Below are 71784 nucleotides of genomic sequence, written 5' to 3'. Positions count from 1 at the left end.
AATAGATAAGGTTCTATAGAGCTTGAGGGAGGAAGGGTATCAGTCCTGGATCTCTTGCAGCTGTCCAATGATTCAAGGCTAATTCCTTGCTTAAGCCCTCCTCCCTGCCTAACTGAGCATTTCCCAACATTGCTATTCTTTATATGGCATTGCTTTAAAACAAAGTCAGGGTATCACTGACCCTCCAAGTGTCACAAATATTCAATTCTCAGTTTCTCTTAGCATTGGACATGCTTTTTGAAAAAGCTGCGAGTTGCACCTTAGCAATGCCACTTTCAAATCTAAAACTTCTATTTTGATAACTTCATTATTTGAATAGGGCAAACGAGGAGGCTCAGTAGGACATTCTTATGAAAGATGGCATTGAATCACTAAGTTAAACTTACCCTGTCCCTTCCAATAGGCAGAGGATGTGCAGTATACATATTTCTTTTGCCGTCATAGCCAGGCTGTCGATCCCCAAATATTTGCATCTTGAAGTGTCTCACCATAGTATCTACCACCTCCCTGGAAAGTGGTATAAATTGAAATGAGAACACCTTAATGGTACAAGAGCATAATGTTCTTGATTTGGTTTTCAAAATATGAATTAGTTCAAATACAAATGGTCTCTGCCTTATGAGATTGTCATTACTGAGGAATGTTCCATGTATGCCCACTGTATTATTTTATTTAAAACTGCCAATTGTCAGCAGTCAGAGAACCATTAAAATTAGGCTTGAAAACTATTACCTGTTCACTCTTCGGGGACGTTTTTCTGGTTTGATATCCACATCATAATGATAAACATCAATTTTAGGAATCTGTACTTGGAAATGATTGGCTAACAGACGAATTGGTTTTCCAACTGTTCCCAAGCCAGGCCGACGCGGTGGCTGGAAAAGAGTGGCTGGTGGCCCTGGAAAAATGGAAGCATGTTTGATAGGTAAGCCTATTCTAAAATTGTAGGGTTCCAAACATTTGAACAATTTTAAATCAGTTGTAGGTCATATCCCATTTCGAAGTAGCTTGCATTTACATGCTCACATCCCATTTTGAAGTAGATTGCATACAAACTATTAAGACAGACAGATCTAATACATGGATAAAGTTGACTGACAGTTTACAAGTTACAAGAAAAGAGAGCCATTGATATACCCACAGCTAGCTCCTTTTGTTCACTCATTATATTCTACTCACAAATAATAGAGATAACTTATTCCTAGCATCTCCCATCTTTTTTTCGCCTAAGATAAAAAAATTCCCATACCAGGTTGGTTATACACATACATACATATATACACGAAACTCTACTGTTGTCCTTTTCTGAAATGGTATCTTCAGTTCTTTCTTTTTCCTTCTGCATTTGAGCTGAGATAGCATAAGGTCTTCAATGTTTCCTCAAGTCCCTTCACCTTCTTTAATAAACTGTACCTTCAATCTCTGCACAGATCTAAGAGTTTGATGGTTTTCTTTTTAAGCCAACACATCTGAATAAAACTCAAAACCTTCCAGCTTTGATTTTGTAACATTCTCTTCACAATCTCTATAGTCCTTTCTACTATCCTATTTGACTGGGCATAATAGAGACTGGAAATAGAAATGTGCAAAATCGCAATCTTTGGCAAACACTCTGAATTCCATTAAATTAAATTGTGATCTAGTGTCTGTTATGACCTCTTCAAGAATTCCATGTGTTGAAGAGACTCACAATGCAAAAGTTATTTATTTAAAACATTTGTACATCCATTGATCTTAGAACCAAAAGCAGTTCACAACGATTATATAAAGCCAAAATAAAACAAAATAAAAACAAAGAAACCAGGCACCACAACCAAACTGCTTTGATGCAGCCAACAGCACTGTCTTTCAACTACAACTTCACCCTCTACCAGAGGTTGAGGGAAGAGCAAGCTCTTTACAGCTTTCAGGAAATTTAGGGCATTGGATCGATATCTCAACAGCATTACTTGTCTCACCTGGAGTAGTTATGTATAACTGGGTATTAATATACTGATGATACTATCCAGTAGTTATATCACTTAATGTTTCATGTACATATTGTACATATTGAAAGAAGGGATGGGAGATCTGAGCCATGAGGCCCCCTATACTAAAGGAGTCTGGGGTTCAACCTCTGCCCCACACAATGTTGACTAGAACCTGCCCCAAAGAAAGGAGACCCACTACAAAAATATCAAATAAAATTCCCAAATTAATTTTTATTTTTTCTCTGAAATTTATTTATTTATTTATTTATTGGTTCGATTTATATGCCGCCCCTCTCTGGAGACTCAGGGCGGCTTACAATGCGTTAAGCAATAGCCTTAATACTTTTTGTAGATACCTGCTTAGTAGGGCTTTCGGTCCCTCCTAAGCGGTGTTCTTTTTTTTTTTTTTTTTAATACAAAGTCAGTTTATTGCCCCCACAATCCGGGTCCTCATTTTACCTACCTCAGAAGGATGGAAGGCTGAGTCAACCTTCAGCCTGGTGAGATTTGAACTCTCAGTAATTGCAGGCAGTTGGCAGCTAAGTGCTACTTAACAGCACTTTAGTCTGCTGCACCACCAAGGCTCATATTAAAACATATCACACACAATTCCTGCCACAATCTCATAGGCAATTCAAACACTATTAATTCAGCTTCTTACATATGCATCTTACACATTTTTTCCCTAAGATCCCACCTCTTAGTCTTTCATGTACAATTATTCTCATTCTTGAAAAGTAACAGTCAACTCCTCCTTATAATTCCAATACATTTTAAACTTTCCTTGCTAAGCCCCCCCCAAAATAATTTTAATAATTGACTAGTTAGTGTAGCATTTTAAAATTCTTTCAATTTTATTCCCAGATTTAGGCACCTATATCTACACACCTGTTGCAACATTAGAATGTAGTAACCCACATATTCATTACTATCTTAAAAAGCTCTTAGAAAGGCATCCACAATCACCAGTTCCTTCCCAGTTCTTTAAACCAGGGGGCTCCAACCCCCGAGCTGCAGCCCATTCAGAACCAGACTACAGAGTCGTTGGGCAAGCGAACACGTGCAGCAGCAGGTGGGCACAGTTCCATTTGTGCAAGCTGCGGGCACATGTACCCACCCCTTGTGCAAATGGAGCTGCAGGCACTCTCTCCCCCATGCCAATCCGCAAAGCTGGAAAGGTTCAAAACTGTTGCTTTAAACTACTCCTAACTGGTATTTTTGGAAAGTTAGTAACCAGCAATTGCTAATTTTACCAAGTTTTAGTCCTGGTTTTAAATGCACGTGTCACACAAAATCTTTCTTGTAGCAATGCCACACCTAAACCAGATGCACTAGTATCTGTTCAGTGTTACAGGTTCAGTCAAATCATATTCTCATACAGGTAAACTTATCAGTAACTCTTTCAATTTTTAATATGTATCTTAACATACTGGCATCCATATCCTGTAACAGTTATCACAATAGAGTTGCCATTCCTGGAACAAATTTTGTTAAATATGTATTGGAATACAGGTAAGTCCTTAGTCAATGATGACAATTAGGACTGGAATGTCCATCACTAAGTGACCCGGTCATAAAACATGACATCATGTGAACAGATTGCTTAGCGACAGCACTTCCAGTTGCTGTCATTAAGTGAACATTGCAATATATGATTTCTGTGATCTCCCGCTGGTGTCCCTATTGACTTTGATTGTGGAAGCTGCAAGTGACAGTTGCAAATTGTGATCATGGGATCGCAGGGCATTCCAACGTCATGATTATGAGCCAGTCACTGAATGCCTGCTTGTGATCACATGACCATGGAGATGCACTGATGGCCAGGAACCCGTCATAAGTATCATTTTGTTTAGGTCAACACTATCGTAACAGTCATTGAACAAGTGATTGTCGCCTTTGTTTCCTTATAAAAAATATGCCTCCCATATGTAGTCATTTTTCTCGCTGCACAGCGAGTTCCAAATCTGTCAAACAAACCTTATCAGATACTCTTCAAACTCAAACGTATTCAATATATTTGCAATAAATATATTTATTTTAATAGTTTTGGACAATAGTTTTAATATTTTAATAGTTCTGGACACACAAAGATTGCAGTGCATCATCTGGGGCTGCAGCTGATGCACTGCAATATTTGTGTGTCCAAAACTATGAAAATAATATTTACAGCTAAATCAATTCAAAATATTCTGTTTTCTTGGTAAAATGGAGGAGCCATTTACCATTACTCCTTCCCATGCAGTACAAAACAATGCCTTTGCCACTGTCATTAAAGTGATCCTCTGTCTGTATTACTGCTGTCTGATATAAAAGCCTGCTTGCTTTAGCATGACTTTAATGCTTTGGAGACCATGCTGGGAGTATAGACTCTTGCTATACATTGCAAGAGTTAATTGCCATGTCTATTGAGCAGCTTTGACATAGAAACTGAAATTTTCCAGAAATATCACGATCAAAACTATTTCCAACACTACCTAGGGAGACTATTAGCACTGGGAATAATTTCAATTTAAAATATAAATATAGTACTTAAGGAAAACTATTTCTTGGAAAAAGATAAAGGCAAGTGTATTGCTACACAAGTCAACAATTAAGCTTATATTGCTATTCCTGCAAGTAAAGTCATCTTCAAATCAAGCTAGGGTCTGCATGGATGCTTCGTGATTTAATAAGAAGGCTGTTTTTCACTGTCATCTTGGGAGTTGTTTTTTTTTAAGAATTTCCCACTCTACAACCTCCAGTTTTCTTGGTGAACCCCACAATCAAATACCAATGTTTGATTCTGCTTATGTTTTTTTGGGGGGGACTGGCCAAATACCACTGTCATCTATGATATAACTGTAGTGATGTGAAACAACTCACAAATGGCTGTGTATATTCCGAACATATCAAACATGTTTTCACTTCATCTATCACTTTTTTAAAAAGTTCAAACCAGGAATAATTTGTTTTATTTTTGAATCTACTGGCATTTAAAAGGAATAGTTGAAAGAGCTGTAGAGCCCTAATTGGGCTACATAGCCTGGCACAAGACCAGAAGGGCTTGTAGCTGCTGTCTTTCTTCCTCAAAGTATCTTGGTACTCCTCCCAAATGTAAAACCCACATAGACCACCACTCCCTACCCTTTCACTGCCAGAGCCACACCCTCTAGTCTTTGCTCAAGATTTAGATCTCAAACACATTAGCAAATAGAATAATAATATGGGAGCTTCAAGGGAGATGGGGTGGGAAGGAAAAGAAGAAAAAGAATCAGCTAAAATAGACCTATCTCCAAATATTCTCCAGTTACCACAGAAGCTCAAACTCCTGTTTCACACTGTCCATTCTATAATGGCCAGCTTTTGATACAGCTGCCTATAACTAAACCAGAACACGGGAAAAAAGCTAAAAAAATTGTGAGGAAAATTGTTAAAATCAAAGATGAAAAGCTCAATAACAATCCTAACGTGAACATATTGCTGAGAATTCACCTCTGCAATGCCTTCATAAATACAAATCTTCCAACTCTTATCTTAAAGATTTTAAATTTAGTGTCCACATTAATATTTAATTGTCAGATGGAATTCCTACATCATGCTAAAACTTACTGCTCCATCATTCAGTTGAAGAATCTCAGGCACTTTGCTAAAGTTAACTACCAGAGCCCTATTTAAGTATCTCCCTAGACATTTGAATCATTGAAACCAGACTCTGCTTATGACATGCTAAAAAATAACAATGGTTAAGCCAAAACTAAGTGGCCACAAGCCAGTGTGATTTGTTAATTATATTTAATGATTAGCATGTTGTACACACAGTCAAAAAGTATCATCACCAATGTAACTGATACACACATATATTTGCACTTATTGTACCTAACCTTAGAGTCACAATAACAAGTTGTTAAACTACTAAACTACTAAAAACTACTGCACTCTTATCATAAACTTCTGCAATTTCTTATTGGAACCAGGAATCAGAAGTTTCTGGAATTTGTGGAGAGCTTTTATACTTTTTAGTAGATTATTTAACAAGTATTTCAATACAGGCATAACCAAAGATATATCCCCTTCAATATCACTTGAAATATTATCTCTTGGAAAATTAGGCCAAAAGTTAAAGCATAAATAAATAACTGAACAAAACAAACTGAATCTCTATATTCTCAAAATATATTTTTCTTGGCGTTCCATTAAAAATTCTAAAAGGTAACAAAAAGCAGATTAGAAAATAACTAAAGCACAAGGCAACTTGCTCTTAAAAAGTTTGGTCATACCACTGTGCTACTTCCCCCCCCCCCCAAATAATCCAGCCAGAGATTTGAGTTCACACTTCATTTAGGCTATTATGTGGTTTGTCTGTCTTGGACTTAGCAAGGAGGTCCATAAACCAGGGCCTACAGCTTAGCACACAATGCAAACTCTGGTAACTGTGTTTTGTTAAAACCAGGTTTCAATCAAGCCATGAAGTAAAGGAATAGGTGAACAAATGTAATATTACACTACTAATATTAATTAAGTATAAAATTAAATAATATTACTAAACGTAATATTACTCCGGGATTATTACACTACTAACCAGAGCATACAAAACATATGCTAGACCAATTCTCAAATACAGCTCATCTGTCTGGAACCTGCACTGCATATCGGACATTAATACAATTGATCGTGTCCAGAAATATTTCCTCCACTCCTCTGCTCGCAACAAAATACCTTATGCCACCAGGCTTGAAATTCTGGGTTTAGAAAATGTAGAACTACGCCGCCTTCGGTATGACCTAAGTGTAGCTCATAAAATCATCTGCTACCATGTTCTACCTGTCAATGACTACTTCAGCTTCAACCACAACAATACACGAGCACACAATAGATACAAACTTAAAGCGAACCACTCCAAACTCGATTGCAGAAAATACGACTTCAGCAACAGAGGGGTCAATGCCTGGAACGCACTACCTGACTTTGTGGTTTCATCCCCAAACCCCCAAAACTTTAACCTAAGACTAGCTACTGTTGACCTCACCCCATTCCTAAGAGGTCTGTAACGGGTTCTATTTACCTTTACTACCAGTTTGCAATGGGGCTGTGCGCCGCTCGCGTGCATGCTCTTCTACGCATGCGCAGAAGCGTTCTGATAACATCGGGGTCGGTGGGTGGAGCCTCCCTCCACTTTTACTACCGGTTCTATAGAACCGGTCTGAACCGGAGGCAACCCTTGATAGTACAGGAGCCTTGATAGTACAGTGGTCTAAGCACCCTGTTATTAACACAGTTGCCTGCAATTACTGCTGGTTCGAATCTCTCCAAGTCTCAAGGTTGACTCAGCCTTCCATCCTTTCTAAGGTAGGTGAAATGAGGGCCCAGTTTGTGGGGGCAATAAGCTGACTTTGTATAAATATATAAAAGTATGAAAGCTATTGCTTAACGCATTGTAAGTCGCCCTGAGTCTCCGGAGAAGGGCGGCATATAAATCATATTAAAAAAAACAACAACAACCCACCACTGGTCTGTAAGGGGCGTGCATAAGCACACCAGCATCCCTGTCCTAATGTCCCCATTTATTTGTCTCGATTTCATATATTCTTAATCATGTTTATACTCATATCTGTCATCTTATAAATGCTTGACAAAATAGATACAAATAATAATAAAAAAAAATGTTTCCTTTGTCCACTGCATTCACATCGTGGTGCAGAGTCCTCAGAATGACCCCATGGCCCGCTCCGCATACACTGAAATTATAGGGTCTGTCTTCAGCTTGGTAACCACAAATGATAGTTGTTGCGGTCTTAAAAAAAAAAAAAAGTATTTTTAAAAAAAAAGGCAGCAGCCGGCTGGGGGGAAAGTACCTCTCCGTCTCCCAAGAATGAAAGCAAAAAAAAAAAAAAAAATTTTTTTTTTAAACCAGGCTCCTTGAAGCCATCACGTGCTGCGCGTGTTTACAAACACGGCCAAGTTTAAGTCTTCAGCTGCACGGAAGGCAGCAAAGCGACGGGGATTCCTTTGTAGGCCCCACACATGGCCTCGGGGCAGAGCGGAGTCAACGTGCCCGGAGTTAACAGTAACAAGAGTTGGAAGGGACCTTGGAGGTCATCTAGCCCAACCCCCCCAAAACCTCCTAGAGACCTGCACTAGGGATTCGAACCGCCGAACTGCCGGCCTTTCTTGATCGACAAGCCCAGTGTCCTTAGCCTGAGCCACCTGTTTTCGGCTTCCCCTTTCTTCTCCTTCCATTTCCCCTCGAAGGGAAGAGGCCAGAGAAGGCTCCACGGGGAAGGAAACCCGAGTCCCCTCCAGCCCCGCCCCAATTAAAAGGCAAGAGAAAAAAAGGGGCCATCTGGGCAGCCCCCTCCCCCCCCTTTCTTTCCGCCCAGGGCCCACCCACACCTGCAGGCCTCTCACCTGGTCCCAGCGCCTCCATGGCGGCGGCGGCGGCGGCGGTGGCCTCGCCGCGGTCCCCTCCGGCCGCCGCCGCCGCCGCCGCCGCCACGGGCCCCGCGGCTCCAGCCGCCGCCGCCGCGTATCTCTTGATTTCGGGAATATTGGCTTCGGGGTGAGGGTCGCCCGGGAGGGAACGGGGGGCGGAGAGCAGCGTCTCCGCCTCACGAACAATTCGCGGCCGCGGCGGAACCAGCCCGCCCGGCCGGCCGGCCGGCCGAACGACCGACAAACCGCTCGGTTCCAAGCGGCGATTCGTGCTGCTGCTGCTGCTGCTCCGTCCGCCTCACACGCTCGCCTGCATGCGCGCGCCTCCGCTCCGAGAGCGAGCGAGAGGCCGTCCCGGGGCTGTTGAAGAGGCGGCCGAACTCTCCAAACGCGCGTCGCCCTCAGCGCGGCGGACCCCCCGCCACAGCCGCCTCGAGCTCGGGCCCCCTCGCAGCTGCGCCTGCGCGCGCCTGCGCGTAATTAAACCCACCCCAGGTTGCTCATCTCCCCCCCACCACACACACACACGGACACACAGGAACGCGAGCGCGCGCGCCCGCCCCAGCCAGGTCGCGAGGACCAACCGGTGCAGCGCCTCTTCACAGGCTGTCACCCCGAGCGCGCACGCATGCACGCACGCTAGCCCCGCCCCTTTCTCCTCCTCCTCCTCTCCCGTTTTCGGCCCTCGTGACGAGGAAAAGGAGAGGCGCGCCGAGGGGGTGGGGGTGGGGAGGAGACGCGCCTCGGGGACGCGCCTCGGCCGGGTGCGCGCGCTTCTCCCTGGACCCCTCGCGCCGCCTTATTTTATTATTATTATTATTATTATTTTTGCTTCTCTCTCCCTCACCACCCCACATAGAGAAGCGATCATGTCCCCCTCCCGAGCAGGAAAGCCGCTGGCTTTATCCATCCCGCCAGCCAGGCTAAATGGAAAGAGTTTATTATGGCTGGATTGAGGCCAGTCAGTGTTTCATAACCACGGCAAATTTAAAGATGGGTGGACTTCAGTTCCCAGAATTCCCCAGCCGCCAAAGTGTGTGGACTTCATCTCCCAGAATTCCCCAGCCAGAGGGGAGGGTTTGAGTTCCCCATAAGGGTAACAGAGTGGGAAGGGACCTTGGAGGTTATTTATTTATTTATTTATTTATTTATTTATTTATTTATTTATTTATTTATTTATTTATTTATTTATTTATTTATTTATTTAATTTTATATATCGCCCTACTCCTGAAGGACTCAGGGCGGTGAACAGCCAAGATAAAATACACATAATACAAATATAAAAAAACCATTTAAAATATATTAAATACCATGGTCCGAAAACAAATTTAAAACACCCCAATTTATAAGACAAATTTAAAAAAGATTTAAAACGATTTAAAAAAGAGATTAGGCCAGGCCAGCCTGCTGGAAATGGAAAGTTTTAAGGGCACGGTGGAAAGCGCGCTGATCCGGGATCCGCCGTATCTCCGGGGAGAGCTCGTTCCAGATGGCGGGTGTCCCCACAGAGAAGGCTCTCCCCCTGGGGGCCGCCAGTCGACACTGTTTGACCGACGGCACCCTAAGAAGCCCCTCTCTATGGGAGCGTACTGGTCTGTGAGTGACTACTGGTGGCAGAAGGTGGTCTCGTAGATACCCTGGTCCTAAGCCATGGAGCACTCTAAAGGTGGTAACCAAAATCTTGAAGCGCACCCAGAAGACCACCGGGAGCCAGTGCAGCTCGCGCAGGAGGGGCGTCTCATGGGAGCGCCACATCTGCTCTTCTCTGCACTCTTTGTAGGGCCTCAGCATCTTTTTTGTAGCAGGGCGACCAGAAGTGGATACAGTATTCCAAGTGTGGTCCTACTAGTGCAGTATAGAGTAGTACCAGTGGTGGGTTGCCTCCAATTCGCACCGGTTCTATAGAACCGGTAGTAAAACCGGCAGGAGGCTCCGCCCACTGACCCTGACGTCACCAAAATGCTTCTGCGTATGCGCTTGCGAAGAAGAGCGCGCCCACGTGGGCCCCGTTGCGAACCGGTAGTAAAGGTAAGTAGAACCCACCCCTGAGTAGTACTATCACTTCCCCAAATCTTGATGTTATATTTGGGGAATTAATTGATTGTAAGCTGCTTAGAGTCGCCTCTTAAGTGAGGCATCATATAAGTTTAATAAATAAATATTAAAAATACATAAATTTCCAGAATTCCCCGACCAGCTTGGATGGATTTCAGCTCCCAGAATTCCTTATCCAGGATGGGTGGACTTCAACTCCTATCATAATAAATGATAATAACTAATAAATGTAATAAAAGTCCCCTAACCTTGCAGACTTCCCCAGCGATTCCATGAGAAATTCTGAAAATAGAGATCTACCCATCTTAAAATTGCCAACGTTGAGAAATGATTATTTGGATCATCTCAGTTTGCTTTGTTTTGCCAAGCAGGATGGGGGGCAGCTGGCTCTCTTGCCAGGGTCAGGACCTTTTCTCTTCCTCTTCACTGGGTTCCCTCTTGCCCAGGTTTCACCTTTCAGGGCTGCTGATCTGTGGCAGCTTCCAAGCTCCTTTCCACTGCACCCAATTTTATGATCTTTTTTTTTTTAAATTTGATTTATATGCCGCCCTTCTCTGGAGACTCAGAGCGGCTTACAATGCATTAAGCAATAGCCTTCATACTTTTGTATATTTATACAAAGTCAGCTTATTGCCCCCACAATTTACCTACCTTAGAAAGGATGGAAGGCTGAGTCAACCTTGAGCCTGGCGAGATTCGAACCTGCAGTAATTGCAGGCAGCTGGTCTTAATAACAGGGTGTTTTAGACCACTGTACTACCAAGGCTCTTCTTTGCCAGTTGTGAAGTAAATCATGTGGTCATGAAGCAAATCCGGTTTCCCCCACTGACTTGGCTTGCTGGACTCTGGCTGCGAAGGTCATAAACTATTGTAAATATATGCTGGTTGCCAACCACTGAAATTTTGAGTGACCCTGAGGATGCTGCAATGGTCGTAAGTGTGAGGACCGGTTGTAAATCACTTTTTCCAGTGTAGATGTAACTGAACAGTCACTGGACCAGGGGTCTCCAATAGAGGTGGGTTTCAGCAGGTTTTGACCAGTTCTGGAGAACCGATAGTGGAAATTTTGAGTAGTTCGGAGAACCGGTAGTAAAAATTCTGACTGGCCCCCATCTAGTCTCAAGCGCATTGTAAGCCGCCCTGAGTCTCCGGAGAAGGGCGGCATATAAATCAAATTAAAATCAAATTAAAAAAAAAAAAAGTCCCAGCTGATCAGGAGGAAATGAGGATTTTGCAGTATCCTTCCCCTGGAGTGGGGTGGGAATGAAGATTTTACAGTATCCTTCCCCTGCCACGCCCACCAGGCTATGCCACGCCCACCAAGCCACACCCACATAACCGGTAGTAAAAAAATTTGAAACCCACCACTGGTCTCCAACCTTGGCAACTTTAAGCCTGGAGGACTTCAACTCCTCCAGTTGAAGTCCTCCAGGCTTAAAGTTGCCAAGGTTGGAGACCCCTGCACTAGATGGATGGGTGTAAGTGAAGGACTACCTGCATTCAGATCTGGAGCGCTTTTGCCCACTCCAGATTGGAGTAGTTTGCATAGTTTTTATATCTCTATGAAGTGGTTCAATTGGGTGAAATCCAGCAGGTTCTGTCAGGTTCTGGAGAACCAGTAGCGGAAATTTTGAGTAGTTAGGAGAACCAGCAAATACCACATCTGGCTGGCCCCAGAGTGAGGTGGGAATGGAGATTTTGCAATATCCTTCCCCTGGAGTGGGAGGAATGGAGATTTTGCAATATCCTTCCCCCAGGAGTGGGGAGGGAATGGAGATTTTGCAGTATCCTTCCCTTAGGAGTAGGAAGAGAATGGAGATTTTGCAATATCCTTCCCCCAAGAGTGGGAAGGGAATGGAGATTTTGCAATATCCTTCCCCCAGGAGTGGGGAGGGAATGGAGATTTTGCAGTATCCTTCCCCTGCCACACCCACCAAGCCATGCCCACCAAGACACACCACACCCATCAAGCCACGCCCACAGAACTGGTAGTAAAAAAATTTGTATTTCACCACTGGATCCAATTCATGAACTAAGGAGGTCCATCCTAGTTTATCCTCACCAAACTTTTTATAGTTTTCCCTCTCTTGACAATTCCCCCTTTGACCTTCAAATAAGGCTTGAGATTTAATAAACGGCACCTAGTATTTGCAAGGTATGCAACGTCAGCTCACTTTTCTTTTGATGTCAAACTACACAAAACAATCCTAACAATAATTATATAAACTCTAGCGCAATATTACATATTTAACTTTCAGCTTTTGGAATGTTTTTGATGAATGATTACTAATCCTGTGGGTGCTTTTGCATGCCAAAAGTTTTTGACATACAAAAGCAGAGCAATCACTGAAATTAAAACAGGGAGGAGTCCCAAAATATTCTTCTTGGCACTTGGGAATTCTCCTTTTTTCTCATGCCAGGATCTTTACCCAATCACAATTGTGCTTTCTGGACACTGGATTCCATTAAAGTGATTCCAAATAGCTCTGGATTATACAGAATACTTCTATCTTCTATGATAACCTGACAACAAATAGGATAGATTTAAAAACTTAATGATTGTAACAATCTCGATCATATACAAGAAGTTCACTGCTTTTGATCACAATTAAGATCCGAATTTCCTTTGCTGAGCGAGGTGGTTAAGTGAATCATGCCTGATTTGACAACATTTTTTGCCACAGTTAAGTGAATCACTGCAGTTAAATGAACCACATAATCATTAAGTAAATGCAGCTGAGTTTGTCGATCAAAAGGTTGGCAGTTCAGCGGTTCGAATCCCTAGTGCCGCTTAGCGGGGCGAGCTCCCATGACTTGTCCCAGCTTCTGCCAACCTAGCAGTTTAAAGCTTGCACATCAAAAGTGCAAGTAGAAAAATAGGGACCACTTTTGGTGGGAAGGGAACAGCGTTCTGGGCACCTTTGGCATTGAGTCATGCAGGCCACATGACCACAGAGACGTATTCAGACAGTGCTGGCTCTTCAGCTTTGAAATGGAGATGAGCACCGCCCCCTAGAGTCGGGAATGACTAGCACATATGTGCGAGGGGAACCTTTACCTTTACCTATGGTCATAAATAGACTACCTGTAATAATTTAACAAAGTTGGAAGGGACCTTAGAGGCCATTTAGTCCAACCCCCTGCCTAGGCAGGAAACCCTACACCACTTCAAACAAATGGTTATCTAATCTCTTCTTGAAAATGTACAGTGCTGGAGCATTTACAACTTCTAGAGGCAAGTTGTTCTACTGATTAATTGTTCTAACTGTCAGGAATTTTCTCCTTAGTTCTAAGTTGCTTCTCTCCTTGATTAGTTTCCACCCATTGCTTCGTGTCCTGCCCTCAGGTGCTTTGGAGAATAGCTTGACTCCCTCTTCTTTGTGGCAACCCCTGAGATATTGGAACACTGCTCTCATGTCTCCCCTAGTCCTTCTTTTCATTAAACTAGACATACACAGTTCCTGCAACTGTTCTTCATATGTTTTAGCCTCCAGTCCCCTAATCCTCTTTGTTGCTCTTCTCTGCACTCTTTCTAGAGTCTCAACATCTTTTCTGCATCGTGGCAACCAAAATTGGATGCAGTATTCCAAGTGTGGCCTTAATGCTAAGTCAAATGTGTGGTATAGTGCTGAATTAGTGCTGAAGTGCTGAATTAGGAACAATAAGACACAAACTCCAGTCCACCTTCAACTATGGAAGGAAACTAGGGCAGTCACATTTTCTCAATTCAGCCTTTCTCACAGTTGTTTGGGGATGAAATGCTATATGCAATACTTTGAACTCTTGAATGAGACATAACGAATGTGAATTGTTTATTTTTGGCTCAGCATGAGCCATGGAGACTAATGCAGATATGAAGTAGGCTATTATAATTTGTGCCACAAAATTTAATTTAAAAAGACAACATATTGGTGTTCTATTGTTTTGTAATGTAGTAGAGCTTTCTGCCCAGGAGGGAATTAAAACCTTCAATTTGGTTTTTGTACCACATTCCTGTCACTGTGGATTAGGCACTGTTATCGGAGAGCACACAAAAGAAACCATCTTTGTAGAAAATTCACATAGAAAATATATGTGTACAGTATATGCATTTTCTGTAATTATAAGACCGTAGAATGCAGAATAATAGTCTGATATAACCAGACAGATATTATCTATCTTTTCTTTGTATTTTTCTCTAATGCAGATTTCAAACTTGACTTTATTGATTATAAATTCTGGGAGTTGTATTTCCAAAATATCTGAAGTGTGCCCAGACAAAGAAGGCTAATCAAATATTTGCTTATAAGCATATATCATTCTTTTTTCTGAAGAACAGTGCTGCCAGCTCTCAAGCAAGCAAAGACAAGCTTTTGGCACCCATAGAAAAACTTAATAACATTACATCCAATTTGTCTTTGTTGACAAACCAACTATGACATTTATATTCTAATAAATAAACTTTTTTTTCACGCAGGATCTATAGAATGCTTTCCTTTGTACATTCCCTTGTTTATTTAATTACAAAATTTCTTGGCAACTTCCACATTTCTCCTGAGAGAAATCCACTTGTTAGTATATGTTCTAAAGTTGTATTTAGAAAAAAACATTTTCTACTTGCTTTGATTTATAGTCAAACTTAGTGGAAAACTTAACATGCCTGTCCTGTCTGGAAATAAATCAGAGGTTGGATGGATTATTCTTTGTGACTTTGATAGCATATTGTGCTCAGCCATAGCTTGTTTCATCATGATTTATTGAATAAACAGTAATTGACTCAGTCCGCACAACATGTTAAATCATAAGAATGGCCACTGACTAGAATCAGGACTAAAATAAGTTTTAATTTAAAGTAAATAAAACTAATAGGATTGTCCTGAATGTTTTTATTTTTTTTTCTTTCTGTCAAGTTCAGAATTATAATTTGGTGGCAACTTTTAGCAGGATCAGGGGAGTAACTCCAATCAATCTTAATCTTGCTATGTAGAACATGGTGGAAGGACGCAAACCCCACTATCTCGGTTTACTTCCAGGGCAAGGGTGGGTTCTAAAATTTTTTACTACCAGTTCTGTGGGCGTGGCTTATTTTGTGGGCGTGATTCCCCATGGGAATCAAAATTTGGGCACTTGGCAATTGGCATGTATTTATGACAGATGCAGCATCCCTCGGTCATGTGATTGCCATTTACAACCTTATTTCTGACAAGCAAATCCATCGGGGGAAACCAAATTTGTTTAACTAAACCTCATGATTCACTTAACAACTGCAGTGCTTAACTGCTTAACAACCATGGCAAAAAGGTTGTAAAATTGGGTGGGACTCACTTGACTGCCTTGCTTAGCAACAGAGATCCTGATCTCAGTTACAGTCATTGTTGGAAGAAAATTCTAGTTCCAGTTCCAAGCTGGGAATAAAATGGAGGCTGCTTAAGAAAGAAAGGTCCGTCTATTGGTGAACAGAACCAACATGCACACAGTGTGGTGTTCTGGGATAGTGGACAAAACGCAGTTGAGAGTGGGTGGGTTTTTTACCTTCTAGATTCCTAGGCAAAAGGGGAAGTGCAAATCCTAGGTGTTTGTCTGAGCTAATCTTGTCAACCTTTGGCTTGTTGCTTATCTAGAGTTTCCCTCTGCTCCAGTCTTTCTCAATGGATTACCAAATCTGCATTTCTAAAAGCTGGCCTCAGTTTCTGTTTGGGGCAGGGAGACTGGGACTGGTTTCTGCTTCCTTTAAGATTTCCCCCCATTTCTCCTTTAGCAAAAATATTGTATAGATGTATAGATTTCAATCTGTAGAATTCTCCAATGACACATCTTATAGTTGCAAAGATTGAAAAACACTGCCATAAAATAATGGGGAGGGCATTTGATGGCTGAGGATTTCTCATCCCCCATTGAAATTCCACGTATTTCTACTAATGCATTAACCCTAAGCAGGAGGGTGCAGTTAAATATCCTAATGAATAGGAAAAAGAAAGGCCAATATTTGTATGCCAACAGAGCACCCAAGGAAAAAAATGAAGCTGTTGGGGAGTACAGCAAGATATTTTTTTTTAAGTGGAAAAAACACTTATTCCTACAGAAGGCATGGACCATGGGACTAGCTGGACCTAATATTCCAATTTGAGGCACATGAAGGATCAGTAACATTGGATTTAAAAATTAAGCTAGCAAGGATGTGCCCACAGCTATCCATTTTACAATATAACGGGGGGATTATGTTCCATTTTTTATTTTATCTATTGTTATTAGTGGAGACATCTTGCTGAAAGTAGATGTGCACAGAGGCCAAATTCAGAGTTCTCAGCAGTTTTGGATGTCCTATATAGCAATGTTTTTCAACCTCGGGAAGTTTAAGATACGTGGATTTCAGCTCCCAGAACTCCCCTGCCAGCTTCCGCATGCTGCGTAATGTTGGGCGTTGAGGTCCATACTTTCAAGGCAAAACTGGGCTGCCATCTGTCAGAAATGTTGTAGGGCAGGGGTCTGCAACCTTAAACAAAGAGCCATTTGGACCGTTTCCCACAGAAAAGAAAACACCGGGAGCCACAAAACCCTTCCCGTGCCTGACTAGTTCTTGAGCGGCCACAAAACTAGCAGATGTAGTTGAATTAAACATTCTGTTTTCTTCTGAAACTTTTTTTTTCTTGGATTTATCCATGGTTGGCCTACCAGGGGTTGAAAAGCTCCATAAATCGCATGCCGGCGGGTGTCGCACATTGGCGGTTGTGACGCATATTTTAACTGACGGAGCCGCAGCAGAGGGGCAAAAGAGCCACATGTGGCTCCGGAGCCGCAGGTTGCTGACCCCTGGTGTAGGGTCTCCTGCTTGGGCGGCGGCGGGGTGGTGGTGGTGATGTTGGACTAGATTGACCTACAAGATCCCTTCCAAGTCTGTTAATCTGTATGTGTATTTTATACTTCCCAAGGTTGAAAAACACTAGAGAATTGTCATAATCTTTCAAAGCAGGAAAAAAAAAATACAGATTCTGCATTCCTTGTCCATCTCCCCTTGGATATTAATACCATTGCACAGAGGCCGGGTTTAACATAATATATTTCATCCTTTTTTTTTTTCTCAAGAGGAGAAAAAAAAACGTTAAAAAGGGGCGAAAACATCTTGATGGTATTTCTGTATATTTCTGGCGAATCCTCCACGAGGGCAGTTCCCTACACGGAAAGACGATTGGACCATTGGTCCGGAGAATAGCCGGCCCAAAGCTGTTGACCAATGGGGACGAAAAGGGGCGGCCCCATAAGGCTGAAGACCAGCTATGATTGGCTGGGGCGGAGGGGCGGAGCCAAACGCAGAGCGAGAGCGCGAAGACTCAAACGCAGCCTTGAGCTTTTGGCGCTTTCCCGGGCCCGGTCGCTCATCTTAGCCAAGGCGGGAGGCGGCTATCATGACGGCGGCGGCGGCGGGAGAGGTGAGACTGGCCCGTATCAGGCTGGGACGAGCTATCCGCTAACCGGCGGAGGAGAAGCTACTTCGGCTGTCGGGGTGGTGTGAAGGGGGGAAAGGTTTCCCTCGTAAACGCTTCAGAGACCCGGGACTACGGTTCCCGGCGTGCACTGCGGCTCCGCTTCGAGTTCCCGGCATGCCAAGGGCGCCCTCGTTTAGAGCTTCTGGCTATCCTGGTGGTATTTCCAAAGCGGCAGGGCTGCAGATGGGGACAGCGGTTATTAGGGCAGCTCCTCAAACGACCTCTAGGTGGCAGCAGAGACCCAACTCGGCAATGCCATCTAGGCTTTGTCCGGGTTTTTTTCTGAGTTCGAATCTAGTAAACCTGGTTTCTAACTGCATTCCGGGTGGGAGAAAACGGGGATGGATGAAGGGGTGTGTGTATGTGGTTTATTTTATTTATTTATTTATTGGTTTGATTTATATGCTGCCCTTCTCCGGAGACTCAGGGCGACTTAAAATGCATTAAGCAATAGCCTTCATACTTTTGTATATACCTGCTCAGTAGGGCTTTCGCGCCTCCCCCCCCCCCCAGCGGTGTTCTTTTTTATACAAAGTCAGTTTATTGTCCCCACAATCCGGGTCCTCATTTTACCTACCTCGAAAGGATGGAAGGCTGAGTCAACCTTGAGCCTGGTGAGATTCGAACTTGCAGTAATTGCAGGCAGCTGGTGCTACTTAACAGCACTTTAGTCTGCTGCGCCACCAAGGCTCTTGGTGATGTGTTGGGGGAAAAAAAAGACAGGTTTCAAGGTCCAGATTCACAGGTTTTATATATATACTGCACAAAGTCGGAAAATGTTGGCTTAGACAGAGGGGTGAATTAGCGATGGCCAATTGGAAGGCAGGTTTAGGTAACCTAACTGCAAAGGCAACAAAGTAAGGCTTAGTAAATCGAGCTCTTGATGCAGGTGAAGAAGGAGGAGAGTGCAAAAGTTGGCTTGAAACTCAACATTAAGAAAACTAAAATCATGGCATCCGGCCGTCTCAATTCCTGGCAAATAGATAGGGAAGAAATGGAGGTAGTGACCAATTTTATTTTCCTGGGCTCCAAGATCACCGCAGATGGGGACTGCAGCCAAGAAATTTTTATTTTATTTTATTTAATTGACCAAACTAAGTAACAATTTTAATTAGCAATTTTATGATGTTTGTGTGTCTATATTTTTCTTGACTGTACACCGCCTTGAGTCCTACGGGAGAAAGGCGGTATAGAAATATAATAAATAAATAAATAAATAAAATGAAAAGACACTTGATCCTGGGGAGGAAAGCTATGGCAAATCTAGACAGAATGCTAAAAAGCAGAGACATCACCCTGCCAACAAAAGTGCGTATAGTCAAGGCGATGGTTTTCCCAGTTGCAATGGATGGCTGTGAAAGTTGGACCATAAGGAAGGCTGAGTGCCAAAGAATTGAGGCCTTTGAACTCTGGTGCTGGAGAAGACTCCTGTAAGTCCCTCAGACTGCAAGGCGATCCAACCGGTCAGTCCTAGAGGAGATCAACCCTGACTACTCTTTAGAAGGCCAGATCCTGAAGATGAAACTCGAGTACTTTGGCTACTTAATGAGAATGAAGGACTCACTGGAGAAGAGCCTAATGCTGGGAATGATTGAGGGCAAAAGAAGAAGGGGACAGCAGAGAACGAGGTGGATGGATGGAGTCACTGAAGCAATCGGCGTGAGCTTAAATGGACTCCAGAGGATGGTAGAGGACAGGAAAGCCTGGAAGAACGTTGTCCATGGGGTTGCGATGGGTCGGACACGACTTCATGACTAACAACAAAATAAACCAGGGCTGAAGAAAGTATTAACCAGGATGATTATGAGCATGGTCCCTCTAATAGGTGGGGATTGTAAATTCTGAAATTGTGATGGCTTCGTTTATGTCCCACTTTCCTGAAAAAGATTTCAAAGTGACATTTGTAATGTTCTTTCCTCTATTTGATCTTCATTGTGTGAAGATCAGCATAGATACTTTCGAAATGGCTTTTACTGTACAGTATATCCATCTGAGCTCTTTGAAAGGTTTGACTTAACCTAGCCTGTGATTAGCCTTGTGGCGACAATTGAAATTTTGGCAAGTTGTAGGGATATAATAGAGTATAATTTTAAATAAATCCTTATACTGGTTTTGACAGCTGCCATTAAACAGCGTCCAGAGAATATAAAAGCTATAGATGTCACTTCAGTCCCCAAATGATAGGCTGGGTTCTTATATTTTGCTTTTCCTAGCATAATGTGAGCCCCCAGTATTGTGATATGTAAACCATGTTTCATGGTATACTGTAGTATGTGAATCCAGTTAACTAGGTTTGTCAAAAAACATGGTTAAGCATAGTGCAATCTATGTACTAAATTAACCTCCTTGAATCCGACAAAAAATGAATAATGACATATTTGCCTTCTTTTTTTAAATACTGGATATTATATGTGTTTATCTTTTCATACTTACCAATGTTCCTGAACTGTAGTTCCATTTGGATGCCCAGGATGTGAAAACTCAAGATACCTCTGACAGTGATTCAGACAGTGGACAAGGCAGCTGTGAAATGAGCTTCCGGTCCCAGATAAGCAAGGAAGTTGCATCTGTTGATGAAGGAGGTGTGTATCTTTTGGGTATAATTTCACTACAATGGGGGTCCCCAACCCCTGGTCTATGTCCCACTACAGGGCTGTGGCATATTTGCAACTGGGCCGCGTGAGCTTGACTGACGTGAGCAGTGGGCCAGCGCGGACGCGCAGTGCCACTTGCAGTTGAGCTGTGCGTGCTGGCTCATTGCTTGTGCAAGTCGAGCTGCGTGCATGTGTGCTGGTCCGCCACTCACGGCCCACCCCGTCGTCAACCCCCCCCCCCTGCATTAGAATACAGTTTCAATTTCGTTTGCTGAGCTAATGTTATGTAATGTTGTTTGGGTCTGTGTGTGAGAATGTACCCTGTTTCCCCAAAAATACAACCTACCCTGAAAGTAAGTCCTAGCTTGATTTTCATATGTGCGCCCAATATAAGTCCTAAATAAGTTCCTGAAGGGCTCTGAGCGAAAAGGAGGCCGGGGGTGACGCGCGCAATTGAGGTTAGTCAGTGGATGACATCCCCTGAAAATAAGACCTGGTGCCTTTTTTTTGGTAGCAAAAATAATACATAAGACAGAGTCTTATTTTCAGGGAAACACGGGGTTTTTTTTTTTTTTTAGTGCAGCCCACCAATAATAACTTTTGCCACCTTACAAAGTTTGAAAGGTTCTTTTTATATGGGAGTTGTTAATTCTTCTGTAACCTCTGGATAAAATATCTTTAGTCAGTCTATGCAGAAGGTATGCTACAGACCCCGTCAGTCAAAGAATTTCGACTGGCAGGATCTAGGAAGAGGGCCTTTTCTGCTGCTGCCCCTGCTTTGTGGAACATCTTGCCTTCAGAGGTGAGGAAAGCCCCCTATCTCTTGGCTTTCCGCAAAGGGGTCAAAATTTGGCTGTGTAGCCTTGCATGGAGGACACAGGGGCCCACACAACTTTGGGGCTAGTTGCCCCCATGACATTCCCCCCCTCCCCCACTTGTATTAACAACTCCTAGTGTCCCCATCTTGGAATTCTCTTTTTTTTTCCAATGTTATAATTTACATCTTTTACATTTTTACATAAATTCCATTTTTAATGTTGTATTATTTTGATTAAATTACCGTATCTTTCAGAGTATAAGACACACTCCCCCCCAAAAAAGAGGCTGAAAATTTGGGTGCATCTTATACTCCGAATGTAGCTTTTTCGAAGCTTTTTTCAGCCCTAACCCGGCGCTAGCGAGTTCGAGTGAAGTGATCTTCCGCGCTTTGCCTGCTTTTCTCATTGCTTCTTTCTCCGAAGATCAGCTGTGCTTTAGAAGCTGTTTTTTATCCCCAACCAGGGGATAAAAAGCAAGCAAGCGAGCATGCTCAAATCCAGGGAACTAATGTGCTGAAGCTGACCAGACTAAGTACGCTAGCCAGATGGTAGGCAGAAATTTTTTTCCCTATTTTCCTCCCCAAAAACTAAGGTGCGTCTTATATTCCGGTGCATCTTATACTCTGAAAGATACGGTATATACTGCCCAGAGTCCCTCTCAGAAGTTGAAAAGTAGGAAATATAAAATAAATAAATAATTTAATAATTATTATTAATAATAATTAATAAATAATTTAATTTAATTAATTAAATTTATATGCCGCCCCTCTCTGAAGACTCAGGGTGGCTATAATAAATATTCAAAATTTATTATGGTTTAGCATTTTAGTGGATGGTGTGAAATGGCAAACTAGATTTAAACGAATGATGGCTTTGTACGCAAGTGAACCTGACGTCATATATATTTTTGGGGCAGATTCAGAGGAAGAGATTTGCACACGTAAGAGAATCAAATGCAGGCGGGTGCTTGCTGACAGCAATAGTGAAGGAGAAGACGGCGCCCCTGAGAAACTGGAGGTTGCAGCCGGCAATGTGGAAAGCACCAAGGAAAAGTATAATTGGCTGGCTGTACAGGGCAAGCAAGACAACATCCTCTCCTACAAGGCTGGGGTGAACAGCGATGACAGCGACACTGAGAACCTGTTGCCACAACTTCAGCTGGAGAACCCTGAAAGGGAAGACAAGAGCTTGAGCAGGAAAGAAATGAAAGAAAAGAGCAGCTCAAGGAAAAGGAAGAGAAAGGAAGAGAAGAAGAGGAAGAGCACAAGGCAAGCAAGAAAGAAGGAAAAGGCACAGGAACAAAAGGTATGATGGGAAGTAAGACAATGGCTGAGGACTGGAGCATGATTTTGTAGCATGCAACATGATCCAGAGCACACTAGAGCAGGGGTCTCCAACCTTGGCAACTTTAAGCCTGGCGGACTTTGACTCCCAGAATTCCCCAGCCAGCAAAGCTGAATTCTGGGAGTTGAAGTCCACCAGGCTTAAAGTTGCCAAGGTTGGAGACCCCTGCACTAGACAAACTGACGCAAACAATGAGGATCCATTTAATGATTTGTCTCTCTTATTACACAGAGAGATACGCTTTGCCCGTGTTCTAAAATACTCCTATTTTATTCTTTGCGGTGTGTGTGTGTGTGTGTGTGTGTGTGTGTGTGTGTGTGAATCGCTTATGCAGATGTTCCTTTCTGTTTACAAAAGTAACAACTGCCAACATTGCACATAGAAACATGAAAAACTTGGATGGATAAGGGGTGTTCTAGCACGAATGGGCAGGTTGTCTAATTTATTTGGCATCTGATGGGAAGGAGGGGAGTGGTTCATTGTTCCAGTGTAACTGTTGTGGTCCGCCAGCAGCCTGCGGAGCTGGCAGTGGAGTCGGACAACGATGAGGCTGAGGAAGAACATGGGCCAGTCCTGGAGGCTGGGGAAGGCCCGGAGAAGGGCTCTGCGTCGGAGGCAGAGATGGGGCCAGGGCTATCGGGGAGTGATGTGCGGACTTCTGAGCCTCCAGAGGCTGATAGTAGAGAGGCAGAGGAACAGGAGGAGCCTGTTCCTAGTGCACGTATGAGAAGAGCTGCCAGAAGGCAGGAGCAGCTAAAGCAGAGAGGACGACTCGGGAGTAGGGCCAAGAGATGATTGGCCCCTCCCATAAGGCTTAAAAGACGAGCAACAGCTCTTGGCTTCTTTGCCGGAAAACAACCGTTGAGAGAATTGCTTCTTGTTTGGCTGTAGTTATTTCTTCTGTTCCTGAACTGTTGCCAAGAAAAGCCTTTGCCAGTTTGCCTAATTATCCCAAGGACAGAGATAAACTAAAGACTGGTGTTTTAGGGACTTTGCTTTCATTTCATTTAGAATACGCTGAGAATGAGTTAATTCTCAGCTGTTTTAATAAAATCTGTTTGATTTTTGGAACTGTTTTGCATTTAATATCAACTACGTGGGCCTGGATCACATCAGTAACCTTTTATAAAGGTTTGTGGTATTTTTTCTCACGCTGGCCTCCCCCGACCTTTCTAGTAGTGGGTTCTGCTTTCGTAACTGTTTGAGGACTTTAATTCAACTGATCTGAAAGATGTGAAGCTAGGAGTTACAGGAGTTGCAGTTCAGTCTATTGTAGGGCAGGGGTCAGGTTCAAAAAACCTCATTTATGGAATTGAATCTCGTCACTGGAATTCCTTTTATTTTATTTCCATTGTTCTTAGAATGGCGAAGACTGTCCTTTTAACGACAGTGGGTGTTTGCTGACAGATAAAGAGCTCTTTGACAATGGCCTGGAAGAGGAGGAGGAAGAGGATGGCTCTCCTTTTCAAGGAGAAAAGGAAAATTTGGAAATGTCAATAAATGCTGCAGAGAAAATGAAAAGAAAAAAACGGAAGGTGGGTTATTGTTCATCACAAAGTCAGATGTCTAGAGTGGATTTGATATTTTTATCCACCGGAGTCCTTCTCAAGGACTTGGTGGTGGTTGTGTTGTTATTATTATCTCTGTTTAATGAATAAATTAAACATGAAACTCAGTGAACTGAACATTCAAAAATGCATCACAAATACCATTGACTGGTACTAATGGTTGACACGGGTTGCTGCCAGGGTCCTAGGTATCAACGAAGCACCTTCTTAAGATGTACGATGTTCCAAGTAGCGCAGTTTTTTGCAGTTCCGCTGGTGTTATTGCAGGAAGCTGCAATTTGTTGATGCATCTTATAAAATTCTTGGACATGGTACCAAGTGCCCCGATGACAATGGGTATCACTGTGACATGTTTCATCCATAGCTGTGTAGTTTTAATGGCCAGGTCGCGATATTTCATGATTTTTTCCAGTTCTTTTTCTTTGACTCTGGCATCGCCTGGTACCGCGATGTCAATAAATTGTATGTTTTGGTTTTCGACAACTGTGATACCTGGCGTGTTGTGTTCCAAGTGATGAGCCATCATCATTATTATTATTATTATTATTATTATTATTATTATTATTATTATTATTATTTCAGGCTGTAGAATCTGTTTAGGAAAAAAGATCCCAGAATCCCTAACCAAGAGGCAATTTGACTATGTTGGAGTAATTTTTATTTTTTGTCCTTCATCTCCCATAGAATCCCATCAAGTCCCTCAAGTATGAGATGAAAATTAATATTCTCTTTTTGGTTCCAAAACAGCTATTTTTAGAGAGTGAGGATTACAAACATGTGACGGATGAAAATGAGGGGCCGCTTTTAAAAGAACCTAGGAAAAGGGTAAGTACTCCCCCCCCAAATATTGACTTATACTTGGCTTTATTTTCTTCCCAGTTTTTGTTTAACTTAAATAGAGATTCGTATGATAGCATATCCATCTTCTGTCCGTCTGATTTTTAATTACATTTCACAATATATTCATGAGTTACTTATTCCAAGATTTTCCTTCCTTTATTTAGAAGTTAAAATCAGCCAAGCTAACGAAAGAAGAAAACAGGCAGCTGCATAGTGAGAGCCAGCGTCTTGTTAGAGGTAATAAAAAAGCAGAGACTCTGTAATGCTTTTAAGACACCCCAGGGGCAATTTTCATATAGCACTGTAATTATGCCCCCAAAAAGTGCTCCGTTGTACACCATATTGTATATTGTACACCATATTGTATATTGTATATTCATTTGTATACCATATTTTTCGGAGTATAAGATGCACCTTTTTCCCCCCTAAAAGGGGGTGCAAATTTGGGTGCATTTTATACACCGAATGTAGCCCCGCCCACCCACTGGCCCCCACCCTTTGGCTTCTGCCTCCCAGCAATTTACCTCCTTGTAGTAAGCAGCAAGAAGAAACAGCCCATTTCAGCTTCAGCACAGCCTAATTAGCACAAGTTGATTGTCCATTCGGATTGGCTTCCCGACTGTCCGCTGTTTCAGGCTGCAGGCATTGCCTATTGCTGCATGGGCCTCTACTGCTTGCTGCAAGGAGGTAAATTGCTGGGAGTAGATTTTTTTTTTCTTGCTTTAATCAAGCTATGCTGCAAACGAAAATGAAAGTAAAGCAGGCTGTTTGCTGTAAAGAGGCAAATTGCTGGGAGGCAGAGGCAGATTTCTTTTTCTTGTTTTGCTCACCAAAAAAGGTAGGTGAGTCTTATAGTCCAGAGTGTCTTATACTCCAAAAAATACAGTAATTTACCTAAGAAAACACATCAAACTAATTCTTAGAGCCAGGTTATAAGTCACAGACTACTTGTAATCTACTGAGCACTCTGGTTTATGCTGAAAATCGGCTTCATAATTTTGATACTTTTGCGTTTTTGTGAAATTAAAAGTGATCCCAAAGGTGTTTTTTCAGGAGGCAACTGGACTTTCTTGTTTTTTCTTTTGAAGACATTTCGCTTCTTATCCAAGAAGCTTCTTCCACTCTGACAAGATAGTGGGGAACGGAAGGATTTATGTTCCTTGCAGAAAGCTGCTCATTTGCATTCTTTTAGAGCAGGGCTGTCAAATTCCTGACCTGTGGGCTGGATGCGTCATATGCTGGCCATGCCCCTGCCTGGTTTAGCATAGGGGGGAAAGTCCTGATATGTCATGTGACGACGCCGTGACAACGTAAGTTTGACACCCCTGTTTTAGAGGGTCTTTGAAGCACTTGGAGGTTTATCTGTGTCCTCAGGTGAGCACTACTCAGATGACCCTGAGGCTACAGATAAACCTCCAGCTGGCCTCCATTTCTCTCTAAAAGGATGCAAATGATCAGCTGTCTGCAAGGAACATAAATCCTTCCTTCCCCACTATCCTGTCAAAGCTGAAGAAGCTTCTTGGATGAGAAGTGAAACGTCTTCAAAGAAAATGCACCTTTGGGACAACCATGACCTGGATGACTGAGAATCTCTACAGACTTTTGAATTAAAAGTGATGTTACGACACGGTAATCATGCAATTAATGGTTTGCTTGGGTTGATTTTCTTCCAATTTTTTTTATGGTAGAAGCCGCAATGACACTACCTTATCACCTGCCAGAGGCCAAAAGCGTGCAGGAATTCTTCAAGCATAAACCTCGTCCTTCTTTCCAAGGAAGTGCAATGACTTTGCTGAAGTAAGTCCAGTTTCCTTTTTTTTTTTCCATATTCTTTTAACTTCTCAACGTTCTTTGCTGACACCGTTGGAACAGCATAAGTTGCAATTGGATGCACGATCCAGTTTCTAAAAGAAAAAAAAATATTTCTACATTTTGTGGGTATGAAAATATGCTTGCTGCAATTTCAAAAAATCGTAGGGATGTCTCTGAAAAGATCATAAATGTCAGGACTTGAGTTTTACTGCCTGTCCCAGCTTTTTGGTTTAACAAAAATATCCCAAGAATGCTGTATAAAATAAGCAAATATACATAGTTTTTTAATTTGAGAAACTTTCTCAATGTTCTTTGTTTTCCTTGGACAAAACTGGATAAACTTGGAAGAATTCCTTTAATTCAGAGTTCATGGTTTGTCCTTTTTAAATACTGTGCTAGATAATGCTGTTGTGATAATATTTTCTAGATTTTTATACGTTGTTGAATTTTCATATTTTACTGGGGTTTGACTGTTTCTTAATTTCTTAAGAGCTAGAAAGTTTTACTAATTTGGCAAGGCGCAGTGAACTGATTGACATTTTCTTTGTTCTGGAATTTTGCGCACAAGTGGATAGTTTCTGTTGCTGCTTCATAAATTATGAAGTGTAATTTTGTCAGAAATATTATATAAACATAATAAGGTTTGGTTGGATTTGGAGGCTGCTTGATGCCAGATTGTTTCTGGAGCAAGTTACAATTTAAAACAAGAAAAGCAAGAAGAAGAAATTAGAGCCTCTCAATAACAATATCTCACAAGATAAAATGCAAATTTTACCCTACGTGAAATTTAAGGACAGCAGCTATGTTTTTAAAGATCTCTGGAACATCATTAGGGTGTGAACTATATGAATTTTTTTTGGGGGGGGGGTGTTGTAATTGCAGAAGGCATCACCTGTGCCTGGCCTTTCCAGAGAGGTAAAAAACCATGAGAGAGAGCAATTCCTCAGAAAAATGTTCCATATTTTTTTTTTTTTATTTGATTTATATGCCGCCCTTCTCCGGAGACTCAGGGCGGCTTACAATGTGCTAAGGAATAGCCTTCATACTTTTGTATATTTATACAAAGTCAGCTTATTGCCCCCACAACTGGGTGCTCAATTTACCTACCTTAGAAAGGATGGAAGGCCGAGTCAACCTTGAGCCTTGGCGAGATTCGAACCCCGCAGTAATTGCAGGCAGCTGGTCTTAATAACCAGCTTAATAACAGGGTGCCTTAAACCCCTGTACTACCAAGGCTCTTGCCACGAAGGTCTTTATAGATGATAACCAGCAGCTTGAATTGAACAAGAAACCAGGGCAGGTCATGGAGCATTGGAGTTAATCCTTCTGCGTAAACATCATTAGATGAGCTAAATCCATTTTATTGTACGGCTACCTGAACAGAAGGGATGCGGTGGCTGAGTGGCTAAGATGCTGAGCTTGTCGATCGAAAGGTCGGCAATTCAGCGGTTTGAATCCCTAGTGCCGCGTAATGGAATGAGCTCCCGTGACTTGTCCCAGCTTCTGCCAACCTAGCAGTTCGAAAGCACGTCAAAAATGCAAGTAGAAAAATAGGAACCACCTTTGGTGGGAAGGCAGCAGCGTTCCGTGCGCCTTTGGCATTGAGTCATGCCGGCCACCTGACCACGGAGACATCTTCGGACAGCGCTGGCTCTTCGGCTTTGAAACGGAGATGAGCACTGCCCCCTAGAGTCAGGAACGACTAGCACATATGTGCGAGGGGAACCTTTGCCTTTACCTTTATCTGAACAGAATCTTGCAAATTTGAAGGTACAAACTTACCACTGCCACTTTTAGATCCATTATGGTTCATCCTTCCTAACTTTCTTTGCGTGACTGTTTACCCTTCTGTTGTCTGATTGTTTCCTGGGCAGCATCTCTTCCCCTCGTCCCCCAAGATCCATCCACACATTTCATTACAATACTAACATTAGCTGTGCTACTGCATTCTGCACCAATTGTAGCCTCTGAATGGTTTACAAGGTCAGCCTCATATAGAGCACATTGCAATAATCTCAATCATGATTATTTACTTCATATAGATCCCTTCTTTTACATTCTGTATACCTTTAGCTTGATTGTCTCGCATTTTGAATTGACTGAGGTCAAGGGAAAAGAGGATGTTGCTGATTTATCTGTGTCTTGATAAACAGATCAATGAAAACTCAACCCGACTCCTTCAAAGAAGATAACGTGGCAGGGAATTCCAGTATCAGCTGCCATAGCGATGGGAAAGAACAGCCTCTTCAGCCAGGAATATTGGACCAGCCAATTTCAGGTTTTGCAAATCTTTTGGCTGCCAGTCTAGGCAGCCCTTCAGCAGAAGAAATGGAACATTTGATAGGAGATTGCTCTGAAGAAGATAAGCAGAATGAGGATTCCAAAACAGAATTTAGGGAGGATTTAAATTCCAGGAAAGAAGGAGAGCTTGATGAAGTTCCTGCTGACTCCATCAAACCACCGGAGGAGAAACTGGAAGGAAATATAGTTGAAGAAAGAAAGGCACAATCATTGGAATTGCCTTTGATACCCCAAGAACCCATTCCAGACCTGGAGCCCCTGGTGGAAATTCCTGCTGACAAGATAAAGAAGTCCAGATTGGATCGGCTACGGATGCTGGGGGTGGATCTGAGTATTAAGCCTAAGCTGTGTTCTGGCACGGAGTCGTTTATTGACCTTGATGAACCTGAACCCAACAGAGGTATGGTAACCCTGAACCTGGTTAGATTGCTGCTATGTATACAGCTTTGCTAAGTCTCTATGTACCTGGGAGCTGGAAAGACGTTGTCAGCTTTGGAAGCCATATTAGGCCGGAAGCTCCAATGCTGCCACCTTCTATGTGGGAAAGTAGGAGGGGGGATTAAGGAGAGGGGTTGTTAGTAGACATAATAGCATTCTTCCCATCGGTCAAGGTCAGGGCGATCCAGCATCTGGAGAAGGAGTGGTCACGGGGCTGGATTGAGATGGAATGGATGTTGATTGGAGCATGTGACCGACGGGGGAAAGGGGGATGGTTTTGGGAGCTTTGACTTACTGAAGGAAAACCCGGGCTTTTCAGATTCGGGTTTTCCCAGATGTGCCAGTTTGCCTATTCTAGTAAAGAGGACTTTGGAAAAAGTTTGCTTCCTAGTCTCTACTTGGAGTTGGGGTTTTTCTGGAACGCTGACAGGCGTTTTGTGTTGCATTTTTTCCTAAACAATTTACTGTTCTATGCCTGGTTTTTTTTTTTTTTTTTTGTACTGAATTATAGCAGCAGCAATTGATTCTTTATCAAAGACGATACCATAGTTTGTCAAATCAGTCTACCAAGCTCACAATATAGATAATCCTTGACCTACAACCACTCGTTCAAGTTACAACTTCCAATAAAGGAGAATATTTGTAAGCTCAGGGTTATATGAAGTGTCCATGGTGATCTCTGAGCTTAGTTGTTTTCTTGTATACGTTTCAATTATCCGAACTAGGTAACATCATCAGTGCTAGAAGGAGTGAGATTTGCTCTTGGTTCCTTGAACACTCTCCTCCTCCTCACTTTAATGAAAGCCGTTTTCTCCAGTTTGTTTGCACATTTAAAATAATAAACTGTTGCATATGGATACCCATGATAATCATTATGGCACACAGCAGTCTCCAGAAAAGGAAATTTTTAAAATGGTGGGGTTTTTTTCTATTGCAAAAACTTCCTATTATGAAAGACTGGAGCAGTTCCTAATTTGCAGAAGCTAATATAAATTTGACCCTCCTTAGTACGTGGAGGATACCGTTTGTGGTATCCTCATTCAAATCACAGAATTACTCTTAAATGAAAAGAAAGCTTGAGCATCCTTTATCTTGATTTTATCTTGAGTCTTGGTTTTAGATCTGTGGTACTTTATGATTTGTTCAAGAGAGAAATTTGTTTCCTCCAATCTGCAACAGATATATAAGGAAACCGAGCAGATAACTTTGCAGAATTGAGTTCTCTGCGAATCCAGTATTGAGTTGGCTTTTAAAAGAGTAAAAAAGGCTATAATTATTGTACAAATCATTCTAGTAAATTTCTTTTTGCATTTTTCTTTGGGTTTTGTAGAACTGGAAGCTTTGAAAGAACGCTTTGTAAAGCATGCGTTTCACGCAGCCAAACCAAAGACAGAACCACAAATGGTGACCGTGAATATTATTCGTAAAGAAATGATGAATGATGGCAAGGAGGAGCTGAAAGCGGACGTGGTACCAGTAATGCTGGCTACAGAGATGGTAGAGGATGCTGCCCGGACTAAACCAGGTATGCTTAGGAGAGCACAGATTCAAGGTTTAATGTAAAGGATCGATTCTCTTGGAACCAGGGTGCTTGACACAAAGGAAACTCTATCATTGATTGGTCTGTGAATCAAACAAATTCAGTGTGAGTTGGAATCAACTCTGCGGACTAGGAAGTTATAAAATTTGAACTCTCAACTCATCTGTGTCATGCGAACACAACCACCAGCATAGGAATAGACGATTAACTGGAGTTAAGTTACACATAGAATCATTTTAAAAATGATGTGTTGAGAAGGACTCCTAGCTGAATGAACATCAAACACTTTTGACTAGAGGGTAGATTTCTATTTGATTAAACTTTGAATTCAAATATTAGAAATTACCACATTTTTCGGTGTATAAGACACACTCCCCCTCCCCCCAAAGTGGGTGGAAATGTCTGTGCGTCTTATACAGCGAATGTTGTCAAAGTCCTGCCCACCTGCCAGCCCCCACTCTTCGGCCTCTGCCTCCCAAGAATTTGCCTCCTTGCAGCAAACAGCCTGGTCAGCTTCAGCACAGCACAAGCAGCTGATTGGCGGTTGGATCAGCCTCTCGGAATACTGCCTATCAGCTGTTCCAGGCTGCGGGGATCGCCACCGCCTATCGCTGCTGTTGCCGCTGCCTAGCGTGCCTCCATGTTCTCACATTTTTGGCCCGTTCCAAGTGGTGGGAATAGGCAATCGTGATCCCCACCACCTGGACTGGGCCAAAAACGGGGCGTGTAGAGGCGACAGGTGCGGTGGCGATCCCCGCAGCCTGGAACAGCTGATAGGTTGTATTCCGGGAGGCTGATCCAACCGCCAAGCAGCTGCTCGTGCTAAATCAAGCTGTGTTGAAGCTGACCAGGCTGTTTGCTGTTTGCTGCAAGGAGGCAAATTGCTGGGAGGCAGAAACAGATTTTTTTTTTCTTGTTTTCCTCCCCAAAAGCTAGGTGCATCTCATAGTCCGAAAAATACAGTACCTACATAAAGAAAGATGGTGTCTGTTTAGAAAGCTCATCTCATCCTCAAAACATTGCAGGTAGACCTCGATTTACAACTCTTCATTTAGTGACCATTCAAATTTGCAACGGTGCTGAAAAAATGACTTAAGATCCGTTGCAGCATCCCCATGGTCATGTGATCAAACTTTAGATGCTTGGCAACTGGCATGTTTTTATGACGTTTGCAATGTCCCGGGGTCATGCGATCCCCTTTTGTGACCCCCTCACAAGCAGAATCAATGGGGAAGCCTTGATCCACTTAACAACCGTGTTACTAACTTAAGAACAGCAATTATTTATCTAGCAAAGAAAGGTCATAACAGAGGGCACAACTCACTTAACAACTCACTGGCTTAGCAACAGAAATGTTGGGCTTAATTATGGCCGTAACTTGAGGACTATCTGTATTCAAAACCTTCCCAAAGTTTTATCTGTTTATTTCGTCAGAATGATTCATTACTTTGGCCATGTTCTGACCTAGGCTCCCTTAAGAAGCAGGAAGCAGAGTCTTGGTCTCGGCAAAACCTCTTTTATTTACGCGACTGTGAATTACTTTCATTACTTTCTTTCAGAGGAATATTTATCAACACAGACCTTATCTCTGTTGGAAGGCTGCCAGGTAACTAGTTTCCAACCGCAGTACAAGGCAAAACTTGGCACAGAGTCCCTCAGAGTCACGAATGAATTGTTTCCTGCAAAAGCTCCCTCCCTGTTCACTCCTCTTTTGTTTCCTATGGAAGGGGCCAATCACCTCCAAGGTGTGGCTTTACTCCTGAGTCGACCCTGCTTTCTGAGTTGTTCTTGTCTTCTGGTAGCTCTGAGCATGTGCACATTGGGAACAGGCTCCAGCTGTCCCTCTGCCTCGCTGCTGTCTTGTTCCCTCTCTGCCTCCGATGCAGAGCCCTCGTCTGAGCTTTCCCCAGCCCCCAGGGCTGGCCCAAGTTCCTCCCCAACCTCCTCACTCTCCAACTCTGCTGCCAGCTCGTATCTAAATATTGGTAGGTATTGATATAAGATTGTTTAGAATTCCTGCTTAAAGACATGTTTAAGTAGGTGAGGAGCCAAATCCCAAACGATGAATCAAATCACATGAACTGCTATGAGAGGAGGCCACCCGCAGTCCCTTGGCCCAATTACCTACAGCTCTTGACCTCATTTCTGCATCCCATCAAGAAACCAGATCGTAGCTCTGGCACAAGTTATTCTTTTAGCTTGTGCAGCCTGCTGCTTGTCGTATGTAGGGATGTCCCAACCCCCAGTTAGCTTTGGCCCGTCTCTGTCCTCAGCAGAAAAAAGAGTTTCCTAGCTGTGTTTCACACATTGCAAGAACCATAAGGATATGGATGAATCACTTGACTGTCCGTTACTGGTGCAAAGGTGATTTAGAATCTAGAAAGCAATTGCAACTGCTTGATGTGGCCATTGTAGAAGCTGTTTATTTTCCATTTTTAAAATGTCTATGGCGAAATCTGATCTTTTAATCATGCCGCGTAACGGGGTGAGCTCCCGTTACTTCTGCCAGCTTCTGCCAACCTAGCAGTTCGAAAGCAGGTAAAAAATGCAAGTAGAAAAATAGGGACCACCTTGGTGGGAAGGTAACAGTGTTCCGTGCGCCTTTGGCATTGAGTCATGCCGGCCACATGACCACGGAGACGTCTTTGGACAGCGCTGGCTCTTCGGCTTTGAAACGGAGATGAGCACCGCCCCCTAGAGTCAGGAACGACTAGCACGTATGTGCGAGGGGAACCTTTACCTTTACCTAGAGATGGGAAGGCCTGGAAAAAACCTGGAAAACAGTTTTTCCCCCGTTTCCCCCCATTTTTTTCCAAAGCCTTTGGGAAAAAAACAGAAAAATGGGGCAGGGGGGGGAGAAACTGTTCCCTCCCCAATTTTCCTCGTTTTTCAGGCTTTTCCATCTCTATGTATTACAATATTTATATCACGATAGCTTAGTTCATACAATTGTTCATACAATTATCACCAAGGCGGTTTACAAGTAAAACCAAGCGATCATAAATTCAAAACCCACAATTTAAAAAAAAAAAGTAAAATTGCATGACAGAGCTTATCTTTGTTTTGATCCTATTTTTCATGGAGCAGACAGTAGCAATAGCCAAGTGGGATGAAAAGAGCCGATAGTTTAGCTGGACCAAATTCTCAGCTGATCTTGGTCAGTTTTAACCTTCTGGCATCTGAGTAAACAAAGAGGCAGGTATGCAGTTTAAACTGGTGCTGATTCATTTGCATTGGCTAATATAAGTCTTCCAGCCCTATCATTTCTGTGTCTTGTTGCAAAAGCTTCAGGATTGTCCGTCATTGGAATAAAAATCCTTCCTTTGGCTTGTTAGGTATTGACTGTCTCCTTGATTTGCCTTGGTCAGGTTTGAACGCTTATTGACAGCGCCATAGAAAATAATAATCTAGCCCTGCTTCAAGCAATCTCTTTCTGACTTGAAAAACTTTTCAATCCAAAGATAGTTAACTGTTTTTTCCTTGTCTTGTTTCATCCATCAGGAAAGTTGGCAAGAGGAGGGGGAAGAGAATTTTTTAAAAAATCTGTTAGGAAGAAGTGTTTTGCCATCAACATTGCAGATTACAAATAGAGAGAGAAAATATTTCAGGTCTGTCTCAGTGCAGGTAGTCCTTGTTTAGTGACTGCTTCATTTAGCAACTGTTCAGTTATAAGGATGATGAAAAAGAAACTTTGGCAAAAAAAACCCGAGACCAAGTTTAGGGGAAGTTTATCATTATGGATAGAAAGGACAAAGGGCACAATTGTATTTCGTTTCATCTTTTTTTTTTCTTTTAATTTCTTCCTTGTTTCTCCGTTTCCTATTTTCTATCTTAGTTCTTGTTTGTTTTGCCTGCCTTGTTATGGTGAAAATTTCTAACAAAAAATAGAAACTTCAGAAAAACTGAATTTTAACAATCGGTCCTCACATCTGTGACCTTCACAGGTCCACAAAGCAAAGGAAAACTGAAAGTAAGATCATAAGCACAGTTGCAGGTTTCACTTAGTGACTGCTTCATTTAATGGCCAAATTGCTGGTCCCAAATTTTGGTCATTAAATGGGGACTACCCCTGCATGTATTGTTTTAATAAGTCTTTCTCTGCTAGACAGTATTAACTACTGCAAGGGTCCTCTTGTCCCCTTTGGGTCTTGTTCTGAATCCTGGAGAGCAACTTTTGGCACAGAGGATGCTTTGAAGCATAAGGTGTTGACGGATTGTTTTAACTGCCTCGGAAAATAAAGCCCAGGGCTGCTCCAATTGGTTGGTGAAAATGCCTTTCCTTTTCCAGGTGCTCCATTATTGCCTGTTAGCTCAGTTGCGTGCAGCTTTGCTGAAATGATGGCTGGAGGCCATACGTTAAAGAGGTGTATTGCGCAGGCCTTAATGTGGGGGGATCCAACCTACCTGTCTTCCTGACTACCCAGGTGAAAAGTTGCAGATGTTGAAGGCGAAGCTGCAGGCGGCCATGAAGCTTCGCAGGACGGAAGAACGCCAGAAGCGCCATGCGTTGTTCAAACTGGATAACGAGGAGGTGATGGAGGAAGAAGAGGAGGAGGAGGAGGAGATGTCAGATGAATCGGAGGAGGAGGAGGAGGAGGAGGAGGGAGAAGAAGCAGCAGCAGCCAATCAGAAGGTCTCTTTCCTTTTCTTTTTGCCTCCTTTGGCAAGTTTTTGCATGTAGTTGAGAGAAATCAACCAGGGAATTGAGATAATTGGTGTGCTGATGAAGAGAGATCCTTTCTTGGCTTGTTGCCCAGAAGATAAAAGTTCTTTGAAATTAATACCTCCCCCTCCAGCCATAATTAAGTAATGAAGTCTTCTAAAGGCTTCAGCTGTCCAGAGCAAAGCCCTGAAATGAGTGTGATGGGTGTCCTATAGGCTTAATTACTGGGTAGCTTTGCAGTCAGAATCCTCACCTATCCCTGCGCTCCATAGCTAGAGCCGTCCTGGCTAATCAAAAGAGAGATTTACTCTCAAGAAGCAGGGATATAAAGGTACAGAGGTTTGGCCTGAGCAATGCTGAAATGTCTTCTCTGCCACTCAAGCTGGCCGGGCCATTATCTGTGATTGTATTTCACGTGGCTGGAGGACACCAAGTTATGAAAATGGCTGTTTCCATATCTCACCTTAATTATATAGTCATCCGATAAGTGTTGGTAGGAGATGAAGCAGAGGATGACAGGATTATGTCCAATGCAACTCACAGCCCTGTTCAGCGGTTGTGTGTCAAAGAGAAAGCAACAGGTTCTGAGCAATGGTGAAATCTGAACTGGTTTACTACCAGTTCGTTGGCCACGCGTGCGGCAAACATGTGCTGCATGCACGCATGTGCAGTCCGTACCAAATGTGAGCTGCGCGCTTGTGCGCACCAAAAGGAGGCTTGAGAAGGTAAGTAGAACAGCGTGTGGGGAGGGGGGGGTCAATTCCTAGAGAGGCTCTGGAGCCTGAGGAGAGCAAAAAACGGGCCTTCCGGTCCCACTGGAAGTTGGCAAACAGGCTGTTTCTGGCCTCCGGAAGGCCTCCAGGGGGGTAGGGAAGGCCGTTTTTGCCTTCCCCAGGCTCCTAGAGAGGCTCTGGAGCCGGGGAAGAGCAAAAAACAGTCCCTTTCTCTTCCCCCCCCCCCCCGGCCCTCTGGAGGCAGGAAACAGCCTGTTTCCATACTTCTGGTGGGCCGAAAAGGCCCGAAAATCAGCTGCGCGTGCCAGAGTTGAGCTCGTGTGCCCACCGATATGGCCATAGGGTCGCCATCACGGGTATAGGGCTTCCTTCCTGAGCAGGGAGTTGGACTAGAAGACCTCCAAGGTCCCTTCCAATTCTGTAATTCTGTTATACTTTTTTAACTTCGAACAATCGCTGAATGAATGATTATAAGTCAAGGAGCACCTGTAGTTCTGCTTCACTCATGGAGTTTTGTCTCTGCGTGTGTCCCATTAGGACCCATATGGTCTTGGAGGGATGGAGGAGGACCACGAAGAGCTCGGGGAGAACCATCTTGAGGATGATAAAGAAACAGACAAAGAATCAGCTGATGAAGACGAAGCCGCCAACATTGGGTTGCCCCGCAGTGTTGTTTCAAAGCCTTCCTCCACAGAGTCAACAATGCTCCTGTTTAAAGACAATTCTTCAAAAATAGGGTACTTTGAAAAATACTGCTTTCGTTGTACACCCAAAACCTTATTTTGTGAGAGCCAATAGCCAGTATCTTTTGTAACTTGTCAAATGCTGCCCGAAACATCTCGATGAACTGATCTCTCTCTCTCTCTCTCTCTCTCTCTCTCTCTCTCTCTCTCTCTCTCTCTCTCTCTCTCTCTCTCCCTCCCTCCCTCCCTCCCTCTCTCTCTCTCTCTCTCTCTCTCTCTCTCTCTCTCTCTCTCTCTCTCTGTCTTATCTATCTAGACATTTTATTGGCTACTCAGTATTAATGGACCTTCATTTGTTTATAAAATTAACTTGCCTTTCCTTGAATAAATTGCTCGGTGAATTTTTCAAGAAGCCAAGACCATGAGAAAACCAATCAGTAAGACACATTTAAAATAAATCAACGTAGGTAGCATGTTATGCTGATAAATCATATTAATATCTTAAATGGGTTTTTCTTTTTTTGCAGATGTTTTTTGGCAGGTGAAAAAGTTGAGCTGGAAGAAGCCCTGAGCAAGAGAGCAGAGAAGCCAGGTAGAACATCTGTCCCTCTGTGGTTTCTTTCTATCCTTTTCTGGTAAACAAGGCAAGGGCATTGCAGATCTTTACTGTCTTTTTAAATTCTGCTTTTCACACCTGTCACTCAGCAGAGTCAGACAGTGAGGAGGTTGGGGAGGAACTTGGGCCAGTCCTGGGGAATGGAGAAAGCTCAGACAAGGGCTCTGCATGGAAGCAGAGAAGGAGATAAAACAGCAGTGAGGCAAAGGAACAGCTGGAGCCCATTCTCAGTGTGTGCATGCAAAGAGCTGCCAGAAGACAAGAACAATTAATAAAGCAGGGTCGACTCAGTAGTAAGGCCACACCTTGGAGATAATTGGCCCCTCCCATAGGATATAAAAGAGGAGCGAATAGGACGTGGGCTTTTGCAGGAAGCAATTAGTTCATTTGGTTGATTCGAGATTGGTTCTGTTCGTGACTCTTAATAGAATCTATGCCAAGTTTGGCCTGCATTTGGAAATTGGTTCTCTGGCAGCGTTCCAAGTGAGATACGGTGGGTGTTGATAAACATTCCTCCGAAAGACTGCCAAAGCCTTGTTGGCTGTGAATGAAGTAATTCACTGTCATTTAAATAAAAGAGTCAACTTTATTTACGCGTGCGTAGCGGAGCTGAACTGGGGCGACGGCTCAAGTGCCATCAGAGAGGGCGCTGCATGCCACCTCTGGCACGCGTGCCATAGGTTTGCCATCATGGGTGTATCCTGTAGTGCCAAGTGTTTTTACTTTTATTATTTCGCTAAAAACTTATCATGTTTTCTATCCTCATCCTTTTCCTTCTCTTAGATGATGAAGATTCATTTTTGCTGCCAACTTTGGCAAAGGAAAACAGCCACAACAGCAGCTTTGAGCTCATCGGCTCCATGATTCCCTCTTACCAGCCATGTAATAAGCAAATGGGACGTGGAGGCCACTTTTTCTCTGCGGTTGGAACAGCCCGCTCTCCTTCTCCGGGCTTCTTCAAAACAAGCTTCATCAGCTCAGCTTCTAAGGTAAGCCACTGTAGTGTTAGTCTTTATAGCAGAGGTCCTCTAACTTGTGTAAACACATCCGTTGTCTCTCTCAGCTTGACAATCTCCAGAGGGGACATGTAGCTGCAATTCCCACCAAACCCAGGCAACGTGGGCCAAATCTCCCTTGGCTTCATTCTTATTTCTCCAGGACCTTCAAAAAACTTGCAAAAAATCACTAGCACAATGTGTCTTCAAGGCAAAAAGCTTTTATAAGCCTCTCATGATTCCTCTTTATGCTCTAAGTCCAACCCTCAAACTTTTATAAAAATGAACTCCTAAAGAAGTTACACTGCAGAGGCCTTCAAACTTGACAGCTTTAAGACTTGTGGACTATGCTGGCTGGAGAATTCTGGGAGTTGAAGTCCACAAGTCTTAAAGCTGCCAAATTTGGGGACCCCTGTCTTAAAGCCAGCCATAGGAGAGAAGGAGACGGCCAATTTAGACCAGACGATTGCTTCTAAAGACATCTCCATGGAATCTTAAAGGAGTAAGTCCACCTTTAAAACTTCCGCTTCTGCCTTTGCTCAGTTGCTTCCTTGGTTTGGGAGTAGAAGGGCTAATCTGAGCAACCCCAACCTTAGCTACAAACAGAATGGTGCTGGATAGGATGCCTCCCAAAAGTATACTAATAATGTGCCAGAAATCAGAGACTGAAGTCCACAAGTCTTAAAGCTGCCAAGTTTGAAGACCTCTGCTTTACAGCATTTAAGTTTGATGCTAAATGAATTAGTGAGAGTACAAAGACACACAGTGCGAAAGGATCAAGAAAGCGTTGTAAGTTTGAAACAGTGCGAGAAAGTTTCTAGAAGGAGGTTTTGCATCTTTGAGCTGGGGCTTGAATCCTTCATCTCCCTGCCCATCCCTCTAATACCACCAAGAGTATCCATGATTAGTAGGGCCGTTCTCCTCCTGGTACGCCAGGTGCTCAAGAAACACCTTGCGGCCAAGCTATACGCAAAACTATCTCAATGTGAATTTCACTAGTCCAGCCTAGGCTACCTGGGGTATCGAGTCTCCATTGAGGGCGTAGAGATGGACCCAGGTAAAATCAAAGCCGTCCTGGACTGGAAGCGTCCTCACAACCACAAGCAACTCCAAAGCTTCCTAGGGTTCGCAAACTTCTACAGACAGTTCGTCCCCTCCTTTCCTGAAATCACCCTCCTTATTGTCCTCCTGAACTATTAAAAATGGGAGGGGGGGTTAAACCGTGACCCAGGCAACCACTGCAGGGGACCCTAGAGTGCCAGAAGGCTGTTCTGCCCCAGCTACGGACCCCAAAGAACGCAGCACACACAAAGTCCATACAAACCTTAGTTTACTAATTAAGGACTACTAATGAGCTTTCTTAGTAGTTGTTCGAACACAAGTACATCAGTCTTTTCTGAACAAGGGCTGTTAATTTAACTTCATTAACAGCCGACAAGATTCCAAAGAATAATAACTCAATTCTGAGGCACAGTATTTCAGATAACCGTAATCTTACTGTGGTTGGCAAAATGCCCAGAAGCAATTTGCAAGAAAACTGACAAGAGAAACAAGAGCCGAATCAAACGTTTTCTGGAATCAAGACGCCAAGGAATATGAACAAAGTTGTTTCCTGCAAATTGCATCTGTCATCGTCCTTCCTTAAATAGGCTACGGGAATGGCCAATTAGCCCCCAAGCCTTACTCTTGAGGAGACCTCCTCCTGAGGAGCCACTCCTGCCTTTTAACAGCTCTGAGCGTTCGTGCATCGAGAAGAGGCTCCTCCTCTTCTTCCTCTTCACTTATGGGAGCTTCTGGAGGTTCTGAAAGCCCTGGCTGAATCCCCGCCTCTGGCACCACATCTTCTTCAGCCTCCTCATTGTCTGACTCGAGTGCCAGCTGCACAGGCTGCTGGCGCAGCCCCACACCAGCCTCCTTGAATCAGCTACTAACTGCACAGGCCGCTGATGGGCCACAACAAAGGCATCCGAGGCACTCAAAAGATCATTTGCCAAAAAGTCAGTCTTCAAACACCCAAACCCAGAGCATCCATTTATCATTCAAGCAGATGCCAGCGATGTGGCCGTGGCCGCTGTCGCCCTCCAAAAGAACGCAGAGGATCATCTGCAAACCTGCTCCTACACCCTCCAAGAAATGAACTGAGACTGAAAGGAGGTGGGCAGTATGGGAGAAGGAATATGGAATGCTGACACTTGTTCTGACCTAGGCTCCCTTAACAAGCAGGAGGCAGGAATTGGTCCCGGCAAAACCTCTTTTATTTACGCGACTGTGAATTACTTTCATTCACAGTCAGCAAGGCCTGTCCAAACAGTTTTTCAAAGGAATATTTCTCAACACAGACCTTATCTCGTTTGGCAAGCTGCCAGGTTAACTTGTTTCCAACCACAGTACAAGGCAAAACTTGGCAAGGAGTCTCTCAGAGTCACGTAATGAACGAATTGTTTCCTGCAAAAGCTCCCTCCCTGTTCACTCCTCTTTTGTTTCCTATGGGAGGGGCCAATCACCTCCAAGGTGGGGCTTTACTCCCGAGTCGACCCTGTTTTCTGAGTTGTTCTTGTCTTCTGGCAGCTCTGCGTATGCGCACACTGGGAACGGGCTCCACCTGTTCCTCTGCCTCAATGCTGTCTAGCTCCCTCTCTGCCTCTGATGCAGAGCCCTCGTCTGAGCCTTCCCCAGCCTCCAGGACTGGCCCAAGTTCCTCCCCAACCTCTTCACTATCCGACTCTGCTGGCCGCAGGCGGGCCACAACAACCCTTATCTTCCCAGCATTGATCATCCAATGCCAGCAGGCAAAACAAAGAAAAAACACCCCACAATGAAATGGATCTAGATATCTAGGTTGCAATGTTGGGCATCATTTACTGTTTTGTGCCCTACCCTGAAAGAACCATGGTTTGAGGGAAGCTGTGATCACTCCGCTCGAGAAATTATTTAAAAAGTTGAACAGGGCAGTTTCTTAATAAGGATCATCACATTGCTTGTGAACAGGTTCCTAGTGATTCCCAGGCATGTGATTCTTCTGACCTGTCCAGGTGTTGCTATTCTGCAGGTCTTTGTTTTGTTAATTACACACAGGTAGTCTTCGACTTACAACCGTTGATTTCATGACTGCTCAAAATTTTACAATGGCATTGAAAAGAGGTAACTTAACAACCGGTCATTCTCCCCCCCCCCCAGGTCACATGATCAACACTTTGGGCGCGGGGCAACTGGCATGTGTTTACGACGGTTGCAGCCTCCTGGGTCATGTGACCCTCGTTTATGACTTTCCCAGCCAGCTTCCAACAAAGCAAAGACAATGGGGGGGGGACCAGATTGTTAGGAAATGATAATTACCTAACTTGTTCGGTTGGCAATATATAAACCTCAATATAGCTTTAAGACTGTATTGCTGTATTACATCATACTGTGTCCTGATTGGTTAGCTCTGTAGCCAATGTCCTTAAGAGGGAGCTTGAAACATGGTTTGTTTCTCTTTGCTAATCATTAGTGCTCTTTGCTGATCATTAGTCCTCTTTGTTGTTTTTGCTACTGTTTGCAACTGTTTATTGTGTAGGACTACGACGACTGGTAAGAAGACTTTGTTATTGGATTATCCCTGGACTATTGTTTTACTATTTACTGCTTTTTCTGTGTATGACCTGGACTGTTTATTGGACTGTGCCTTATTACTATTTCCTGAAAAGTAAACACAACTCAGTGTATCTGTGTGTTGACTGTGATTATTCGCAACTGCTCTCAGTCGCTTTCATGTGCACACCCTTGCTACTCAATGGGTTGCTCTGCGAATTCCTTAACACAGATTCATTTAACGGCCGCGCGATTCACTTGAAAAGTCACCTGCGAGCGAGTAGGCGGCAATATAAAGTTTTGAAATAAATAATAGCTTGTGATTTGCTTAACAACCGTGGCATAAAACGTTGTAAAGATGGGTATGGCTCACTTAACAACCGCTTTACTTAGCAATGGAAATTCTGGTCCCAGTTGTGATCATAAGTCGAGGACTACCTGTAATTCCAAACGTCCTCTGGTATTCTCTCCTCTGTCTCCTCCTCTTATCTTATCTGTTTACTTTCTGATGTGGGTTGAAGATCTGGCCTGTATTAATAATGAATTTCTATTTTGTTTGGGATCTACGTAGAGTTCAGGAAAAGCATCGGAGCCATCACTACCCATTGAAGATTCCCAGGATCTCTACAATGTTACCCCTGAGGAGAAAAGCCCAGTTCCAACCAGCGGGAGGTTTCAATTTCAGTTCTCCCTAGAGGATGACACGCAGAGCCAGTTACTCGATGCAGATGGGTAGGTAGCAGAAGAACACAAAGCATCGATTAAAAAAAATAAGACGATACAGACTAATGCTAATGACGAAGCTATGCAGGAACCATGAAAAGAAAATTGTACCCAGATTGATCCCAAGAAAGGAAGACAGGAGAAAGAAACTCAAAATAACCATCGTTGTGTCGTCATGTGACGTATTGTGACTTTTCCCCCTTCACTAAAACAGGTGGGGGTGGCCAGCGCATGACGTATCTGGTCTGTGGGCTGCAAGTTTGTCCCCCCGCTATATTGATTTGGTTCAGTATCAGAAAAGGCAGAGGGATAACTAGGCAGATTTTAAAGACTCCGTTGCTCTGTTTAATGTTCTAAAGTAGCATTCCTGAAATCCTTGCACATTTTCCTCTCCTGGCCTATGTTCTGACCTAGGCTTCCTGAGACAGAAAACAGCACATAATTAGTCCCCAAAACCCTCTTTTTATTTCAACGGCTGTGAATTCTGTTCATTCCCAGCCGTGATGAGTCACAAATAGTTTGTAAAGAGTCCAACAGAAGTCTGCCACAGTCTTTCAGGATAAGGCTGATAAACACCCACCTTTATCTCCCTTGACATGTTGCCAAAGACCTAATTGGCAATTAGCTTTGCAAGGCCACACGGACCACAAAGTCAAAAACGGAGCTTCAAAATTTAAACCTACCAGAATGAACAAAGTTGCTTCCTGCAAAGGCTCATGTCCCTTTGCTCCTCCTTTATGTCTTATGGGAGGGGCCAATTATCTCCAAGCCTTACTCCTGAGTCGCCCCTTTTTTCTTAACTGTTCTTGCGTTCTGGCAGCTCTGCGCATGCGTGCACTGGGAACAAGCTTCCCCTGTTCCTCTGCCTCTCTGATGTCAGACTCTGGCAGCTCCAGAGTCAGCACATAATTCCCAGATGGCCCTGGCCCCCTCTCTGCCTCTGACGCAGCCCTCATCCGAGCCTTCCCCAGACTCCAGGACTGGCCCATGTTCCTCCCCAGCCTCCTCACTGTCCGACTCTGCAGCCAGCTCTGCAGGCTGCCGGTGGACCACAACAGCCTAGCTTAAAAGGGCTAACTTATAAGAACTGAAACTTACTCTGAGTCACCTTATTCTATACCAGTGTTTCCCAACCATAGCCATTTTAAGATGTGTGGAATACTGCCGGTTGTGGAATATTGGTGGTTGTGGAATTCTGGGAGTTGAAGTCTACACATCTTGGTAGACTTGGTAGACACACAAATGGCTATGGTTGGGGAAACACTGTTCTTTCTATATGGATTTCCAAGTCCAAAAACTACTAGAGGGTTCACTTGATGGTGATTGACTTGTTTACTTTCTTCTGTTCGATAAACCATGGTTTATACAAATCCTATTGGGGGGGACGACTATCCGAATTGGCCTTAAGGGCACCTTATAAAAGCCAGTCTTGACTTTCAGATTTTTGAACGTTGGCCCTCACCGGAACAAATATCAGTCCTGCAAGAGCCGTCTGCCTTTGGCCAGCATGGACGAGAATGCGATGGATGCCAACATGGGTGAATTGTTTGATCTGTATTCCGGGCAGAACCAACAATCTCCTAACCCAGGCAGTGGCAAGAAGTCCGACATGGAGGAATTGCTCCATCTTTGCTCTGGAAAATTTCCATCTCAGGGTGAGTTGGTATCTCCTCTGAAAAGCACAGGAGGGATAATCGCTATAGTTAAGAATATACTGTATTTTTCGGAGTACAAGACGCACCGAAATATAAGACACACTTACCTTTTTTGGTGAGGAAAACAAGAAAAAGAAATGTCCCTCTGCCTCTGAGCAACTTTGCCTCGTTGCAGCAAACAGCCAACAGTCTGCTTTACTTTCATTTTCGTTTTCAGCATAGCTTGATTAGCACAAAGAAAAAAAAATCTGCAGCAATTTACCTCCTTAGAGCAAGCAACAGAGGCCCGGGCAAAACAGCTGAGTCGGGAGGCCAATACAATCAACTTGTGCTAATTAGGCTGTGCTGAAACTGAAAGGAGCTGTTTCTTCTTGTTGCTTGCTGCAAGGAGGTAAATTGCTGGGAGGCAGAGGCCAAAGGGTGGGGGCCAGTGGGTGGGCGGGGCTACATTCAGTGTATAAGATGCACCTAAATTTTCACCCCCTTTTAGGGGGGGAAAAGGTGTATCTTATACTCTGAAAAATACGGTAATTAAGCATCCAGTTCTGGTTCCCAGGATACAAAAAAAGTTGTTGAGACACTAGAAAGAGTGCAGAGAAGAGCAACAAAGATGATAAGGTGTCTGGAGGCTTAACCATATGTTGAATGACAGAAAGAACTAGGTGTGTCTAGTCTAACAAAGAGAAGGATTGGGGTAATATGATAGCCGTCTTCCAGTACTTGAGCGATTGTCATAGAGAAGAGGGGGTCAATCTATTTTCCAAAGCATTTAATAATAATAATAATAATTTTATTTCTATACCGCCCTTCTCCCGAAGGACTCAGGGCGGTGTACAGCCTGTTTAAAAACACAAACAAAACAACAATATAAAATTTAAAATAATTAAATAAAGTGGCTCAGATTTAAAACCTCAATAAATTTAAATATCCCAATTTAAAAGCTATTGTGTTGTTAGTCCGGCCTGGCGGAATAATAGGGTCTTCAGTGCGCAGCGAAACGCCCGGAGGTCGGAGATCTTACGAATTTCCGGGGGCAGTTCGTTCCACAAGGATGGGGCTCTCACAGAGAAGGCCCTCCCCCTGGGCGCCGCCAGTCGACATAACTTGGTTGACGGCACCCTGAGGAGACCCTCCCTGTGGGAACGGACCGGTCGGTGGGAGGCTATTGGTGGCAGGAGACGGTCTCGGAGGTATTTAAGGGCAGGACAAGAAATAACGGGTGGAAGATCATTGGAGATCCAACTTACAACGGAGAAATTTCTCAACAGAACAATTATTCTGAAACAGCTTACTTCTGGAAATTGTGGGAGCTCCATCACTGGAGGATTTCAAAAATGAGGATCTTATTTGTTTTGAGCAGAGGGTTGGTCTAGTTTCCATCCAAGGTCCTCCCCAACCCTATTATTCTGAGTTCCATTCATCTTCATCGGGATTGGTGCTCAATCCGGCACTCACCTTTTGTCAACCAAAATGCAGGCAAGGGAATAGGATTACTAAGCCCTGTCTGAAAATTATATTTGACCCCTGGGTCAGACTGGCTCTTACCTTGGATGCCAAGTACTCAAGGTTTGTTGGTTCCAGGGCAACAGCCATTTTAGAAGTGAAATAATTAATAATAGAAGCACTTAAGGCTACCTCTCAATATCATTTTTTTTCCAGCCAACTGAACCGAGAGTGTTTAATCTCTTTGCTCTTCTATTCCAAGGATTTTCCCTTCCCTCCCCCCCCCCCCAAAAAAAACCCCTCTGTTAGTTAAATAATAATCCTGCTACTTGGCTCTCAGATCGTGAGTCATCACGAACACAAATGCCCTTTGAAGTGGGTGGGACAGTGGTGGGTTCCTCCCGATTCCGCCCGGTTCCACCAAGCCGGTAGCGGTGACAATATGACGTCACCGAACTGGTTCTGCCCCCCGCCCCTACCCCGCATTATTCTTACCTTTTATTTGGCCCCACCCCCAATCTATTGCTGCCTCCTGAGACCCAGCTGATGGGCTATAAGGAAAAAAACTGTTTAAACTCTTGCCGCAGGGCTTCAAAGGGCTGCCCTACAGCTGATCAGTGGTAAAAGGCAGTGTGGTGGTAGACCGGTGCCTCCAAAAACAAATGAGTAGACTGCAAAAATAAATGGGTAGATTGGTGCCTGAAAAAATACATGAGTAGACTGGTGCCTGCAAAAATAAATGGATAGATCAGTGCCTGCAAAAATAAATGAGTAGACCGGTGCCTGCAAAAATAAATGGGTAGACTGGTGCCTGCAAAAATACATGAGTAGATCGGTACAGCTCCGCAAGCAGTTAAAAGCCTGGTAGGCCAGTACCTCTGCTAAATCCTAAATAATTGTCACATGACCATCAAGCCATGCCCACCAAACAAGCCACGCCCACAGAACCAGTAGTAAAAAAATTTTAGAACCCAGGGGGCTTCTGAATTCAGCTCACCAGCCCCGCCTTTTCTGTTACACTTTCAGAAATACTGCTTTTGGAACCCCTGGTTGTGTTCAAACAAACTTCCCAGCCCTCCAGTATAGTCTCCATTGGAGTCCCCCTCAAATTATTGTAGAAGTCTAGGATTTCACAAAGCTCAGTTCAAAAAGCTGTGCTGATCTCTGTGTGAAACCTGTTTCTTTAAAGTAAACTAGGAGAGTAGGGAGCAATTTTACGATGGCCAAAAGCCCATCCTTGGCATTTGAGGAAGGGTAAGATCTTCAGAAGATTGAGCCGTGGTTTGAAAATGGGTAGGGCCACGTTATGTACATGGAAAGGATTCGCCTTTTCTACGTTCTTGGTTTCTTGAACTATTTAGCTTCTTTTAGGAAGTTATTTCATTCCTGCCGACCTAGCAGTTTGAAAGCATGCAAATGCGAGCAGATAAATAGGTACCATTTCAGTGGGAAGGTAATCGATCTGTGCACCTCTGTGCATAGTCCTGGTGGTCACATGACTACAGAAGTGTCTTTGGACAACACTGGCTTCCTCAGCTAAGAAACAGATGAGCACCACCCCCTAGAATCAGACATGACTGGGCGGGGGAAACCTTTACCTTTTGGGGAATTTATATGAGTCTTTGCTGGGTCTCCTGAATTAAAATATGCTGATAATGTTTGACACAATAATCAGAGAAGACTCAGTGGTGGGATTCAAACATTTTTACTACCGGTTCTGTGGGTGTGGCTTGGTAGGCGTGGCATGGCTTGGTGGGTGTGGCAGGGGAAGGATACTGTAAAATCTCCATTCCCACCCCACTCCAGGGGAAGGATACTGTAAAATCTCCATTCCCTCCCCACTCCAGGGGGAGGTTACTGCAAAATCCCGATTTCCTCCCGATCAACTGGGACTCAGGAGGCAACTGGGCGGGGCCGGTCAGAGGTGGTATTTACCGGTTCGCCGAACTACGCAAAATTTCTGCTACCGGTTCTCCAGAACTGGTCAGGAACTGCTGAATACCACCTCTGAGAAAGATTCAGAGATCGCAAACAATGATTCAGGCTAGATATGGTCTGTCTGGGGTTAGTTCTCCCCGTCCCACTTAAAGTAGCAGAAGAAGCAAAACTTTGGAATAGTTGTTTTATATTTAGATCTGCAGTTAGATCCTGTTCTAAAGACATCTTATTTCCGATCTCTCAGATTCTCCTCTTCAGGCATCGTCAGCCACTTCTAAACTGAAAAAGAAGAGGAGGACCAAAGACTCTGGGGCAGAACCCCTCTCTCTTTTTTCTAACTCCTTTCCACCTGAGAGGTAAGGAAGGCGTGGAGACAAGCAAAGTATTTAGCTTCACAAAACCATCCCAGAGAGTGAATATAAAAGATGCTGTGAAGTTCAAATAATAATAGCAATCGCACTTAGTGTGAAGTTTCCGAAAGATGCCCTAATTAATTCATGAGCCATGAGCCAAACTTCAAAAGAAATACAGTCATTTATTAGGAGCACCATTTCGGCAATATTTGGATGCAGTTAGAACTAATCCCACGTAGATTTACGTTCCCCCTATGACCCTGTCTCTCCCCTCCTCCCTGGCCATGTCATAAATCACGTTCTCCAATTAACCACTTTGGCTGGCTGTGAAACCCAAAACTCTCCTACTGATTGTGGTAGAAAAGCATCTGTGGAATGTAGTTTCAGTTAGGGAAATCAATCAGCTCCATCTGTTCTCCCTCCCTCCTGTCCATAGCAACTTGAAAACTTTGCAAGTTGACACTTAGACTTATACACCGTTTCACCATGCTTTACAGCCCTCTCTAAGTGATTTTATAGTCAGCATCTTGCCCCCAACAATCTGGGTCCTCATTTTACCCACCTCGGAAGGATGCAGAATATAGCTGTTAAAGCAGAAATACCACGAGCTACTCTGTGCTGTTGTTCTGCCCCAGCTACGGACCTCAAAGAATGCAGCACACACAAAGTCCGTATAAACCTTAATTTACTAATTAAAGACTACTAATGAGCTTTCTTAGTAGTTGTTCGAACACAAGTACAGTTTAAATCAGTCTTTTCTGAACAAGGGCTGTTAATTTAACTTCATTAACAGCCGACAAGAATTCAAAGAATAATAACTCAGTTCTGAGGCATAGTATTTCAGATAGCCATAATCTTATTGTGGTTGGCAGAATGCCCAGAAACAATTTGCAGGAAAACTGATAAGAGAAACAAGAGCCAAATCAAACGTTTTCTGGAATCAAGACACGAAGGAATATGAACGAAGTTGTTTCCTGCAAATTGCATCAGTTGTCGTCCTTCCTTAAATAGGCTAGGGGAGTGGCCAATTAGCCCCAAGCCTTACTCTTGAGGAGACCTCCTCCTGAGAAGCCACTCCTGCCTTTTAACAGCTCTGTGCGCTCGTGCATTGAGAAGAGGCTCCTTCTTTTCTTCCTCTTCACTTAAGGGAGCTTCTGGAGATTCTGAAGGCCCTGGCTGAATCCCCGCCTCTGGCACCACATCTTCTCCAGCCTCCTCATTGTCTGACTCAAGTGCCAGCTGCACAGGCTGCTGGCACAGCACCACACCAGCCTCCTTGCTGTCGGAATCAGCTACTAACTGCACAGGCCGCTGACGGGCCACAACAGCTGTTATACAGCAGCAACAGAAATAAAAAAGCCAAGGAATCTCATCTTAAGGACAATTAAAATAATCATTGAAAGCATAGCAAAATCTATAGTTACATAATAGATCCGTGATGGCGAACCTATGGCACGCTGGCCCTAAGTGGCACACAGAGCCATATCACCTGGCACGCGTGGCATAGCCCATTCCTCTTCTGGGTTTCTGGCGCACATGTGCGTGCAATGATCAGCTGGTGTTTTTGCATGCGGCAGTGCCGGAAACTAGAAGAGCTGGTCTTCCGGTTTCCTGCATGAGCATGCGTGCCGGTCAGCTGATTGTCATGTGCGCATGTGCGCCAGAAACCCAGAAGAGTAGCTTGCTGAAACCAGAAGTTCAGTAGCTGAAACCGGAAGTTCATTTTTTTGGGGGGGGAGGGGCGCATGCACCCTGGACAACTTCTCTACCGGGTTGCGGCCTAGACATGTGCACACGTGCGCTCCCTTTTCGGCACTCGGTGCTGAAAAGTTTCACCATCACTGCTTTAGATGAAAGACACATGCCAGTATTATATCTCCTTGCGCTCCTGTTGAGTAGCATACCAATTTAAAGGGCATGTTAAATAAAAATCAGCGCACCCAATAACTGTTTGTTTCTACATGTTCTGTTGTGGTAAAGTCAAAGCATTCGGCAATTAAAGTGGCGTATCCAATTAGCTACATTCCTGCTGCATTTACTTTTTTAAAAAAAAAATCTTACTTTTCAAGCAGGGAGGCAGAAGATCAAGAGAAAGAAGAGGAATTTGGGGAGTTCCAGCTTTTAACAGATGATCATCCTTTTGACAGTGAGGAAGAAGTAAGTACTGTGCACAATTGGAGCAAGGTCCAAATGGACCATAGAGCACGCATGCCAGTCCAATCCTGAAACGTGGTTTCCGGTCCTAATTCAGCAGCAATTACAACAATATTTTCTGTTCAGCTGGTCAATTTAAATGCTCCTATTTTCACCCATTTTCAGGCAAAGTAGAAGATAATTCTGCATTAAGTAACTTTATTGTCCAATAAATATAAGATAGTTCATATTAAGTAAATGCTCATTATTCTTTCTTTATTTTGCACAGAGGTAGTTCTTGACTTACAATCATTCATTTAGTGACAGTTCGGAGTTACAATGGCACTGAAAAAAGTGACTTATGACCAGTTTTCACACTTAACAACTGTTGCAGCATCCCCATGGTCACATGATCAACATTTGGACACTTGGCTACTGGGGGTGTGTGTATTTATGACCATTGCATTATCCGGGGGTCCCATGATCCCCACTTGTAACCTTCCCAGCCAGCTTCTGGGGGGAGCCGGATTCGCTTAATGACCTCATGATTTGCTTTGCAACTGCAGTGATTTGCTTAATTGCTGTAGCTGTAAAACTACAACCCTGTAAAGTTGTAAAACAGGGCAAAGCTCACTTAAACAACTGCCTTGCTAAGAAACAGAAATAGTAAACTCAATGGTAGATGTAAATTGAGGACTGCCTGTGCTTTATCATTCCTTTGTTTGGTTTGGAGAAGAGCAAATTGGAAGCTTCCCCACTCCCTGCCACATTCTGCAATACCTGCTTGATATGTTTGAGATTTCAACAGGTAACTCCTGTGTTTCAGAGCAGCACTAAATCCTAGGCGCTTGCTCTCTTTTTTTCCTCCTAACAAAATCTTTGATGAAATTACTCTGGGTTGGTCATCTCATTTTTTTCCTTTTGCTCCCAGTTTAATATACCGTTTTTTTCAGAGTATAAGAATCACTTTTTTTCCCCCTAAAAGAGGGTGAAAATTTGGGTGTGTCTTATACACTGAATATAGCCAAAAACGCGAGGCACGGAGGAGACAATGATCTGTGGCAATCCCTGCAGCCTGGAACAGCTGATTGGGGGTATTCCGGGCAGTGCCAATCAGCTGCTTCTGCTGAATCAGGCTGCAATAATGTGTTGAAGCTGACCTGACTGTTCACTATTTGCTGCAAGGACATGTCAGAGTTTGCAGCAATAATCACATCCAGAAAGCACACACAAGTAACTGATTCAGCAGGATTCAATAACTTCTCTTTATATATAATATAACACATGAAGTAAATATACAATACCAAAAGCAGGTTTTCCAATGTGGTAGTAAATACAAGCAAAACACAAGTAGAGGAGAGGAGTTTCAGTTTCAGAGATCAGCACAGCATACAGCTTTAGTACAGAACAGTTGAGCTAAGCCACGCCCAGGCTCCTTGCTGTCTCCTTGTTGCTCATACAGCAAATACTGTTTCAGTTTCCAAACAGCCCTCAACTCTCACACACTGACAGGACACTAGCCAGATGAATATGGATGGATGCTGGTAGGCAGAGGCAGATTTTTTTTTCTTATTTTCCTCCCCAAAAACTAAGGTGCGTCTTATACCCCAAACATACAGGTAATCATAATCTTCCATTAGGAGAAGAATGATTATATTAACTCAGCCAAAGTGGGGGGGGGGAATGTCTTAAATAAAATAACAAATATTGGAGAATATTAAAGAATATGTTACCATGCTTCAAGAATTCATGAACTTGATATTTTTTCTGATTCATAGGATGAAAAGTGCGAGGAGGAGGAGGAGGAGGAAGAAGAGAGTGATCAGGAGGAAGAAAGAGGTGATGAGTTAGAATTTGATGATGAAGAAGAAGAACTGAAGCGAAGGGAAGGAAGGAAGAATAAATTGTAAGTAATGCTTTTTAAACTTACTGGCAAAATTGATTTAATCTTAAATCCTTTAAAGCCGAATGAAACTGCCTAAAACAAAATGGAAAATAATAGGCTAAGGAACTGAAATGTATTTAAATATAAGTTAAAAATTAAGGAGCCTTTCAAAACAGCTCGTCTGAGAAGCTTATTAAAATGTATGCAGAAGGAATGAACTGATAGTACAAATAAAGCTGTATTGCGGCAGCCCAACGGTATCTTAGCGTGGACTTTGCTTCCAACCTTCCATTTGTCTTCCGATATTTTTCCGAATTAGAAATGAGTTATGAATCTCAGCACAACTCTTGTGTTGCTTGTAAGAATTTTCTAATAGCAGAGCTGAAAGAAAATATTCTCTCATGGAGATCCTTGTCAGCTTTTGTAAACAATATTGCTTTTAATTCCTTTTAAACTTGCATTCTTCTCCCCCACCCCTTTCAGCCATTTAAAAGATTTCATGGAAGATGAGGCTGAGCTGTCGGGCAGCGAAGGGGGAAGTGAAGATGAATATGACGGTGAAGAACTCAATGAGTATGAAGAAGACGTTCTTGATGAGGTTCTTCCAGCAGATGAGGAACTTCATGATCAAGTCAATAAAATCCATATGTAAGTATGTGGCTGCATATAAGTGCGCTTATCTATGGTTGCGTTATTCAGTTTTGGCGGAGTTCTTCTGAATGGAAACTAGTCAAGTTCCTTTTTCTGGCCTGCTTCCTCTCTAGGAAAATGATACTCAATGATGATAAACGGCAGTTGCGCTTGTATCAGGAGAGGTACCTTCTCGACGGAGACCTTCATAGTGATGGCCCTGGGAGGATGAGGAAGTTCCGATGGAAAAACATAGGTATGATGAGTAGTATGCCGGTGTTCATCAAATTTTGATAAGCATGATAATATATATGTCGTATTCACAGGTGTCAGATATCTAACGTGATACTGCCATTCAAACGGAGGGAGTGAGGAGCATGGGGATAAGCTGTATTTTATAAGCTTTTTCCTGGTGCCTAAGCGCCTTGCAGTATTCTCACCTTTTGGAGAGGTGTAATAAGGAGGGAGGGCCATGTGGATTGTTTCAGTTTGTTGAAAAGTGGAAGAAGACCATGGGAACGGATCCTTTATCTGTTTCTCAGGACAGCCATTACAATAACAACTTTACACCTGTGGATTGGCTGAATCTACATTCGGATGGGAGGGAGGGATTCTAAAGCCCTATTTCTAACTGTGTCGTTTGGCAGGGAATTTAGAGTCTGCTTCGCCTGTCCTACTATCACTTCTTCTCAAGAAAAGGTTCCTTTTGAAATACCACGTTTCAAGAGCCTGTAGTACAGTGGACTAAGCACTGTTATTAACATCTGCTGCTTGCAATTACTGCAAGCTCAAATCTCTCCAAGGCTCAAGGTTGACTCAGCCTTCCATCCTTTCAAAGGTAGGTGAAATGAGGACCCAGATTGTGGGGGCAATAAGCTGACTTTGTATAAATATACAAAAGTATGAAGGCTATTGCTTAACGCATTGTAAGCCGCCCTAAGTTTCTGGAGAAGGGCGGCATATAAATTAAAGCAAAAAAAAAAAAAAAGGGTCTATACCAGTGATGGCTAACCTTTTTGCCATCGCGTGCCAAAAGCGGGGGGGAATGCAGGGGGTCGCATGTGCGTGTGCCCACAACCATAATTCAGTGCAGCCCTCCCCCCATGCATGCACCTGTGACACCCCCTCCCCCGCGCGCGCTACCCCTGCTTTTGGCACACAATGGCATGGTGAGCCCGGTTGGCCCATTTTTCGCCCTCCCCAGGCTCCAGAGGCTTTCTTGGAGCCTGAGGAGGGGGAAAACAGCCTTCCCCACTCCCCTGGAGGCCAGAAACGGCCCATTTCCTGACTTCCGATGGGCCCGGAAGGCTAGAAAATCAGCTGGCCGGCGCATGCATGCGTGCTGCAGCTGAGCTAGAGCAATGCTCGCGTGCCCACAGATATGGCTCCACGTGCCACCTGTGGCACGCGTGCCATAGGTTCGCCATCATGGGTCTATACTTTCTTGGGAAAGGAAGAGAGGCAGGTCTTGGCCACAGGTTTTGGAGTCCTAGGAAATCTCAAAGGCTCTAGAAGGCCATGAAAATATGGCCTCATGTGGAGCCAAGAACCATCCAGATGAGTTGGGACTACAGCTTCCAGAATTCTGAGTTCTAGAAAGAGTGATCTGAACACATCTGGAAGACTTCCCTTCGGAGAGAGCTTGGCTTAATGTCATATTGATTAGGTCTTCTGAGTAAGAGAAAGGAGATATAGGTCGTCCTCCACTTACAACCTTTTGTTTAGTGACCTTTTGAAGTTACAGTTAGCACTGAAATAAGTGACTTATGACCATTCTTCACCCTTACGACGCTTACAGCATCTCCACGGTCACGTGATTAAAATTCAACCGCTTGGCAACGGGCATGTATTTATGACTGTTGCAATGTCCTGGAGTCACATGATTCTCTTTTGCGACCTTCTGAGAAGCAAAGTCAATGGGGAAGCCAGAGTCAGTTCACCGTGTTAACAACTGCAGTGATTCGCTTAACTGTGGCAAGGAAGGTCATAACATGGGGCAAAACTCACTGAACAATTGTCTCACTTAAGTAATGGAAATTTGGGGTTCATTAAGTCAAGAACTACCTGTACAATTTACGATGGTTGATTTGGATGTTCACACTGTCCTAAGGAATACTGGTATTTCTTAATATATTCCTTATATTCCTTAATTCCTTTTTTTTTAAATTCAAATCCGAAACATTACTGTTACTGTTACATTCGTTTGGAAAAGTCATTATTGATGTCGTTATCTTTTTAAAGTTCTTAAGTTGAAAAAGTGTAAAGGTTCCCCTCGCACATATGTGCTAGTCGTTCCTGACTCTAGGGGGCAGTGCTCATCTCTGTTTCAAAGCCGAAGAGCCAGCGCTGTCCAAAGACGTCTCCGTGGTCATGTGGCCGGCATGACTCAATGCCAAAGGCGCACGGAACGCTGTTACCTTCCCACCAAAGGTGGTCCCTATTTTTCTACTTGCATTTTTGACGTGCTTTCGAACTGCTAAGTTGGCAGAAGCTGGGACAAGTAACGGGACCTTACCCTGTTAGGCGGCACCAGGGATTCGAACCGCTGAACTGCTGACTTTTCGATCGACAAGCTCAGCGTCTTAGCCACTGAGCCACCGCATCCCTCAGTGAAAAAGTGTACAATTTTTAAAAATGGTCAGATTCTAATATATTCTCTGTATGCCCACTTTTTAGTCGGGGCCAGCGTTCAATCTTCTTCTGCCATAACGTTAAATGTTTTATTTGGAAATTCTAAGGGAAGTTAAATGTTAAATTTTGAAAGGGATTTTCATTTTAACAGCTCCTGTCTGCCCCGACATTTCTCCCCTTTTTTTCACTCTATATCCATTACCACTTTGCCCTGGTCACAGATCTCATGCCTTCTCTGAATCCAGATCCTTTTTCTCAAATGACCAGAGGTGAAATCCAGCAGGTTCTGACACGTTCTGGAGAACCGGTAGCAGAAATTTTGAGTAGTTCAGAGAACCAGCAAATACCACCTCTGGCTGGCCCCAGAGTGGGGTGGGAATGGGGATTTTGCAATATCCTTCCCCTGCCATGCCCACCAAGCCCCGCCCACAGAACCAGTAGTAAAAAAAATTGGATTTCACCACTGCAAATCACCCTTTTTCTTCTAAAACGAAGACTGAGACTTAGGGGGGGCAAGGAGCTTATTTATTTATTGTCCTTTTGTGTGTTGCATTCTCAGATGACCTTCCCGAGGGAGAGGATTTTCACAGGGAAGCGGACAGTGGGGATGAGAATGAAAATCACCTGGAAGAGACAGAGGCCAAGTGGAGGAAGGAGCGCTTTGAACGAGAACAGTGGTTTCGGGAACAGGTAACCAGCATGGTACCAATTCATGTATTGTACAGGTAGTCCTCAACTTACAACTGTTCATTGTGGCTGTGTGAAGTTACCACGGCACTCAAAAAGGCAACTGAGGACACTTAAGACCAGGGGTGAAATCCAGCAGGTTCTGGAGAACCAGTAGCGGAAATTTTGAGCAGTTTGGAGAACCGGCAAATGCCACCTCTGGCTGGCCCCAGAGTGGGGTGGGAATGGGGATTTTGCAATATCCTTCACCCAGGAGTGGGGAGGGAATGGGGATTTTGCAGTATCCTTCTGAAGTGGGGTAGGAATGGAGATTTTACAGTAACCTTCCCCTGCCACGCACAGTATCCTTCCCCTGCCATGCACACCAAGCCACACCCAGAGAACCGGTAGTAAAAAAAATAATTTCACCACTGGAAAAAAACCGTTTCTTCCCCAGCAGTCTGTCACATGAGAGGAACAGAGGAAAGAGAGTATCAAGGTGTGGGATGTCCACAAGAAAGAAAGAAATGATGGCACTAATATTTTTTTTAATATCTGGATCTACTCTCCAGCGGCTGACTATTCTTGCAGGAATAGTGCATTTTCTCCTCTTGGGAGAGAGGAAAAAATGCAGCCTTTGAGACTCAGGCTGGACCTGGGAACTGGGGAGGTCCAAGTTGACGTCAGCCATGAAAGCTTAGCAGATGATTTGGGCACTCAGCCAAATTACCTTACAGGGTTGTTGTGGTGCAGGTAAATTGGAGGATATAGTAGTATATCAAGCTTCCCCTTATGGTCTATTCAGGAGTCTCCAATCTTGGCAACTTTAAGACTTCTGGACTTCAATTCCCAGAATTCCTCAGCCAGCCATGCTTTGCTGGCTGGGGAATTCTGGGAATTGAAGTCCACCAGGCTTAAAGTTGCCAAGGTTGGAGACCCCTGGATTAGTAGACGGTGATTTTGTTCAACATAGAATTTTTTTCTGTCTCTTGCTACTTTGCCTAATGCAAGTTCTTCTGCTTATTCACAGTCTACGAAAGGAGAGGAGGAGAAGGAGGAGGATGTGGACGAGGATAGCCAGTTCATGAGACTGGCCAAAAAGTACACCAACAAGTCATTACAAAAGAAAGGTATCCTTCTTTCCCCCTTTATGAATGGTGGAGTTTACACCTTAAGAAGGAAGGACTATATTCTGTTATTATTTTTTTTCAAACTGGCTGTTTTTTAAAAAAAATCAAGGCAGGGCAATCCATGCGTTTAATCCATCTCTTTATGCTCCCTGGATCTTCCTTATCACTGAATTTCAATTGTGCTCTAGCAAAAAAAAACATTGCTATATTCTAATTACCATGTTGTTGATTGATTTGAGTTTTTTTTTTTAACCTGCCATAATTGAGAGATTCCTAGCAGGTTATAATATCAACCACAAAACAAAAGATGGTAATTGAAATAATAATAATAATAATAATAATAATAATAATAATAATAATAATATAATTAATAAAAAAATAAAAATTGAAGGAGAAACCAGTATTTCAAATGTGTCCTTGAAACGTAACAAGGTAGGAGCTGACTAGATTCTTGGGAGTCAGAAAGTTCCACTGAATCAACACTATCATGGGAAAATATTTTGAGATTGCCCTCTAATCTCCTAGAAATGGGTGAATAATTAATTGATAAAATAAATTAGACAGATAGGAACTCTACATTGGGCTGGTCAAAAATTTGAGTGAAAGAGATGATTTTGGATCCAGGAAACAAATCAAAATTAAGGTAACTTTGGTAAGCTTACCATAGTTTTAAGAAAAATCAACAACCCTGAACTCTCCCTCTCTCTCTCTTGGCCAACTGTCTAAAATTAGTAAGGCTGAGTCACACATATTTTTGGGGGGGGGAGAGACACACAGACAAGAAATGTTGGTTTTCTTCTGGGTTTTAAAACAACTTGTGTGTGCCAGCCAAATAAATGTGATTCATCCTTGCTAATTTTGTACCATTGCCCTTTTCTCTGTATCCCTAACTTCCCTCCCCCAAAGTTAAGAACAGCCATCAAAAGTCATTAAATCATTTTAAATATTCCTAGGTTAAAAAGTGACATAGGTTAATAAAATAAAGGTAAAAGTTCCCCCACACAGATGTGCTAGTTGTTCCTGACTCTAGGGGGCAGTGCTCATCTCCGTTTCAAAGCCGAAGAGCCAGCGCTGTCCAAAGACGTTTTACACACCCACACCCACACCCACACCCACACACCCCGAAGTTGCTGCCCGCTTCTTTAAAAGTGGTCTCCGTAAAATGGTCTTAAAATAAAATATTTTATAGGTAAACTCCAGGTTACAGCTATAATGGAGCCTGCCCATCACAGTCATAAGTCATGACGGTCATAAATCAGGTCACCTCTGTGACCGGCCCAATTTTACAACTGTTTTTGTCACAGTTATTTAGCAAATATGGTGGTTTTAAAAAAAACCAGTGATTCGCTATGCCACAGTTTTGCTGAAAACTGTAAGTAAAATGCTGGTTTTCAGCAAAACTGTCAAAAATGTGGTCATGTGACTGCAGGGATACTGTCCTCAAAACTCTGAAATGGTCGAGGAGGATTTCCAAATCCAGGTTATCCTTTGGATTTGGTTGTCCTGACCTCTGAGTGCCCACATGGGAAACAGTTTCTCCATATGTGAAATTTCTCTGCTTCTACACTGCGTGAATGGCCGAAGAAGCAGACAATGCAACTTTTCCTGTTGTTGGTTTGCCTTTTGAAAAGCTTTCCTTTCTCTCTCTCTCTTTCTCTGTTTTTTTTTTTTACTTCGCCCTCCTAGCACCCTCTGCAGTTCAGGAAATTAAATCACTACCCAGAAATCCATTTGAAAGTTTCCAGCCTGGCAGCAAACCACAGGTTAGTATCATCGGAGGATGGACAGTTCCTGGTTTAAATTTATATCGCCAGTAGAAAGCTTTCTTAATAATAGAGGTGGGCTTCCTTTCTCTGGTAATAAATGTTGTGACCCAGGCCCAAGTAGGTAGTAATCGACACAAAACAAACAGACTTTATTAGAACAGCTGAGAATTAACTCATTCTCAGCGTAGTCCAAACTAAATCAAAACAAACTCTTCATAACACAAATTCTTCAGTCTAATCACCAGCCTTGGTATAATTAGGCAAACTGCCAAAGGCTTCTCTTGGCAAAAGTTCAGAAGCAGAAGACACCAACAAGAGATAAGTGCAGCAAGACTATCAACGTTGTTTTCCGTTGCTGGTCTTTTAAGCCTTATGGGAGGGGCCAATCATCTCTTGGCCTTACTCCCGAGTCATCCTCTTTCCTGTAGCTGCTCTTGCCTTCTGGCAGCTCTTCTCATGCGTGCACTAGGAGCAGGCTCCTCCTGTTTCTCTGCCTCTCTACTGTCAGCCTTTGGAGGCTCCAGAGTCTGCACATCACTCCTTGATGGGGAGTGTCCCCATCTCTGCCTCCGACTCAGAGCCCTCATCCGGGCCTTCCCCAGCCTCCAGGACTGGCCCATGTTCTTCCTCAGCTTCATCACTATCCAACTCCGCTGCCAGCTCCGCAGGCTGCTGAGCAAACCACAACAATAAATAGCAGATTTCCCCCAGAGGTTGGGCTGTCACAGAGGGCCTTGATTGCATGGGGAAGCTTGTGTATCTAATGCAGAGGTCTTCAAACTTGGCAGCTTTAAGACTTGTGGACTTCAACTCTCAGCTATGCTGACTGGAGAATTCTGGGAGTTGAAGTCCACAAGTCTTAAAGCTGCCAAGTTTGAAGACCTCTGATCTAATGGCTGAGCCTTGTGCTTCCCCATGAAAAATATCCCAGGTTCAACCCCGTTTTTTTCCAGTTGCAGAATCTCTCACTGCGAGCAACTCCTTGGAGAAATGCCACTAGTTAGGGTAGTGTTCTGACCTAGGCTCCCTTAAGCAGGAGGCTGGAATTGGTCCTGGCAAAACCTCTTTTATTTACATAACTGCGAATTATGTTCATTCACAGTCAGCAAGGTTTGTTCAAACAGTTTTGAAAAGGAATATTTCTCAACGCAGACCTTATCTCGTTTGGCAAGCTGCCAGGTTAATTTGTTCCCAACCACAGTACAAGGCAAAACTTGGCACAGAGTTTCTCAGAGTCACAGAACAAATGAATTGTTTCCTGCAAAAGCCCACATCCCGTTCGCTCCTCTTTTATGTCCTATGGGAGGGGCCAATTATCTCCAAGGTGTGGCCTTACTCCTGAGTCGACCCTGCTTTATTAATTGTTCTTGTCTTCTGGCAGCTCTGTCCATGCGCACACTGGGAACGGGCTCCAGGTGTTCCTCTGCCTCGCTGCTGTCTTGCTCCCTCTCTGCCTCCGACGCAGAGCCCTTGTCCGACCTTTCCCTAGCCCCCAGGACTGGCCCAAGTTCCTCCCCAACCTCCTCACTGTCCGACTCTGCTGCCAGCTCTGCTGGCCGCTGGTGGGCCACAACAGGTAGACCAGGGGTCCCAAAACTTGACAACTTTTAAGACTTGTGGACTTCAACTCCCAGAATTCTCCCGCTAACAAGTTGCCAAGTTTGAGACCTCTGGGGTAGACAAACCAGGCTAAATGTATCCATGGACTTGTTCCCCCTTTCACTGCTGCACAGCTCGTGTGTTCCTGATATGCTTCCACTATGGCTTGCATACCTTAGGAGAGAGAGAAAAATGAATTGAAGTGCTGCTCTTCCTTATTTGCCCTTCCTATGAGATGGGAGTAGGAGGACTCTCTATGCTCTTGAAGGCTGAAATGATATGCGGTCATGTTGCTTGAATATGAGTCTTAGATCTAACGTTTTTTTTCTCCCAATTGATAGCTGAGGAATGGATCTCTGCTGAACCAACCAAGAGCCGTCTTGCAGAAATTGGCAGCCATGTCTGACCTCAACCCAAATGCCCCCAGGAACTCAAGGAATTTTGTCTTCCAGACTCTGTCCCCAGTTAAGAGCGAAGGCGTGAAAGAGAAAGCCAAACCCCAGGTAGAAATCTGATTGATTTGAGGGGGAAATCTGTTACTTAACATGTATTTTGTTCTTATTTATTCTATATCTGTCCATCCATCCCTCTATGAAATCCATCTATCCATTTTCCTCACCTCCCTCCCTCTAGACCAGGAATTCTCAACCTCAGCAACTTTAGCCTGTCTGGATTTCAACTTCCAGAATTCCTCAGCCAGCCACTGAAAAGTTATTTCAGTGATGTTAGGCTTGAATAGTGAGGAGTCCTTGGTGCTGTCTGAGCTTGGTTGTTTTCTTGCAGAAGTTTCATTACCTAAACTACCATATTTTTCGGAGTATAAGACGCACCGGAGTATAATATGCACCTACCTTTTTTGGTGAGGAAAAGAAGAAAAGGAAATCTGCTTCTGCCTCTGAGCAATTTTGCCTCCTTGCAGCAAACAGCCTGCTTTACTTTCATTTTCATTTTCAGCATAGCTTGATTAGCACAAGGAAAAAACAAATCTGCTCCCAGCAATTTACCTCTTTGCAGCAAGCAGCAGAGCCCTGCGCAAAACAACTGAGAGCAAATCAGCTGAGAGTCGGGAGGCCAATCCAATCAACTTGTGCTAATTAAGCTGTGCTGAAGCTGAAAGGAGCTGTTTCTTCTTGCTCTTTGCTTGCAAGGAGGTAACTGCTGGGAGGCAGAGGCCAAAGAGTGGGAGCCAGTGGGTGGGTGGGGCTACATTCGGTGTATAAGACACACCTAAATTTTCACCCCCTTTTAGGGGGGGAAAAGGTGCGTCTTATACTCCAAAAAATACGGTAGGTAACATAATCAGTAAGGACTGGGTAACACAATCTGCATTGTTAGAGATCCCTCCCCCTCCCCCCCACACACACCCACACCCACCCACTTCACAGTCTGTTTCTGTTGCTCCCCTCTGGGAGGAGGTGTTGAAGTATTTCTAGCAGGACTACCAGATTCTGTAACAGCCTCATTCCCTAGGGCAAGGGTCTCCAACCCTGGCAACTTTCAGGCTTGTGGGCTTCAACTCTGAGCTGAAGTCCACAAGTCTTAAAGTTGCCTAAGGTTGGAGACCCCTGCCCTAGGCCATCCGTCTGTTAAACTCGCGAGATTTGTTTCTCTCGCCATGTACATGTATACATCCGAACTAGAACTGTGTTGTTTCTCTGCGTCATATAATATATGTGGGTATATAGAAGATGCAGAACAATTAAAACTCGGACCACACGTTTTCTGAATAGTTTTTATCCCAGAGCTACAATTGCACTCAACAATGAACTAAAGGGGCCACCATCAGTGAGCTGTTGGACAGCATTACTTGGTCTGTTGTGTGGATGTTTGGGTGGTTTAGGGGTGGGGAATTTGTGGTGGGTGGGTGGGGGGTATCTGGGGATTGTCATGTGTGTTGGGCTTGGTCTCTGGGTGTTATGTGAATTTCGTTGTATGGGTATATTGTGTATACGCATACAATGACAATAAAGTTATTATTATTATTATATGCATAATTTTATATTTATTTTGTCATGTTTATATAGTGTATATTAGAGTTGAGACCAGTGGTGGGTTTCAAAAATTTTCGCTACTGGTTCGGTGGGTGTGGCTAGGTGGTTGGGCATGTGACTGAGTGGGCATGGCCAACTTGACGTCACCCACGCCCACTCAGTCACATCACACACACACACACACACACACACACACACACACACACACACACACACACCTAGCCATGCCCACAGGAAAAGGTAGAAAATTTTTGAAATTTCCACCTATCTACCCCTGCCCTCCCTTTGCCAGTCGCCCCCATTTCCCCTCCTTTAGCGGCCCCAGCCCTAGCCCCGCTTCCTCCCCCACCACCGCCTCTTTGTTCAGGCTGCTTACCTTCCGCGGAGTCTGGAAGGCAAGCTGATCGGAGTTTTCTGTGGCCCCCAGCCAGCTGCTGCTGCTGGAAAGTGGCTGGCAAAGAAGCTGCTTTGCAGTGGCTGGCCGCAGGCCGCCAAAAAGTATCAGGTCACGGAAAAAGCTGTTGCCATCACTGCCATGTTCTTCGTGCATGCGCATCCTATTGGACTTGTAAGGCATTGGAATGTGTGTGCACGAAGAACATGACAGCAACGAACATAGCGAGCGGGGGACCGGTTTGGGGGCGTGGCCAGCCAGCCATTGCTACCAGTTTGGCGACTTTGGCCAAATTTTCGCCAACGGTTCGCACAAACCGGTGCGAACTGGCTGAATACCACCTCTGGTCGAGAACCTTCGAGAGCTGTATGCAACAAAATTTCATTTTAATGTAGGCCGATTAGCGTACATTCAAAATGACAATAAAGTCGTCTAAGTCAGTAAGGATGGGGGTTTGCTCTAAGTTTGTATTCTAGTTGCTTGCTCTGAACGTGATGGTCTTAGAGGTTCTTTAGTTGGGCTGTTTATTTTTGGCTTCTTTGGCAATTCCTTGATTGGGGGTATTGTTTGTTGATCTGATATTAATCTTGGGAGTTAATCTATGCTCATCTGGGTGCTGATCGCAGGCGAGGAGGTGTTTTGGTTCCCTTTTTGGCTTGTTGATTGTCTCTTTTGCGCAGTAAAAAGATATTGTTTATATCTGTGTGTCTGTTAATGGCTAATTTGTCAAAGCGCCAGGCTTCTAGAAATTCCCTGGCATTTTTGGACTTGGCTTGGTCTAGGCTTCGATGGTGTTATTCAGAACTGGAGAGAGCAATTGGTCAACTCGTTAGAAGCAAATAAAAAGTTCAAGGATAAGTTGAAAAACAATACAGAGCAGGGGTCTCCAACCTTGGCCACTTGAAGACTTGTGGACTTCAACTCCCAGAGTTCCTCAGCCAACTTTGCTGGCTTGAAGTCCACAAGTCTTAAAGTGGCCAAGGTTGGAGACCCCCGCTACAGAGGGTGGTGAGCACAGCGCAAAACATTGTGGGCTGCCCCCTGATACCACTAGATGAGACCGCTACGCCCCGCTGCCTCAGAAGAGTGAGGAAAATCCTCAGGGACGATGCATACCCTGGTCACCACTTCTTTACCCTCGTACCATCGGGAAGGCGATATAGAAGCAGAGCCAGCTGCACAAACAGGCCGAAGAACAGTTTTTATCCGTGGGCTGTCAGACTCCTGAATGAAGAAATAACATCATAACTACGTAGTATGATGGACTGCGGGGCTGGTGCAATGTGTAACATGTTCACACTGGTGCAATAGGACTGGGTGTTTTGTTAATATGTTTTATTATGATAGGGATTTTCTGTCTTCACTGTGAGTTATATTATGTTGGGGGGGTGCACTGAGGGAGCTCAACCAATCTCATTGTTATGCGCCGACAATAAAGATTTGAAATTGAAATTTAACCGAGAACACCATGGTTGTTTTGTGGTAGCCAATGACTGAGACATGTCCAAGCAGATTGATTTTTTTTATTATTTTGTCGAGTACATATTAGATAATATATATAAGTATAAGCATGAATTGAATACATAAAATGAATACAATTAAAGGGAACATTAGGACAGGGCCGGTAGGTACGCTGGTGCTCTTATGCACGCCCCTTACAGACCTCTTAGGAATGGGGTGAGGTCAACAGTAGACAGTCTAAGGTTAAAGTTTTTGGGGTTTGGGGAAAAAACCACAGTCAGGTAGTGCATTCCAGGCATTGACCACTCTGTTACTGAAGTCCTATTTTCTGCAATCAAGTTTGGAATGGTTCACTTTAAGTTTGTATCTATTGTGTGCTCGTGTATTATTGTGGTTGAAGCTGAAGTAGTCATTGACAGGTAGGACATGGTAGTAGATGAATTTATGAGCTACACTTAGGTCAGACTGAAGGCGGCGTAGTTCTAAATTTTCTAAACCCAGAATTTCAAGTCTGGTGGCATAAGGTATTTTGTTACGAGCAGAAGAGTGGACACTGCTTGTGAAATATTTCTGGACACGTTCAATTGTATTAATGTCTGATATGCAGTGCGGGTTCCAGACAGATGAGCTGTATTTGAGAATTGGTCTAGCAAATGTTTTGTATGCTCTGGTTAGTAGTGTAATATTACCGGAGATAATGAATGAATGAATAATAATAAGAGAATAAATAATAATAAATAAAGAGAAATAATAATAATAATAATAATAATAATAATAATAATAATAATATAGAATAAATAATAAGAGAATGAATGAGATTCTGGTCATCTAAAAAATTTTTGGAACTAAACTACTTTCTGCCGTTTCCTAGGTCAAGAGAAGAACTCTGCCTCCTGTCGCCATGCCTTCTCCTAAACGCCTGCGACTTGACAGCACATCAGCTCAAGAAACCCGAAGTATATTCCAGTATTTGGAAAGGTAAAAAAAAAAAAAAAAACAATGCCGGTTTGCATGGTCTCGTTCAGCCGCATTTTGGATTTTGCAGAGCTGTAAAGACAATGCACAAATCTCTGCTGGATGGCAATACCTACATTGCAGAACACACGGCATTAATATTCCTCCCCAATCCTCAGGTATTAGTTGGGAAACAGGAAACTGTTATTACAGTACCGACTCAAGCACTAAGTGAGCCTGCATTTCTCTTAATTCATTCTTTTTTCTTTGGGACTTTACTCGACCTAAGTCAAATTCTAAAACTGCTTTGTTTTGGGGCCACGTTTGAAGCATCAGGATCCCGGTGGCTGGGTTTTAAAATCACTACAGAGGCTGTATGTATATATGTATATATAACTTTTTTGCCCCTCAGTATTTTGGAAAATTCTGATGTACTTTTAATCAAGGTTTTAATTTTTCTAAATTCATACTGTAGAACAGGATATATATCTGCAATGTATATATATGTATCTTTGTTGTTGTTCCCTGTGCTTTCATCTCCTGCTGGCATTTTAATTTTTTATAAATAAACAAGGATCTTGAATTTGCGTCAAGAACAAAACAGGGAGGGCAGCCTCTGCTTTTTAAAAAAAATTATACCTGTCTTTATGCACATTTTAAAGCATACAAAATGGGGAGAAAAGGAAGTCTGGGTGAAATGTGCCTCGTTTACAACTACAGTAGAACCTCTGGTCACGAATGCGGAGGGAAGACCTGCAGGAGTGCAAGGCCAGGTACTGGCGCCTGGAGGCTCAGCAGGCTGAGGTGGTCAGCCAGTTCCAGGCCATGATGCAATCCCACTGGAACAAGGCCCTCCGGCTCCTTGCCACCAGTGGCACTTCCCTCCAGCCTTCGCCCAAAGCCCCACACCAGGAGGCTGAAGCAGACACCAAGTCGGAATTTCTGTCCCCCTGCGACCTGCACAAAAAGACCCCGAAGGAGGAGACTCTGCAGCAACACAAATGTTCATTGCACATATCCGGCCCAGGGACCGTAGTTTGAGGACCCCTAATTTAGTGCAATATAAAAAAAATGTAAATAATTTTTTTACGGACCACCAAAATTTTTTCACGGACCACCAGTTGGTGACCAATGGACTAAAGGATTTGGATGCATTCCTTGTTGCAGAAGTGAGTTTTCAGAAAAGACGGCATGCCATCTTGTTGACGTTCCTGGAACTGAAGCCCAATATAGAATAGAATAGAATAGAATAGAATAGAATAGAATAGAATAGAATAGAATAGAATAGAATAGAATAGAATAGAATAACAGCTGGAAGGGACCTTGGAGCTCTTCTAGTCCAACCCCTTGCCCAGGCAGGAAACCCTACACCACTTCAGACAAATGGTTATCCAACCTCTTCTTAAAAACTTCCAGTGATGGAGCACCCACAACTTCTGGAGGGAAGTTCTCCCACTGATTAATTGTTCTGTCAGGAAATTTCTCTTTAGTTCTAAGTTGCTTCTCTCCTTGATGAGTTTCCACCCGTTGCTTCTTGTCCTGCCCTCAGGTGCTTTGGAGAATAGCTTGGCTCCCTCTTCTTTGTGGCGTTCTTTATAGAAGGCGTCCTGGTTAGAAACTGGATTGCTGCTTGCATCTGTTAGCCATCAACCTGCTGCTTCATCGGATAACTATTTTCATTCTAATGAAATAGCTCTTGCTTCTGGCTTCAGCCTGGCATCCTAATTGTTCTGAGAAAAACCACATATCCACCCACCTCTTTGTATTTTGTCCTGAACTTGAGCTGAGGACACGTTGCTCATCCCTCCCCCTGCAAATGAGTGGCTTTTATTCGAGATCTCGTGCCAACCATGAATTTTTAGGATAACTTACACCTCCGGAAGCAAACGAAAGCAGATTGCCTCGAATGGTGCTCTGTCCTTCCCCTTCTCTCCATTTGTTTTTTTTTTTTTTTTTACCCATTACATTTACAGCTGCCAGAGGGAGCAGTTCAGAAACAGCAGAGCCCTAATCTGGGCCGAGGCATTAAAAGCAGATATTAGATGCCATTTTATTAAATGAGTGGCACTAACAAATAACTGCTGCTGTACTGCCCCCAGCTACTTCATCCCGAATATTTGTTATTTGCCAAGCTTTGCCCTAGAACCATGGTGGCGAACCTATGGCACGCGTGCCAGATGTGGCACACATGAACCCTTTCTGTGGGCACGCGAGCCGTCGCCCCAGCTCAGTTCAGTTGTGCATATGCATGTGCCTCCCACCAGCCAGCTGGTCTTCGGATCTCTGCAGTGCATATGCAGGAGGTGGGGTGCACGCAGTGGGGTGCATGCAGGGGCGCCATGCACACATGTGCGGGGTGGGGCAAGGGCGGGGTGTTTCCACAGGGCAGGGTGCATGTGCGGGGGTGGGGTGCATGCATTTTGGGCACTCGATCCAGAAAAGGTTAGCCATCACTGCCCTAGAAGCCTTCTCAGGGTCCATAAAAAACCATGGATAGCTCAAAACAGTGAGCCCCGCGATGTGCTGTCATTGCACAAAAGGCACAGATCGGTATTTCTCAACCTCAACAAATGCTGCCTGGGGAATTCTGGAAGATGGAAGTCCAGACGTCTTAACGTTGCTGAGATTGAGAGACACTGATGACATCTTAGACAAGTCCAGGTAGTCCTTGTCTTATAAGCATTATTTAGTGACTGTTTGAACTTACAACAGCACTGGAAAAAGTGACTTAGGACCATTTCTCACACTTAGAACCATCGCAGCATCCCGACGATCACGGGAGGTTCATCTCTGGAGGCTTTCAAGAAGATATTGGACTGCCCTTTGTCAGAAATGGTATAGAGTCTCCTGCTTGGGCGGGGGGTTGGACTAGTTGACCTACAAGGCAGTGGTGGGTTGCCCCCGGTTCGGACCGGTTCGCAAGAACCGGTAGTAAAACCGGTGGGAGGCCCTGCCCACCACCCCGGATGTAGTCATCACCGATCCGCATGCGCAGAAGTTTCGCACGATCCTGTTGCAAACCGGTAGTAAAGGTAAGTAGAACTCACCCCTGCTACAAGGTCCCTTCCAACTCTGTTAACAATCTGTTCAAATTCGATCAAAATTTGTATGCTTGGTAACTGACTCATATACAGGTAGTCCTCGACTTACAACAGTTCATTTAGTGCCTGTTAAAAGTTACAACGGCATTGGAAAAAGTGACTTGCGACCATTTTTCACAGTTAGGACCTTTGCAGCACCCCCATCAGTGGTGGGTTCCTCCTGGTTCGGCCGAGCCGGTCACCGAACCGGTTCTCTTTGTTCAGGAGCTGGGCCCTCCTTCCTCGTGTTATTCTTATCTTTTATTTGGCCCCACCCCCAATCTATTGCTGCCTCCTGAGTCCCAGCTGATCGGCTAGAAGGAAAAAAACTGTTTAAACTCTTGTCGTGGGGCTTCAAAAGGCCACCCTACAGCTGATCAGTGTTAAAAGGCAGTGTGGTGGTAGACCGGTGCCTCCAAAAACAAATGAGTATACCAGTGCCTCCAAAAACAGGTGGGTAGACCGGTGCCTTCAAAAACGAATGAGTAGACCAGTGCCTCCAAAAACAAATGGATAGACCAGTACAGCTCAGAAGCAGTTAAAAGCCTGGTAGACCAGTACCTCTGCTAAATCCTAAAGAATTGTCACATGACCATCAAACCACGCCCACAAAATAAGCCACGCCCACAGAACCAGTAGTAAAAATTTTTAGAACTGACCCCCATCATTCCATGATCAAAATTCAGATGCTTGGCAATCTGTTCGTGCTTATGACCATTGCAGTGTCCCAAGGTCGTTTGATCAACTTTTGTGACCTGACCAGCAAAGTCAGTGGGGAAACCAGATTCACTTAACAACCAGGTTACTAAGATATCAACTGCGGTGATTCACTTGCCAACTGTGGCAAGAAAGGTCCTAAAATGGGATAAAATTCACTTAACAGAAATTTTGGGCTCCATTATGGTTGTAAGTCGAGGACTACCTGTATATACTGGTTGCAATGTCTCTGGGTCACGTCGTCACCTTTCGCTAACTTCTGACAAGCAAAGTCAGTGTGGGAGCCAGATTCACTTAACAACCGTGTTTCTAACTTAACAACTGCAGTGATTCACTTAACCACGGTGGCAAAAAAAGGTCGTAAAATGGAAAAAAAGCCCCTCACTTAACAGCTGCCTTGCTTAGTAGCAGAAATGTCAGCCTCCATTGTGGTCGATGATGACTTGTAGGCAAGTTGCTGATTTGGTTGATGAGCACCTGACATACATCATCGCTCTTGTGTTCCTGTCCCTGTGGAGGAAAGCTATCGGAGGTTATCCCTTGCTGCTGTCGTCTTTGTCTTGGGACCCCTCATTCCTTGATGTTTGTTCTGACCTAGGCTTCCTTAGAAAGCATGAAGCAAAGTCTTAGTCCCACAAAACCTGTTTTATTTATACGACTGTAAATTACTTCCATTTACAGTCCGTGAGGCTTGATAAACAGTCTTTCAGAGGAAGGTTATCAACACCCACCTATCTCATGTGGAACGCTGCCAGACTGCTAATTTCCAGACGCAGGGCAAGGCCAAACTTGGCACAGAGTCACTTGCAAATCTTGAATTGGCCAAATGAAGTAATTGCTTCCTGCAAAAGCTCACGTCTCGTTCGTTCTTCTTTTATGTCTTATGGAAGGGGCCAATCATCTCCAAGCCTTACTCCCAAGTCGACCCTGTTTTCTTAATTGTTCTTGTCTTCTGGCAGCTCTGCGCATGCACACACTGGGAACAGGCTCCCAAAGTTTGTCTGCCTCGCTGCTGTCAGACTCCAGAGGCTGCACATAACTACCAGATGGCCTTGGCCCCCTCTCTGCCTCCGATGCAGAGCCCTCGTCCGAGCTTTCCCCAGCCCCCAGGACTGGCCCAGGTTCCTCCCTAACCTCCTCACTGTCCAGCTCTGCTGGCCACCAACGGGCCACAACAAAATGTTAAAGAACAAAACATTGCAGAGAATGCCTTCCCACAGCAGCTGCAGGCTTTTGCTGGACCTTCTTCATTGCTTCCAGGGTTGGTGATAGGTCCTTGCATGCAAGTCTGTGCATTTTTTTCCTTCTCCTTGCCTTAAAAATGAATTGTCTGTCTCTCCCATGCTGATTGGCTCTCATCGTTTGATCTCTGGGAAGACGCTTCCTGACAAAAAGCATTAATGATTGCAGGTAAAGTAAGTCTTGTTTCGGGTGTCGGTCTCATTTGTTTATGCAATTGTGTCATCGTTTTATTAGCTGCCTCAATCACTGAAGCAACCGTAGGCAACATACAAAGATAAAAGAATTCAAAATGGGCTAATTCCAGCCAATCGTAAGCACACACATACATATATATATATATATACACACAAGGGATGCGGTGGCTCAGGGGCTAAGATGCTGAGCTTGTCGATCGAAAAGGTCGGCAGTTCAGCTGTTTGAATCCCTAGTGCCGCGTAACGGGGTGAGTTCCTGTTACTTGTCCCAGTTTCTGCCAACCTAGCAGTTCGAAAGCACGTAAAAAAGGCAAGTAGAAAAATAGGGACCACCTTTGGTGGGAATGGAAGAGCGTTCCGTGCGCCTTTGGTGTTTAGTCATGCCGGCCACATGACCACGGAGACGTCTTCAGACAGCACTGGCTCTTCGGCTTTGAAACAAAGATGAGCACCACTCCCTAGATTCGGGAACGACCAGGATATATGTGCAAGGGGAACCTTTCCCTTTACCTATACACACACAAACACCAATTTAAATAATACAAACAACAGACAATGATCCGATTGCAAATTGACCTGTCCTTATGAAGCAGAGCCATCCAACATGCATGGACTTAATCCCCATGCCCCACTTATTGCTTTGAAATGTGTTGCAACCTTGGTGAATCCTGATTTAATTATCTAATGTGGTATACTTCTCAATTGACCACTAGGGACAGTGGTGGGTTTCAAAAATTTTTACTACTGGTTTTGTGGGCGTGGCTTGGTGGGTGTGGCAGGGGAAGG

At 43.8% G+C, this 71784-nt stretch overlaps 2 protein-coding genes across 2 annotated transcripts in view; one reads left to right on the top strand and one right to left on the bottom strand.

The window, feature by feature from the left end:
* Positions 1-816, bottom strand: part of LOC139321393 (protein argonaute-4) — a 15827-nt gene extending 15011 nt beyond the window's left edge. The window contains exons 1-2 of the mRNA XM_070950077.1: positions 733-816; positions 387-507 (exon numbers count right to left, since the gene is read on the bottom strand). Of these exons, the coding sequence (XP_070806178.1) occupies positions 387-491 (105 nt within the window). The 5' untranslated portion in view covers positions 492-507; positions 733-816. The remainder of the gene's footprint in view (positions 1-386; positions 508-732) is intronic.
* Positions 817-17816: 17000 nt separating this feature from the next.
* On the top strand, positions 17817-65793 carry CLSPN (claspin). The gene is made up of 25 exons (XM_070949618.1): positions 17817-17840; positions 20350-20479; positions 22226-22614; positions 24015-24188; positions 24969-25046; positions 25226-25298; positions 26750-26858; positions 29027-29574; positions 30943-31137; positions 35577-35785; positions 37087-37286; positions 37760-37824; positions 38632-38837; positions 42985-43145; positions 44577-44791; positions 48417-48528; positions 50595-50682; positions 52437-52564; positions 53027-53191; positions 53308-53429; positions 56364-56494; positions 57501-57600; positions 59287-59363; positions 61307-61468; positions 65683-65793. Exons 1-25 carry the CDS (start codon positions 17817-17819, stop codon positions 65791-65793), a joined length of 3972 nt encoding a protein of 1323 aa, XP_070805719.1.
* The last annotated feature ends 5991 nt before the right edge of the window (positions 65794-71784 follow it).

Source organism: Pituophis catenifer, unplaced genomic scaffold (genome assembly GCF_029215685.1).
Source record: "Pituophis catenifer annectens isolate HBS135680 unplaced genomic scaffold, rPitCat1.0.hap2 SCAF_9, whole genome shotgun sequence".
Lineage (NCBI taxonomy): Eukaryota > Metazoa > Chordata > Lepidosauria > Squamata > Colubridae > Pituophis > Pituophis catenifer.
This window is presented reverse-complemented; position numbering and strand designations above follow the sequence as displayed.

Bases quoted from the DNA above. Each gene is read 5' to 3' on its own strand.
- CLSPN (XM_070949618.1), top strand. From the start codon at position 17,817: ATGACGGCGGCGGCGGCGGGAGAG. The intron at 24,189-24,968 runs GTGGGTTATTGT...GTTCCAAAACAG, and splicing joins TGAAAAGAAAAAAACGGAAG to CTATTTTTAGAGAGTGAGGA. The intron at 26,859-29,026 runs GTAAGTCCAGTT...CTTGATAAACAG, and splicing joins AGTGCAATGACTTTGCTGAA to ATCAATGAAAACTCAACCCG.